The following is a 72,089-nucleotide window of genomic DNA, read 5'->3' as shown; positions in this document are numbered from 1 at the left end:
ATACCTGACTGCCTTAAAGTAGGCCAAGTAACGCCAATAATTAAGAAACCAGACCTCGCCTGCTCAGACCTAAACAACTTCAGGCCTATTTCTAATCTCCCCCTCCTATCCAAAATCCTAGAAAAATGCGGACTCTCTCAACTGACTCAGCAAATGGACAATATCGGCCTTCTTGACCCTCAGCAATCAGGGTTCAGAAAAGGTTACAGCACTGAAACAGCGATCCTCAACATCACAGATGACATCCGTAAGTAACTGGACACTGATTACAACTGCCTACTGATTCTCCTAGACCAGTCGGCAGCCTTTGACACGGTTGATCACCAGCTCCTCATCAAGGCCCTACAAGAAAGGGTTGGCGCAGATGATATGGTCCTCCGTTGGTTCACTGCCTTCCTTCAAAACAGATCGCAAAGGATAAAAATCAAAGACTTTGCATCCAACCTTCACCCTATCCCCAGGGGTGTACCCCAAGGTTCAGTGCTCTCTCCGACACTGTTCAACATATACATACAACTCATCACCACTATACTGAAAAACGCGAAGATCCCCTTCCACCTATACGCTGATGACACTCAGATCTATCTAGAAACCACCTCCCGAGACGACATCTCCAGACTAAATAACACCATTAGAGAAATTCAACAATGGCTGTCCCAAAACCACCTCAAACTCAATCAAGTCAAAACAGAGTTCCTCCTAATCTCCAACATGGAAGAAAACCAACAAATTACAGACTGGCTGTAGTGACCGGATATTTTGTCCTATTTTTGAGTGATGGTGACTGTGGTCTACTACCATCCTAGTATAGTGGTTAGATCCCTATTTTTAGCCTATTTGTAGGGCTTGCCTATTGGCTTTGGCATGATTCTATGTCTCTTTTGCCTCTGTTCGGGCCTAGAGACCTAAACTAGAGGGTAGCCATCTTTCCTTTGCAGTATTTATCTATTTGCAGTGTTTGCCTATTGGCTTTGGCATGATTCTATGTCTCTTTTGCCTCTTTTCAGGCCTAAAGGCCTAAACTAGAGAGCAGCCATCTTGTCTTCCTGCCTCAGTTGTCCTAGGCGCTTGTAGGTCAGAATTGATGTTTAGAGTTGAACTTGTTATTCACTAGTTAGAAACCGGTGAGGACCAGCCCTTATCGAAGGAATGTGCTTACTTCCCCGGGCTCTAGATGCAACTACAGCTGGCCACTGTGGGAGCGCAGGGAGCTCGGGGCTTGGTGCAGGAATTCGGTGGGAGGCAGGGTGCTTGCTGGAAAAGTCCATGAGTAGAGAGTTTCCCATATTATCAGAGAACAGAAGAGCAGAGAGGTCAGATGGTTTTCGGAATTGAAGGAGTCAGATGGTTTTTGGAATTGAAGGAGTCAGATGGTTTTTTGGAGTTGATGCAGTCGGTTGGATCAGTTTGGTCAGATGGAGTCAGTTGGTTTGCAGAGCTAGAGCTGAGAGCTGGAGCTGTGAGTTGGACAGCTGATCTGCGGAGCAGTTACCAGGCAGATGGAAGAGTTGGAATTGTTAGCAGACGATGAAGTTACATTTGGAGTGCAGTTGGAGTGAAGCTAATATGTTGGTGATGGTGAAGGAGAGAGAGTCCTGATTCCACCAGAGAGAGACAGCTGGACCCTTCTTAACAGGGTGAGGTATTCGTAGCTAGTTTGCACTATATATATAATCATTCATCCCTTTTGTTTTCCTGTTTGCATCAATAATTCCCTACTGTATTATTGCAATGTTTTCTTTGTCTTGTCATTCTAATAAAGAGACCCCAATGTGCATTAGTATCATTTGTATGTTTTCCTTTTGGAGGGAGTAAGTGAGCTTTTCATAGCCAGGTGCTGACGTACAGAAGGCTAGTGATCCCCTTCTTACAGGTAACTGAAGACAGTGAAGTGTACTGCTTCTGATCAGAGAATAACTGCAAATGCATTAGTCAGATCTGTGTATCCTTTAGGTGTGTATGTGTGCATTCTCATGATTAAATATTTTCCCTTTCATCTATATTGCTATTCCTCCTTGTCATCCTATTAGTGTGTAAAGAGGCCCCAATATGTAGTAATTGCACTTGAGAGTTGTTTGCTAAGACAGAATGAACCTTTCTTTTTAGCCAGGTGCTGTCGTATAGAAGGATGGGCAATTCCCTTCTTACAGGTAACTGAGAAATGGAAGACAGGGTAGTTTTGATAGGAAATAACTTCCAGTGAATATTAGGTACTTAGGAACTCTCCAATAGAGAGAGAGAAGAAGGTATTAATAGGACAGTGAGATCGCTCAAGACAGGGCGCTAATGAGAACACCAATTGGGATTGGTGTGTAATGAGATTGCTCAAGATAGGGCACTAGTGAGAGCACAAATTGGGGATGGTGTGTAGTGAGATCGCTCAAAATAGGGCGTTAATGAGAACACCAATTGTGGTTGGTGTGGTAGAGTGAGCTGCTCTCCACTAAGAGAAGGAGGGTAGAATAGTCCGGGCCAGATTGTCGCGGGGCTATTAGGTAAGATCATAGGATGGGACATTGAATTCCGTAGTTATTAGTGACTATTCTTAGTAATCCCTTAGCTCTAGCAGTGTTTTTGATGATATAAGCTTGTATATTGCGAGTTCCCCATTCCCGGGTAAGTACTCAGGAACCATTGTAAATAGGGTCCGGGAAGGGATGGTGTTACGTTTTGGCTGGGTTGGTTGTATCTAGGTGAGTGTGTAATTCTCGGTCTGAGAATCCGGTCATTACACTGGCTCAAGAATATGGATGCTCTAAGCAGCACTCCCACCATGGCTAACTCAGTAAAATCTCTAGTAATCTTTCTTGACCCAAAACTGGAAATGACCCACCACATCAAAAACTCTGCAAAGACTGCCTTCCTCAACCTGAAACTTCTCCATAAAATTAAACCATTCATCCCTACCGAAGACATCAATCAAGCTACACAAGCACTGGGGTTATCAAAAATAGACTATGGCAACGCAACCCTAACCGGCACTGGTAAAGCCCACCTAACTCCCCTTAAAACAACCCTCAATGCGGCAGCCAGAATGGTAACCGGAATCAGGAAATATGATCACATCTCACCAACCCTAAGAGAACTAAAATGGCTCCCTGTGGCACAGCGGGCCAACTTAAAAACTGCCTGCCTCACGTACAAAGCCCTACACACAGGAAAACCAGACTACCTGGCCGCCAAACTAAAGAGGGCTGGCCAAATAAGGAATCTCAAGAGTTCCAACTCCCTCCTTCTCATCCCCATGAAAGTACGCAAACAAAAAACCGCGGCCAGATCATTCACTGGAAACACACCCAAAATCTGAAACTCCATCCCAGTAGATATCTGGACCACCCCATCCTTCACAAATAAAAACAAAACTCCTGAAAGCCCTCCTCCTCAACCGATCCCTCCCAAACGGATAGTTGCCACCTCCAAGCCAACCGTGATCCAATGGATTCCTGACCCTGCATCGTACAGTCCCACGAAAGTCCACCATCAAACAAATAAGCCCGGAAGGCGAGATTGCTGCTAGACTTCTGCACTACCTCAAAAATGCATGCTATAAAGCTACCTCAGGACCCATCTACTACCTTATGTATGCACAGCACTAGTTGAATCCAGATTCCCTATGATTAAGACTCCTCTACTATTGCAATTTCTGAAATCACACTGTTGTAAAGCACTCCGATACCCTCGGGTCAGGTCAGCGCTTTGTAAAACTCCTGAAATAAATAAATACAAATAAATAATAATTCTTCTCACAATATGTTATTCCCCTGTCAAAAGTTCTTCACTAACAACAAAAGCTTTATCACATATACTTTCTCCAATAAATGTAGCCTTATCCCTTACCCTGGCACTACACCTCACCATACATATATCACCCTACTTCTCTTGCTCCATTCTCAATCTTGAATATAAACCCAACAGTCTAAATGATTCCTCTTCCTTAATCACCTCTAAAGCAAGCAGTGTCATGTTCTTCCATAGTCTTTACAACTTTTGAAACTTTCTCATTATATTACATAATTAAGTCACACTCCTCCTCAATCAATTATCATAAATAAGTCAGGAAAAAGCACTGACAACACAGTCATTACCACACAATACCTTTACCATGCATCCATTACCAGATATTTGCCTTTACCACACATGTCTTTACTGCACACATTTTTACCACACATATATCTTTACCACACATGCCTTTCCAACAAAAATGTAACTATTACACATAAATATATTTGAGTATGGCAATTGTTAAGATTTAGGGGTGAGTGAAGGTATTAGGTGGCTAAGGTAATTTCAGGGATTAAAATGGGTAAGTGTTTTTGGGTGGCAAGGGTGTTTTTACAGTTTAGTGTGGGTAAGGGTGTTTTTAGGGTTTAGGGTGGTAAGTGTGATTTTGTAAAGCGCATGTTCACCAGTAGGCATCTCGCTGCTGAATAAAAGATGTTTATTGTTACTAAAATAAATGATACTTATTTGATCAGCCTCAGAAGGAAGAAAGGCTGAGTAAACATGCCAGGATTTGAACCTGTGACCATGAGGGCAAACACTGGCCCCTACCGTGGACGCATTTGTCCACTAAGGTACCAGATCCATGACATGAGTGTTGTACTATGTGACGTCATCAGCAGTGCATTGCGGAGGCGTGAGTTATAGTTAGCTCTACTAACTATAACAGCCGAATTTCTCTAGTTTTATATGAGTGAAATGTCCAACTAATTATAACGTCGCTGAAACCTATGTTTTTTTCAGTGAAGGTTTTTTAAATGCTAATTTCTAACTATAACCTAGCAGTCACGTTTGCAAAGTGGTGGAGAAGGGTGAGTTTGGCCTCGGAACAATCCCACTGAGTGGGATTTACTGGAGCTAACAGGAGGGGTAGTTAGCCCCAAAATTAACCATGGAAGCCAACTACCCCTCCTACTAACTCCAGTAAGCTCCACACAGCAGGATTGCTAACTTCTCATACCAGGCCACGCCCCGTTTCTCCACCACTCTGCAAATGCGCCCCCTGGCAAGTTAAAAGTTGGAGAATTAGCTCCCCTTGAATACTGAGTGTCCCTGGGTGCCAACTAGCCCACCAGGTACATCCAGTAAGCCCCACAGAACTGGATTGTGGGCAGGTGGTCCGAGGCCAAGCCACTTTTTAAAACACTCTACAAATGCGGCTCCTGGCACATTGCTGCTAGGAGTATGAAGTCCACTTGTGTCCTATTGTCCTTCAGCCTAGACAGAGCGTATACTTTGACAACCAGAAACCTCTGTTTCTAAAAATATCGTAAAGGTGCCCTCCATAGCCAATTGTTTTCTCATTTTGCACTGTATATTATTTTTTCAGAAATCCATACACATGTGTAATACCAAATCCATTCTACCATTTCAAATGCAAGCGTGCCTTCTTTTAGAATTTTCCGACCACCCTCATACTCATCCTCTTTCTTGGGTTTAAGTTTTGTCACTATTCCAACCATATTTGCACTTTCTTACAAATAGAATTAATAAAGCAATTCAGAAAAAAATAATGTAGCTAACAATAACCTATAACAGTGTGGCTCTGTCAAAGGTCACCTTATCCCTGCGCTGCTGCACTAACAAACAGCCAATCAGAGCCCAGCTGATGACGATGTTGCACCAATCCCAGTACAGCTCCCCTAGCAGATCTACCAATCCTAGTGTTGTTTCTCCACAATAAACCTTAACAATTAACAAAACCCCTTGTTTGTTTATCCCAGAAAGGAAATATTAAGACAGTGTTTATAAATGAAATACACTATAAACAATATAAGCTAGATTTCCAAAGAAAAACAGAATCAGAAAACAAGATTGGAAACTCCATACAACTTTCAAAGTTCTCGTTAGGTAAATCCCTGTCCAGCAGAAATCTTCCTCTATGTTAATGTACTATACTCCATGAACTTAGAGTAAGCACAGTATCATAAGTTAATCTCTCAAACTTAGAGAACTGAAAATCTGTTAATGCAGATACTTACCGATATGTAAGTATCGCCTCACTCTACACACCACAATACAAACAAGATAATAATAATGTCTCAAGATCTTGGATTTACGACAAATCAGATAGTCAACTCAATTCTTTTCTATAAACAAAATAACTATAATCAACTGGGTTCAAAAATGCAAATAATACCACATGAAATTGTAATCAACACACCAATTGAAACCACAAGCATTATCACGTAACCAGATACCTCACCATAATAACAGAAATCCATCATTACAAACACCAAAACTCACACTTTCCAAAATTTCCCTGCTCACACTTACACTCTAATTCATTCAGGACCGCAACAGTAGCCCAGCTTATCACCTTAAAGAAGGATCCAGCACCAGAAAGGTTGGCAAGATTTCAAACTCCTTTCTTCTTCGTTTTAGGTGCCTAAGTCACAAATTTCTCTAACTCTCTTATGGGCACCCCTTTATGGCGAAGAAAATCTAACACTAACCATCCTCTGCTACCAAAATTGTGGGAGTCAACCCCCAATAATCACCTGAACTTCCAATATTTAGATACCTTCAAATTTTACCTAAATGATTCAGCTACAGCGCCGATCAGTAATCTAGCGATTAGAGACTATACTCCTCATCAGAATAACACAATAAGGAAAAAAGTGGATTTCAAACACAGAAAAAGTTAAATTAGGTACAACGAAAATATACTTAAAATACCCTAAACGCTCAAAATATAGAAATACAAAATGAACGGGAAATCATAAAGCATATTAGCCCCTAGTAAAAAGAATTCAAGACATTATTTTAAGCATAAGACTCTTAAAGATTATAGACACATCCCATGGAGAGTCTAAGTCAAATGGACATGTAAAATATAGTCTCCAGCAACAGTAGTTTTAATGACAGGGGCAAACTCCAACAGAACCCCAAAAGGATAAGCCTAATGAAGCTTACACGAAACTCCAACTAAACTTGAACAGCTAAAGTCCAAGAAATGTTATCTATAAATCACACACTCTAAAAATAGATTCTGCAAATTCAGCATGACAAGATCATGGTTAGAGTTGCATTGGTAAATCAGAAACATTTACGTAATTATAAAGACATTACCTTTAACACATTTATTAAGGTCATTAACCACCCTCCGGAAATGATCAACACAAAATGAAACATCCTGCTAATAAAGACTCATAAATTGTTCACGTCTACATCCACACTTCTGGTGGAAGTGTTTGAAAGTGATATTTTGGGTACAAGGGTCAAGCTTCATTCACAATACAGTCTTTCTAATGATGTTGTACATTAGCATTACATTTTCATCATTCATTTGGTGTTTCGTGGTGACACAGGAAAGATGGCTTCACAGTGGGACACTAATGGGAGGGGGAATAAGCAGGAGCAGGTTGGACAGAACATCAGAAACTGCATCTATATTAGAATTATGGTGTCTAACATGAGGCACAGGGTCAAGACTGGTTTGCATATGGCCAGGTCTAAACTGGAAAATTGAAACCTGTTCTAGGATGCTTGTTTCCGATCCAGAGAGGACCTGGCTTGGCATTTAAGGCTGGATTGTCCTCATGAGGCACAGGGTCAAGACTGATTTGCATGTGGCCAGGTCTAAACTGGGGAGACATGGTGAGCAAATTAATTATGGTTTTAACCAAGATCTCTTGACTGGGGTTGAATATTTTGATTTGTTCTGTATTCCATCCATTACTTGTGTATCTTTTGCTAACATAAAAATGTGGCATAACTATTTTCTCCATTATTTACCCTTGTAATGACTTTAGTGATTCATTTTAGTTGCAACATCATTAATTCATTGGTTATGACTCTTATTTTCAAAAATGCTATCATGCTTGGCTGTAGATGATGCTGAGTTTAGTGTGGTGTTGGTGTCACAAAGTCCACTTTAGATATAGATGGAGCATTTGTACGCTTGTTGTAGAGATCAGTTACAATTTCCTGTTCACAAACTGTGAGTAGAACATCCGGAAAAGGGTGATTATGCTTGTATTTAGTACTGCTTCTGGTATATTGATAGATGAATATATATATATATATATATATATATATATATATATATATATATATATATATATATTGCGGTTCAATGCTTTCTGCTTCGGAAAGCGTGATGTGATATGTGATCGGCTTGGCTCCGCTGAAGAACGACGCACCACCAGAAGAGCGCCATAATTTCCGGACCTTGAGCCAACCTTGTGGATCGTGAAAACTTGTAGGGGAATGCGGTGCCACCGGGGACCGTCCTCGGTATTGGATCTGTACCAGTCTTGAAAGTGGACTGATGCGTGGAAACTTATTGCCTGAATTTACTGAAAATGAGAAATAAGGAGAAAGTATACTCTTAACAGCATACAATAGCACCACCCACTGAAGGGCAAGAAGGCGACACTCCCGAATGAACCACATTTGTAATGGTGGATATTGAGCTGTGGAGACAAGCGGCGTGTTCAGGTGCTGGTCTTACCTCTGAAGATGTTCTGAGATAGAACAAAACGCGTCAGGACTATGCCTCATGCTGTTTTAAACTAATAAAAGGAAGTTGGCAAAGAAAAAGTCTTCGAGTGCGGTTCAATGCTTTCCCCTTCGGGAAGTGCGATGTGATATATTTATATATATATATATTACCTACTGGCGGTCGCCAGTAGGTAGTTAAAGTTAGGGCCTATTTTCCATAGGAAGTCCGCAACATTCTATTTGGAATAACTTTGGCTGCAGTTGACGAATCTACGTGAAATTTTCAAACTTGGTGGGGCGCACCGGTCCCCTCCTATCCTGAAAGTCTTGGGGTGATTCATCAAGCGGGAGCTGAGAAAAAAGGGGGTCCCAAAACGTGTTTTCCCCATTCAATTTTCATAGGTATCGTTCATCGCAGCTACGGCCCGAACGGCTGAACGGAATTACAACAAAATTATCAAAGATGTAGTCCTCGGTTCAGACTCGTGCCTTTTGCTTATATGGTGTAAATTTGTTTAGTAGTTCCTGAGAAAATGACAATTAAAAGTACATATATATCTATGCCTCAGTGGATGCGCGCATCTTGCGCTGACTATAAGTACCCCGTCCCGATCACGCGCTGAATGCTGATTGGCTGTCAAGTGGTTGTCAACATTCCAAACCGGGATGTGTTGGCAGCCATTTTGTGCCTTGGTAGAAGCAATGATCTAGAAATTAGTGGAACAAGTGTTCAAAATGTATAACGTGGGCAGGTAAGAAATATTTTGTCCCTCTAGACATGCTGAGGGGGTCCCACAAGGACCCCTAGGGCCCCAATTTGTTTTTTAAACGGATAAACGTGCGCTGGGTGCATGGATCCCCCGCAAAAAAAAAAAGAAAGACGAAACGCTGGCTCCTGTGCTTGTTTAAAAGTTAGCTATCTGGGAAGGACACATCCTGTGGTCTAAAATATTGCATTTGAAGCGGGGGCTGAGAAAAAAGGGGGTCCCAAAACGTGTTTTCCTCATGCAATTTTCCATTGGAACCGTTCATTGCGGCTACAGCCCGAACAGCTGAATGGAATTACACCAAATTTGGCAAAGAGGTAGTCCTCGGTTCAGACTCGTGCCTTTTTCTGAAATTGTGTAAATTCGTTCACTAGTTTCTGAGGAAATTACAAGTAAAAGTACAAATATATTTATGGCCTCAGTGGATGCGTGCATCTTGCGCCGACTATAAGCGCACCACCCTGATCATGCGCTGAATGCTAATTGGCTGTCAAGTGGTTGTCAACATTCGAAACCAGGAAGTATTGGCAGCCATTTTGTGCGTCGGTAGAAGCGAGGTTAAAGAATTCAGTGGAAAATATAATAAAAATGATAGCGGGCTGTGGAAATAGGTCCCGGAGGTATTTGTTAAAAAAATATTATTGGGTGTTCGCTGGGTCCCACACAGTCCCGGGGCTTCACTCATGCTGGGAGGGGGGTGCAGTAGACTGTGGAAATTATATTGGGAAAACAACAACGCTGCATATTGCTGCTTTTCTTTAATATCATGTGGAATAATGTTTATTTATGGGGCAGTGTTTACTTTTGTTATGGATAGAGTCACTTTGTTACAGAAGATTTATTAATATGTTAGAGGGCGTGTTCTGTATGTGTGTGTGGAAAGAAATTAACATTTAATTGGCTGAGGTGTTCCAACAACAAGCTTAATGTTCATTGGGTGCGAACCATCGAAAGTAGAAGTGTTTTCTGTAATTCACTTTTGCTCCGGAGAGTAGCAAGGACATCTAATTGACTTACATGTTGTAAGGAGGACCTTCCTGAGCTTTATGTTGGTTGGTTGCGAACTATGGAAGTAGAAGTGTTGCCAGCCATTCACTTCCACTCTGCGGAATAGGAGGGACGTCTGATTTGCTGACATGTTCCAAGGAGGACTTTCCCAAGCTTAATGTTGATTGGCTGTAAATCGTTGAAAGTAGAAGTGTTGTCAGCGATTCCCTCCCTCTTCACTGAGTATTAGGGACATTTCATCAGCGGGACCTTACAAAGCTTAATGTTCATTGGCTGTGAAGCATTAAAAGTAGAAGTGTTGGCAGTCATTTCTTCCTCCTCTGCGGAACAACATAGACATTGTATTGGCTAAAGTGTTTCAAGCACAAGCTTGCTCCTTATTGGGTGGGAACAGTTCACTGTTGTCAGTGATTTTGTGAAGCACTTCCAAAGGAGTATGGGAAAAGAAAGTAGTAGAGGGGAGGGTAGGAACACTATTAACTCTGTACAGTGGTCACAAGGTGGTGGACAGGGATTATGAAGGTAAAAATTGTTTTTATATGTTTTAAGGTCCATTTACATAATTGCTGTGGGGTGTACAAATCACGGTGGAAAAATGACAGTGTCTTACAGTGTTTTTTTATCAAGTTTGCGGGTGGGATACTTCCCAGAAGCACTATTTACTTATAATGTGGTGTTTACTTTCTGATGGGGAGGTGTGGTTGTGCAGCAAAAATTTCAGTCTAGGTTTGAAACAGTTTTTATTTAGCAAATACAAATAAACTTTGTTCAGATACTGACGCTGTATATATGAAAGGGGTGACAAATAAAAATGGAATTTTATAAAATTTCAGTTGAGCATGGCCATACCCTCCTTTTTTCTGCTATAGTTTGTAAAAGTGTTGCCCCATATTCTTGATAATGCAAGAGGGCATCAGTTACTTTTAGATAAAGTAGAATCGAAGTGCTACAACAAACACTCCCGCACCACATTATCTGAGGTCAGGAGAACAAGTTAAAAACAGTAAATACAAGTGACTTCATATTACATAGAAATGTATGCATTAATATTTTTCAAATTTGTATTTTGAAGAATTCAGGAATGTTCTGTCATAGTGCTTAGAGGTTTCACACTGTTCCGCTAACAAATCATATACTCACTTAAGAATATATAGGATAGTACTATTATAATATACAGTACTGTTCCTATATATTCAATAGGGAGAAGGTGAATAGGAACGACAACAGAGAAGAATAGAAATTAGAAAACAACAGTCAGAAATGAAGGGTTTATCAAATATTTAAAGTAACAAAGTATGCATGAAAGCTCTATTTTTTTATTCTGCAAAATATGCTCACTGGAAAAAAAATCTGATCAAGTACGTTCTAATGTTTCATAAGCTGTATTACAGATGGTGCCGACAAATCTCCTATTCCTCTTCTGTAACAATAGGACAATCTATTACAATATAACGAATGATACCATTGTAACAGTAAAGAGAAAAGGAAAATAAAGTTATCTATAGAACAGAAGATCCATAATGAAATACTTTCGAGCGATACTAAAAACCAGAAGCTAGTGACGTTGCTTATATTTCTTTACTCTTTGTGCCGACGGGTCATGAACTCCACTGAGATCAGCATAACTCTTCATATTATAATATACATATTACCAGTATATGATCCCTAGGGGAAAAGACACTAACAACTGGAAGGTGGTGACATTGATTGTAAATGTTTAGGGTTTTCGCCAAGGGTCACCAACACCTCTGAAGCGAAGTACAGTGTCAATATTATAATATAGAAAGCCACACTATATAAGCTGAAAGGAGCCAGAAAAGGAGCAATGTTTGTTGTAATCTATCTGTTTCTGAAAACAATCTGCTGACGTTACAGAGAAAAAGGGAAAACATGCAATAACACTTTTTTCTAGATATAAATGTTTAAATATTGCCAAATAGCCACAAATTATAACTATCTACTATGCCATAATGAAACAACTTACAACTCCGGAATAAGTTTTGTTGACGCAAAACAAGAATCCAATGCTAGAAAAGGGAACCTGCATCACGATGCAGAAATAACTAAGTATGGGCCAAAAATGTGTTCCGCTCGTGGAGTTTGCGGATTTTCCGCAATTTCGAGATCCACAAATCTCGCAAAATTGCGGAAAAATCTGCGAGCGGAACACATTATTTTCAGGAAGCGCTTACAGGGTTACAGCAGGTGCCCAAGTTGAAGCTAATTTCTTTTTAACCATTTACAAAATGGTTATAAAGAAATTAACTTCAACTTGGGCACCTGCTGTAACGCTGTAAGTGCTTCCTGAGCGGCGCCTTGTTTCCTACTTGCAACTATACTCTGACCCTGCTCTGACCCTAGAAGCAGGGTCAGACAGGCAAGATGGCGGCCGTGGTGAAGGCTGTGTAAACAGCCATATCCTTTGCTCCGAGCACCCTCAGGAGGAGGGGAAAAAGAACTTTTTCGCGCTTCCTGGCGGACCAGCACAAAGAAGAACATCGGCATTTAATAATGTTTCTCAATTTCTAAAAAGCATCTTTATGACATTTGGTCAAACTTTTCCTACCGCAGTCAGCTGGCTCGGGTGTTCCGGCGTCCTCCTACAGACCAACCCAGCTTTCCGGCTGGGCTACTCGGAGCTAATTGGTGTTTCCAGCCGGTGTGTCGTAGCCCCACGGATTGCTGCTTGCTACGCGGTCTCCAGCGGCAGAGGAAGAGTCTTGCCGTAGCCGTTCCTGTATTACGACTGACTTTACTGAAAACTTGAATAGGCATACTCGTCACAGCTATTTTGAATGCTGACGGATCTGTTCTACATTCATCGGCGTGCTCCGCTGTGGCGTGCTACATTGTATCTGCTCTGGGCTCAGAGCAGTGTTTATCCAGGACGCGGGGGAGCCCGTAAGAAAAAGATGCAACCCAGAACTCAGGCGGCTACACGCGGCAAGCCAGAAGAAAATGCTGGAGGCACTTTGGGAAAGGACGAGGTGGTGGAGACTCTCCCCGGTAAGCCTGCTGCCGGTAAGGGTAAGACCATTCAGAAGGGGGTTGCAAAATCCCCGAAGGCTGCTGCTGAAAAAACGGCGGGCTGAAAGGGAAAATCTCTACTCTTAGAACACTCCCCGAACTATTTGAGAAACAATCCTCCAAACAGAAAAATGAAGCTGCACAAATGAGTGGTTTAAACCCGACTTTTTTGGATAATAATTGCAGCGTTGTGGGAGCTGGTGTTTCGGTAGCGTTGGCAGACCTGCAAGTTACAGGGGAAGAAACGTGCTCCCCAGTGATGACTGATGGTACTACTGATTTAGTAGGCTCAGTCCCACAGGAACTTGTTGAGAACTTCTATTCTCTATCTGACTTTTCTTCAGATGATAGTACTAATGCCAGCAGCAATGGGGCTGAGTGCAGTAATGAGAGCAGCTCTATGGAAGGCGAAGGTGAATTAAGCGGCAGCCTAGATTTACCAAATGTTTCTGCCTCCACAGTAAGGAGACGTAAGAAGAGAGGTTCTCAACGGGCTGCGAGCAAAGAAACCGAAGTTAACTCGCCTGAGCTGGTAGAAGACGCTCTATCCACGTCTAAAATCCAGGAGATAAGCAGTTCTGCTAAACACTTAGAGGTTACTACTCAGGGTGTCCGTCCTATAGCTGAGGATGCCGATCCTGATGATGGGCCCCCCAATGATCATCCCAAGGAAATCACTTTAATCACTATTTATAATATTTTGATGAGCCATCGTGCAGAAAGCAAAGCAGAGAACCAGCATACACAGGCTTCTTGTTCTAAAGTTAAGAACGCAGTTCGCCGAGCCATTAAGTTATGTACGGAAACTGCCGATAGAGTCACTGAGGCAGAGGTAAGAATCTCTGCTTTGGAAGACGAGACATCTGCGCAAAAACAGGAACTCGATAACATTAAGGCTCATAAAGACGATATATCTTATAAGCTATCCGGCTTGGAGAACGAGGCTCGTTGAAACAACTTGCGTTTCTTAGGTGTACCCGAGAAAAAAGAGGGGGTTGATGCTAGGGGGTTCATTATCGGGTTATTGAATGATGCTTTTCCAGAACTGACGACTTGGGATTGGTCCAAAGAAGTGCAACGAGCACACAGATTTCCTTTTGTAATAAGAAAGCAGCGTCAAGGGCAAGAAGAATATCTTAGGGCTATTCTGGTCTCATTTAACAATTTTTTGGCCAGGGAAGCAATCTTTTCATTAGCCAGGCCCGACAAAAAAGCTGAAGGTATGAATTGTGAATTTTTTTTGAGACCGGAGTATTGTCAGGCCACTGTGGCTCAGCGGTGGCAGTTACGCCAACTTATCCCAGATTTTCAGAAGAAAGGTGCCACCGTTTTTCTGCAAAACCCAGCGAAATTGAAAATCGTATTTAAGGGGGAGAGTAGATTCTTCTTTCCAGACGTCAAAGCTAAAGAATATTTGGACTCTTTATGATAATATATGATATATTAAAGCAATATACTACTTTTTTTCTGATTGAATAAGCTGCATTCGAATGTATTTTTCTCTATGTATGCTCGCTTAGGCGCATTACGTGCTCGTAAAATTAGGTCTCCTTCCTCCTGGGGGGTGTCTCAAGGGTGGAGACATGGCACGCCATTTTTTCAGGAACTGGACGTTCCTGTGCCTCATATATTGGGGAGGGCGGGGGGTAGGGTTCAAGGTGGGAGGAGGTTGGGGGGGGGGCAGGGATGGTGGTGGGGGTGTAAGGCAGTGGTAGTTGCTAGTGGTCAGGTTCTTTGGCACAAATTTGTTTCATCTCTGAGATTTTTTTTGTCTGTATCTTTTTGTGAATTCAGGAAAGAAGAAATAATGTTCATATTTTTTAGTCCCACAATTATGTTATAAATGGATAGGAAGATAAAAGTATGTACTCTAAATATTAATGGCATTAATGACCCCAAAAAAGTAGGGGTTCTACGTAGATTGATTCAGTTGCTATATCTTGATATTTTGTGTATACAAGAGACACATATTCCATGGGATAAGCGAACGACTTTGAGAAATTTGGGGCTTGAATTACTAGTTATCTAAACAAACGGGGGTTAAAAGAGGTATTGCGATTTGTATGAAAAAAGGAGTTGGTAAATGTGTTAGAACTTTAGCGGACAAATGGGGGAGATGGGATCTGGCAGAATTAGTTGTGGAAGGTCATAAGTTCACCATCTGTTGTTTAGACGGTCCTAATTTGGATGATGGTGAAATATTTAATACTGTTAGCTCAGAATTGTCAACCTGGCCTCATCCCATAATTTTGTGCGGGGTTTTGAATGTCCATGTTGAATCAAACTGTAATATTAGATCTAATCTGAAATATACTGGCCATAAGATTAGAACTTATAGAGCTTTAAGAGAACTAGCTCTAGAGAACGGATTATTTGATGTGTGGAACAGGTTGCAACCTAATGACTCTGGATATACCTTTTTTTCAATCCCACATCAGAAGTTTGTTCGTCTAGACTATTTTTTTATTTCATCATCATTTATGGAGAATGTGGGGATAGAGCTATTACCACAACTGGTTTCTGACCACAATCCTGTTATACTGGAATTAAGGCTCCCTTTCAAAAGTCCTAAATTGAATTCACAATGGTCCTTTCAAAGAACTCTGTTGCTTGATGAAGAGTACCTTCAATATATGGCCAAAATTATTAAGGACTTTTTTCTCTACAATAATGAGACATCCTCAATCCAAGTTGTGTGGGATACTTTTAAATCTGTTGTTAGATGCGAAACTATTAGTTACTCCAACTTCAAACGAAAGAAAACACATGCTGAATTCAAGAATAAATTAGCTCTAATTCGGGATGCTGAATTAATTTAGTCTTAGCACTCAAAAATGGTCAGGGTGCGGACGAGGCTCAGCGCCTTTTAACTGTTAAAAGGTCTGTCCTATATTCTCACATAACAGATCAGGTGGCGGTTAAATATAAACAGCACAGGGCTGAGTGCTATGAATATAGTGAGCAAACGGGGAGGATCTTAGCTCGGCGGCTTAGACAGAAAGCTATTCAAAATGAAATAGTCGGAGTTGTAGATTTAGAGGGATCACTACAAGAGACCAGGGTAGGGATACTGCAAGCGTTCAATTCCTTTTATAAGGTTTTATATAACAAAGATAATAATGAAACTAATACAGCCAGCGCCCCAATGTACTATTTGAATAATATTGATAACACACCACTTCTTGAAGATTATAGAGATTCTTTTACAGCTCCTATTACATGGCAGGAGATTGAAACGGCAATCCTTAGCCTTGCTCCGGGGAAAGCAATGGGGTCAGATCAAATCCCTCTTGAATTTTATCGTACTTTTAGAAATATGCTCAAACCTGAGCTAATTAAAGTCTATCATCAAGCTTTTCAAGGGAATCCACCTGCTTCATGGTCTATGGCTACTATTGTAGTATTTAATAAGAAAGGAAAAGATCCAAAAGAGTTAAGCTCATATCGTCCAATATCTCTCATTACATCAGACAGCAAAATCTTTTCTAAAATTCTGGCTAATAGATTGAACTATATAATGCCCGATTTAGTGTGTAAGACTCAGCATGGTTTTATTAAGAAGAGAGATACCACAGATCATGTTAGACGCATTATTGCTTTGTTAGACTGGACACAGGCCACGGAATCCCCGGTCGGGGTCATCCTGTTGGACGCTGAAAAAGCCTTCAACAGGGTTGACTGGGGGTTCCTGTGGTCTGTCCTGGTTTGGAAGGGCTTCCCATTTGAATTCATTACGGCCATTCAGGCACTGTATTGTAACCCTACGGCAATGATTTGTATAGGAATGGAGATGTCTGACCCTTTTTCGATCAGCAGAGGACCAAGACAAGGCTGTCCTTGCTCTCCACTACTCTTTGCGCTATACATAGAACCATACCTGATTAAACGTATGCGAGATACAAGGATTCCTTCGGGTAAACTGTATCAATCTGAGCGCAACGTCCTCGCCTATGCAGACGACGTCGCCATTGTGACTACTGATGCTGTCTTAGCGCTACCGAAAATTGTAGAACTGGCCCATGAGTTTGGTAGGCTCTCAGGATACAAGCTCAATATCTCAAAAACCCAAATACTACATTCCTCTACTGGTCGACCAGGTGGTGTCGTTCTGGCTTCGACAGTTAAATATCTTGGTGTTACAATTTCTGAAAAGGTAGAGGACATAGTCCGGCTCAATATGGATCCTTTGTTAGTTTCTACTAATAGGACATTAGAGAGACTGAATAACTTGCATCTATCCCTTGTTGGTCCCACAAACGCTGTGAAAATGTTGATTCTTCCAAAGTTTCTTTATTTTTTTTGCACCATACCACTTCTTTTTTCCTCATCAGTTTTTAGTAAAATAGATTGAATTATATCTAGGTTTTTATGGGGTTACCGCCGTACCAGGAGATCCATTAAGTGGTGTATTCTTCAGAGAGTATGTGGTGGTTTAAGCATCCCTAGTTTCCGACTTTATTATTGGGTTATTATTCTCAAATTGATGGGCATCTTATTATTCCAAGAGTATAGTTTAGACGAATCTTTAATACCATCTATATATGAAATGCTGTTGGGAACTGAAGTGCGTCAATGTCTGGTAAAATTCACAGAATCCAGCTATTACAAAAAAAACAATTTCAAGATTATGATATCTGTATTCCAGCTATGGAAACAAATTAATAAGAAATTCTATTTCCTATCTAAGTTGAATTGCTATACGCCTCTATTTGGGAACCCCTTACTGCCTGGGATTTTTTCTGATCCTGTCATGCACCGTTGGCACGGTCTTCAGATTTGTTTACTTGGGCAGCTATATCAAGATGGATCTTTTGTTTCGTTTGCTGAGTTACAGATGCAATTTGACCTCACTAGAGGTGATTTTTTTAAATTTCTGCAGATTCGCAGTTTTTTGGAATCTAATAATCTACTACACAGTGATTTAATGCATACGTCTGACGTTTTGGAGAGCTGTAGGAAGAAAAATAAAATTGGTGTAATTTATCAATTAATGTTAAACAGAGTGCCAGGTAACTTAGATTTCTATGTGCAGAAATGGCAAAGAAATCTGGGAATTGAGGGAATTGATATTTCTAGGGCTCTAGAGGTGGGCAACAGGGTTCTAGTTAATGGCTCCCTTAAAAGTCAGCATTTTATGTCAGTGTTTGACCTGTATTATACAACATCAAAATTAGCCAAATGGAAAGTTCTAAAGGGGACTGGATGTAGCCGTTGTGGGCTTTTTGCCGCTGATTTAAATCATATGCTCTTTAGTTGCCCGCAAATTGTGCAATTTGTGTTTAAAGTTCAAGAATTTTTGAATAGTGTGTTGAATGCTAATATCATCTTATCACCTGTATTAATAATATGTGGAATTCAAATGGAACTTACCGAGTTATCGGCAGCTGAAGAAGGTTTTCTATTTATTGCAATGGCAGTATTACAATCTTGCATAACTTCCCGCTGGCTCGACACGGATTCGCCAATGTTTTATCATTGGCAATCTAAATTATTAAATATTTATAGGCTGGAGAATGCTGTTTACAAATTTAAGGGTCGGAAAAGGAAGATCTTTGGCCAAAAATTATGGTCACCAATCGCAACTTGGATATGAGAATTCTGTCTAGTTTTTCTTTTTCTTTTAGGGTGTTTCTTCTTTCTGTAGTTTTATTGTCATGAATAATTGTGCCTTCTTCTTTTATATGTATTGTATGCTATATGTGCTGTATATGCAATTTACCATTGCCCAAAAAACTCAATAAAAAATATCTAAAAAAAAAGAAGCAGGGTCAGAGAATAGTTACAAGTATTGCACGAGGCTCCTGTCCTGTCACAAAAAACAAACCTTAAGAGGAAGCACTTACAGATAATTAAATCTGGTGCCCGAGTTGAAGCTCAAATTCAGTAACGTTTTAATCAGCCCAAAACATTAGAGAGCACGGTCGAGGCTGGGCACGTGTGATTTAACCCCATCCCTGCTGTCGGAAATTTGCTGTAATACTCGAGGGAGGTCTTTGCATCCATGAATTTCTTGAGCGCAATCCCCTTGTAGTTCCTGTGACCAGGAGGCTGATTTCTCCTCACCTGCTGCCCTGCTCGCTCTCTGACCCTTTACACAAGAGGCATGTGCACACGCATAGAAGCCCCGCACCACACACTAGCAGTATCAAACATTTTTCCCACCCTTTCCCAACTATGATGGACAGCTCACTCAAGGGACCTTGGCGCCTTTTGGTGCGGTGGCAAAGTTACAGGCACACATGGTCAGTGGAGACAAATCTTCTGGCCCTTTTCAAAGCTGCAGTGCGGGAAAAGCACTATACATTTACACAACGAGGTAGCACTTACTGATCAGCCAGTACTCCAGTTGAGTAGAGGTATTGCACAAAACTGTGGCATCTTCGTGGATAACCATGCAGGGCAGGATTCATTCTTGCACGAGGCTCCTGTCACAAAAATTAAACCTCAACAGGAAGCACTTACAGATATAGCTGGTGCCTGAGTTGAAGTTCAAATTCAGTAACGTTCTTAATTAGCCCAAAACATTAGTGAGCACGGTCGAGGCTGGGCAAGTGTGCTTTAACCCCATATCAGCCGTCAAAAACTAGCTGTAATACTCCAGGGAGGTCTTTGCATCCATGAGTTTCTCGAGCACGATCCCCTTGTAGTTCATGTGGCCAGGAGGCTGCTTTCTCTACACTTGCTGCCCTGCTCGCTCTTTGACCCTTTCAACAAGAGGCATGTGCACACACATAGAAGCCCTGCACCACACACTAGCAGTATCAAACGTTTTTCCTGAACTTTCCCAACTATGATGGACAGCTCACTCAAGGGACCTCGGCGCCTTTTGGCGAGGTGGCAAACTTACAGGCACATATGGTCACTGGGGACAAATCATCTGGCCCTTTACGCAGCTGCAGTGTAGGAAAAGCACTATACATTTACCCAATGAGGTAGCACTTACTGATTAGCCAGTACTCCAGTTGAGTAGAGGTATTGCACAAAATGGTGGCATCTTCGTGGATAACTATGCAGGGCAGGATTCATTCTGGCACGAGGCTCCTGTCACAAAAATTAAATCTCAACAGGAAGCACTTACAGATATAGCTGGTGCCCGAGTTGAAGTTCAAATTCAGTAATGTTTTTAATCAGCCTAAAACATTAGTGAGCATGGTCGAGGCTGGGCAAGTGTGCTTTAACCCCATATCTGCAGTCGAAAATTAGCTGTAATACTCAAGGGAGGTCTTTGCATCCATGAGTTTCTCGAGCACGATCCCCTTGTAGTTCATGTGGCCAGGAGGCTGCTTTCTCCTCACTTGCTGCCCTGCTCGCTCTTTGATAAATTAAATGCCAGCATTTGTAAAGCGTTAAGCTACCCCTGGAAAGGTGTGCCGGCGCTTGGGGAGTTGGGAAGATTAAGGAAGGTGTTGCCTACAGTGAGATAGTGGTGGGTTAAGATGCTGATGGACGTTTACCACACCTATATGTTAATTACTGCTAATTAAGTTGAAAACATTCTTAAATTATAAGTAGGGTTCCTTGTTTTATGTTTTTACAGATTTTTACAGATAAATACAGACAGAAAAATATTTATTTTCCTCTCTGTATCTATTTAAAGTGTGGATACTCATATGTATTTTTCAGAGAGTTAAGAAAGGTTATACTAGTGTATGAGGAGGTGTACCTGATTATTACTTGGATGATGTCATAAGTGATGTCATCAGTGATGTCATTTGAGATGTCATCAGTGACGTCACTGACCATGTCCTGAATTATGTAATATGTGACATCCTAACCAGTGGATAGCGGGCGAGAGAGTTACAGTTAGTACATCTAGTACATCTAACTATAACAGAGAAATTTCAATGATTTTGTATGAGTGAAATGTCCAGCTAACTATAACAGCCCTGAAACCTATGGTTTTTTCAGTGTATATATATATATATATATTTTTTTTTTTGCACAAAGGAAGCCGCACACAGCAACTTCGATTTTGAGATTTATTCAGTGCTCAGTCTGACACACCAACGCATTTCAGCCTTATGCCTGAAGCGCGTTGGTGTGTCAGACTGGGCACTGAATAAATCTTAAAATCGAAGTTGCTGTATGCGGCGTCCTTTGTGCAAAAATTGATCCTGGCTACTGGTCTGGCCCAATGCCTGCACCCGCTGTAGAGCGATCCTGATATTTTTTTGCATGTGTAAATATGTGTGTGAGAAACTATATGGATGAGTATTAGTGTGTAACAGGATGTATAGGTGTTTGAGTACATATAATGAGTAAGTATATGTATGAGTGAGTATATAGAACTGTTGGTGAATGAGATATTGATATTGGAATTACCTAATAGGCTGTTGTAATTCGTATTAGTATCTCCATTTTTAAGAAAATGTTAGTTTCTATTTTTGAATGTGTGTGTCAAAGGTTATCTTACGCTGAGAGGAAGTCTGCCACTTTGTCACAAGGATGATTTCATCAGTGATGTCATCAGTGATGTCATTTGACATGTCATTAGTTATGTCATGAGTGATGTCACTGACCATGTCATGAGTGATGTAATATGTGACATCATCAGCAGTGCATTGCGGTCGCGCGAGTTATAGTTAGCTGAACTAACTATAACCGGGGAATTTCAAAGGTTTTGTATGAGTGAAATGTCCAGCTAACTATAACATGTGTGAAACCTATGGTTTTTTTAGGGAATTTGCAATGTTTTTTAAATGCTAATTCCTAACTATAACGTGTGTGAAACCTATGTTTTTTTCAGTGAATTTGCAAGGATTTTTAAATGCTAATTCCTAACTATAACATGTATGAAACCTTTTTTTATATACATATACATATATATATATATATATATATATATATATATATATATGTATATATATATATATATATATATATATATATATATATATATATATATATATATATATATATATATATATATATATATATATATATATATATATATATATATATATATATATATATATATATATATATATATATATATATATATTCGAACACAATCTGACTATCCACGTCAGAAAAATGGCAAGCACACTGGAATCCGGTATAAAGATTTTAATTCTGCAAACCCCCCTCACCCCAGACAGCAAACCCCCCTCACCCCAGACAGACGTGTTTCGCTATGAAAAGCTTCATCAGTGTCAGTTAGTGCTCTAATTACAAAGCCATTTAAAAGCCCGCCAGCCGCTCATGTTTACATCAACATAGAAAATGGACAATATGTACAAAGAATTGGGGCGGCCATCTTATAGTGTACCTATCGACACACATTTCTATTACTTTTAAATGGCTGAGACTATAAAGTGCATAAAGTGCATATTAAAATTACCAAACAATAACACAATGATAATCTCATATATGTACAAACTTTCATTTTGCCATATTTAGCATGCAGATTTCATAGGTTTATAGTGACTTATTCCAACTTTTTTGTTAGCATCATTTTGTTTTTTTAAAGGGGATGAATCCCCTTAGATTTAGCCACTACTACTTTTTCTTTGTCTTTTTGCCCTGTATGGGCTAGCTTAACCATTTTAACTATTTCATAATAGGCTGCAACATACTATCGGGCAACATTATGTAGGGACTCGTTTCTTTTTTTCTAATGTTTCTGAAGAATATACCCAATGACTATTTGTGGCCAGAACACTGTTCTATAGTTTCAACTACCCCTGTTTTATAGGATTTCAAAGATGCACCCATATCTCCTCATCATTATTCAGGCCCCAAGGTGTTGTTGTTTTGAGGTCAATAATGTATTTTGACTCCAAGATTCGAAGTGCCTTTTCTCTGTTACCGCCTCTTTCTGCTTTTGCAACTTGGTCCATGCAATAAAAGCTGAGCAGATCCCTATTACTTTGGTGGTATATGGCAAAATGTCGAGCGACCGGATAGTTCCTATCCTTATTTGTAATTGCTCGCATGTGCTCTAAAATCCTCAGCTTAGTGGCGTTTATTGTGCTGCCTATATATCTTTTTTTGCATGGGCACTCGAGGCAATAGATCGTATGGTCAGAGTTGCAATTGAGAAGATGTTTGATTTTTCTGTGGGGTCTGTCTTCATCTGTTCTGCCTGGGAATTCTAGAACTTTTCTGCTATTTGTGCAGGCTTTGCACCCTAGACAAGGAAAAAATCCCTTTGTTTTAGTTAGAGGTGCAGGTGGGGGGTTTGAAATGAAATGACTATGTACTAGGTGATCTGATAGTGATTGACAGCGGCGATATGTGATTAAGGGCCTATCTGTCAGCTCTTTTTTCAAGATATTGTCCGTGGTCAAAATGTGCCAGTTTTTTTGAAAACTCCGTACTAGATCACACGATTTGTTATTATACGTGGTTATCATTCTCACATTGTTATCTTGTTGGGGTTTATTTTTGACTACTAGGAGATCCCTCCTATTTATAGATGATGATTTCTCAACTGCTTCTTTGAAAAGGTTGCTAGAATAGCCCCTATTTTTGAAATGTGTTCCTGCCTCAGTTTTAGCTTTTAAGAAATCATCTTCAGACAAACAGTTTCTTTTTAATCGTAGGAGTTCCCAATATGGAACGTTTTTTACAAGGCTCCTAGGATGGTAACTCGCCGCATGTAGTACGGCATTACCTGCTGTAGGTTTCCTATGAAGTCTTGTGTGTAGTCTTTCATTGTGTACAAAAACCTCCAAATCAAGATAAAACACATTTGTTGTACTTATCGTGCTCGTAAATTTCAAATTCCACTGGTTTTCATTAAGGGCCATAATGTACGCCTCAGCCGAGGGTTGATCACCCCGCCACACTATAAAAAGGTCATCTATGTACCTGGTCCATAACAACAAATTTTCATTCCACGTTTCATTGGTTCCTCCCCATGCCTCGTGCTTTTCCCACCAGCCAACAAAAACATTTGCGTAGCTGGGGGAAAAGCACGAGCCCATGGAAGTCCCCCTTATTTGTTTGTAAAAAAAAAAAAAATATATATATATATATATATATATATATATATATATATATATATATATATATATATATATATATATATATATATATATATATATATATATATATAAATATATCGAACAAAGTACTGGCTCCCCCTACTTCTAACCGGTCAAGGACTCCAAATTGTGTGGCAGAAACATATCTTTATTCAACAAAGTTGTATGACGCGTTTCAGGCAACAAAGGGCCCTTGATCACATGTGGAAACGCAGTCCACCCACAGCTTTTATTCTACAGTAGTTATAGTTAGGACCGAGTTTCCATAGGAAAACCACAACATTCTATTTGGAATAACTTTGGCGCTAGTGGACGAATCATCGCAAATGTTTTAAAGAAAATTGCCTGCTCTGCTCCGCTCTTTCCCTGAAAGTTTGGGGGTGATTCCTCAAGTGGGGGCAAAGAAAAAAGGGGGCCCAAAACGTGTTTTCCCCATGCAATTTTTCATAGGGACCTTTAGCCAGTGCTACAGCCTTAACGGCTGAACGGAATTACACCAAATTTGGCAGAGAGGTAGAGTTCGGTTCGCAGATTATGCTTTTTGTTAAATGGTATAAATCCGTTCGGTAGTTCCTGAGAAAATCAAAAGTAAAATCATAGTGATATCTAGAGATGAAGTACTGCACGCGTACGGAAATTCGTACAATTACGAGCACGAGCTGCATGCTGGTTGGTTGTCAACTCTCTGTCAACACTCGAAACCAGGAAGTGTTGGCAGCCATTTTGTGCCTCGGTAGAATCGAGTCACAAGAAAACAGTAAAACAAAGTTGCAAAATAAGGAAAGGGGCCAGGGTGGAAACATCCTGACCCTCTAGGCCTGCTCCGCGGGTCCCACATGGATTATTAGGCTCCCCAAAAAATCGCTGGGTACGCATATGGTACTCGTTTTGAAGACAAAAAAAACAAAAAACAACCGAAGTCCATTGTTAAATATAAACAAATAAGATATTTGGGGAGGCCAAATATCGGGGGCAATTTCTTTTCATAATGGGGGGCCCAGAGGGGTCCCCCAGCACCGGGAATTGCCATCCTGCGGTGCTTTAACTATAGCTATGCGGGGGGTTCATGGCCTCCCCACATGCCCCCGCCAGCGGGGCGCTAATATAGAAAATAGGGGCCACAGACCACCCATCCACAGGGACTACTACCCCTCGGGGATTTTCAGTGTTGGGAGGGGCGCCGCGCAGTCCCCTTCCTGGAGCCTTTGATGGCCCTGGGGACCACCACCTTTCAGGGCCGACTTCTGTAGTGTCCCTGGGTGCCTACAGTGCCGCCTTCTGCAGTGCCCGGGGTGAGGAAAAGCAATGCCGTCTATCGAAGGACGCGGGGAGCCAGCTGGGATGTAGGGGCTTTTGGGCTCATAAAAAACAGTTCTTTTCAGAACTAACTTTACTGGTCAAAAAAATAGCTTTATTTCTATGATAGTATGTAAAACTTTCCGGGTTTTTTTCTGCACCAGTTGTACTCTCTGCGCATGTGCAGCCTCGTTTTCAAGCCCACGCTTCTTTTTTTTTCTTCAAGTTCACCGGGTCATGTGCCACATCCGCTGATATACTTTTGTAATATATTAATAATCATGTTCTATCTATATTTATTCGAAACGTATAGCTGAAGCGCAAAAACGTTGATTACATACTCCGTCCTTCGCCATTTTAGTAGTTTTCTTCCGTTATTTTTATTATACCTGCTACTTTCAATTTATCCTATGCCTATCTTCTCTGTGATCCATGAGATTGTCTGCCACAGACACCACGGTGTTTGTCCTTGGCCTCCGATCTTATCAGATTTGGTCACACGCATACCTAAAAACTATTTTGGAGCACATAAGGCACAGCCATTACAGTGCGTGACCGTCACCACAAAGATATTACCGTGCTTATGCCTTTATCATGTGTGGTAAATGTATAGTAGTTGTAAAAGCATGCGTGGTAAAGGCATGCGTGGTAAAGCCATATGCGTGCTAATGAATTTGTGGTGATGGTGACGCGTGGTTATGACCGCATTGAAATGGCTGTTTCCACCCAGGACACTGCAGGAACAGGGTCTGGGCGTGGCGGACTCTACAGCATCAGGCGGTTGGCCACGCAGCCTCCCTCACAAAATATAGAAATCTCCGTGGGGTGGCCGTTTTTGTGGTTTGAGGGGCGTCATTGAGGCCCACACAAATAACTTTGTAGGGGGGTAGGTTTGCAAGCGAAAATGTCGCAAGAGGTTTGTAAATGTGGTAATCATTGTTTTGTTTTACTTTGATTTCCTTTCTATGTTGTAGTCCATCCAGAGAAAATATAACTTATTGTACAGCCAGTACTTTTCAACCCTACTGTCAAACATCTTACTATAGTACTTTGAATTATAAATATTTTATTTTGTTGTTGACCCCCACCCCCCCAAAAAAAAACAGTATATAGTTTTTTTATTAACTTTTATTAAAACAACAATAGCTGTAAACGTGACTTAAAGATAATATAATAAACAACTAGAAAACTAACTTTAATAAAACAGTAATATAAACAAATTGTGATGTGGAATCCAAAAGACGTTGGGTAGGTAATCTGCAAAAGAAAAAAGAAAAAAAGATTTTAAAGTTATGTAGATGTGGCTAAATAAGGTGAAGCATTACAAGTGAAGATAACAGTACGATTTTGCGTGTGCAGTGTGCCTAGTACATTTCACTTCTGTTATAGTCCCGCGTTCAAGTGGTGTCTTTATGGAAGTGCCTACTGCGTTACTGACACAAAAGTGGCACAACGGGATTGTAAATACGCCGATTTATTTCTAATGCATTGTAATGGATGCATTGTATATCTAGGCCACTGTGCTTACATTGTATAAACACTGCAGCCACCAGAGTTCACAACTTCAATTCAACTCTGTTTCTACACGTCAAAGTAGACAGCAGTGTATATAACTTTAAAAGAGAAAGAGTAATGATGTCACAGAGAGTAAGAGAGAGAAAGAGAGAGAAAACAACATTAAAACTGTCTCGCAGAGTCTGGAGTTGAGAGTTTTTCTTGAAAAGTCAGACGCAGATTTACTAGTTTCTTGCGCCACTTTTCACATGTTAAAAGTGTCACAAAGTGGCACAATAAGCTCATAGATATGTTCCTCAGACTGTTGTAACCTATGTGTTGTCTCTGTTCAGAGGTACTTACTCTCTCCTTTCACAGATAACTTGTTGTTCTATCGGAAAAAAGCTTCTTTGCTCACCTTCTGCTGTTGCCGTAATTCAAAGAGGGTGCACCACGTGAGGAAGCAGCCTTCTCAGTCGTTGTTGCAATAACCATGCAACATCGCAGAATATACAAATGTTGAGCTTTGTAGGTTTCTTTTTGCAAGGGTTTCGTCAATTTGTAAAAGACAACCTATAAGATAAAAAGGTAGTTAACATTGTGTGTAATTTCTTTGTGAAACGAGAGAAGAAATAAGAGAGTGACTGAAAACAATACTCGCAGCTCACCTTTCTGTTACCAGTGTTTTTTACCAAGTGCCAGACATAATCCATCCTGAAGCTCTACATCTAAAAGATAATAAAAGAAAGATGTTATGATTGGTAATTGTTGCCATTTTAATTTGGAGTTAGATTACATCGCGCTTTTATACACGTTCCCTCTCACATTTCTACGAACTATTTGTATTGGTAATATTCCGGATATTTCAGCGATTATAAAAATGTTCCTGCTATTGGGAAAAAAAATTATACATGTAAATGAATACACTATATAGGAGTGCGTTCATCTAAAACGCTAAGTCGCATATTTGTATCTAGTCTGCTACAACCCTGACTCCTTCCAATGCGTACTCAAGCCTCACTGCTCACCTTTTCGTGGAAAAGACACCTTCTGCATGATATAGTCCCGATCTCCAACAAAGAAGTCTCATATATGGTGCCGAGTCTTGATATTTCTATGTCTAACGACATACTCATGCTCTCTTCATCATCATCACAGGTTCTTCACCCGCTCAGTGCTTCGGGCACCACTAACTCAGTGACCAAAGAGGGCACGCATGTATTAGTGGGCCCCCTTGTTCGGTAGTTTGGAAACAACTCTAAAATGGCGTACAACTCGTGCGCTCCGTCTTTTTTATACATAGGGTCACATGTGTAGTGACAAATGCGCTGGATGGGTTGGTGTGGGTTCATACCAGCCATGAGATAGTGTGTGTGCCGATCTGACAACTAGACCTGCAACTAAGAAATCACTACAATGGAAATGTGGGTCTTTTACTGTTGTTGTGTTTTCCTGGTAGCGTAATAGTGGCATGTACTAACTTATTCAGTATTAATTTACCATTCCACCCCCCGGGCTTTTAAATGTTGGGAGAGGGGCCGCGCAGCTATGGGACACTGCAGGAGGTGGCCGTGGGGTGTGGCAGTCTCCAGAACCTTGGAGGGCCCTGGGCATAGGTTTACGCACTCCACCTCATACAATACACCAAAAAAGAAGAGAAAGTGATGAGAGACGATTTGTGACGTGTTTAAGTTGAGTGCGTGAATAATCATTAAATAGGGTCTGGCAGTGAAGTGCGTACTTATTCTGGAACAAGACTTTCGGGGTCTTGCGAAAGCAAGTCATCTTTAATAATTCCCTCTTGCTTTGTGCACATGCCAAAATATCTGATTTACTCGTATGTTAAAAACAAAATCTTTTTACATCTGTTTTTGATTGGTTGTGAAGGATTATAAGAAAATGTATTAGCGACCAATCCCTTTCCTTCCGCAGATGTTGAAAAAAATTTGATTGGCTGTTGTCTACTTACGTCTATGTTCTTCATGCTAATTTTGATTGGCTTTCTTTTTTCTATGTGACGTTACGATACAGTCACCATGTATGTAGCCTATTTTGTGACGCATTTTATTGTACAATGCGTTTCAAGAACTAGTTGTGGTAGGGTGCTTTTAACTTAAACTGTGTTCTCTGCTTACGAGTTTGTTGAGTGTAAAAGTATTTAATATATTTTTTTATTCTATCATAATTGTGCTGACTTTTCTTCTTTAGCGTGCAGTAGTATATTATTTTATAAAACTTATAACTCTTTAAATCATCTTTGAAAGAAAAATGTAAGCATGTATGCTGCTCTCTGTGACGAAAAGCAATGCCGGCTCTCGAAGGAAGCGGGGAGCCGTCTGGGACTTTAGGGGCCTTGGGTCTCCTCCCACGATCCCCGATATTATATTTGAGCCCCAGGGGATGGGGTCCTCGGGGATTATAAAAAATTTGTGATAGAGGCTATTTTTTTCATGGAAGATTTATCGTACGCGTACCATGCACATATGGACGACGTACAGTGCGAAGATTGGAAGTCGTCCCATAAGCGTATTTAAGGGCAAAAAAGAAAAATATTTTTCAGATATTTATGAAGTGTATGTGTTTAGATGTTAGGTGGCTCTAAAAAGAGCCCTTGTGTTTATTGGGAGATTTTAGTACCTACAAGAAAGTACCAATGCAGAGTCTAAAGTTCAAGCGGAAGACTCTGTTTCCCTCATCTGTAAAATGTACACCGTCTCTCCTATAGATGTTATGGATATTGAAACACAGATTGTTGTGGTAGATGGACCCCATTCTATAGTCTCGGAGAAAGGCAGAAAAAGATTTATTCACATGTTTCCTAGCTTTTTCAATCTGTGGACAATAGTGGTTGAACCAGTTCCATTTCTGTCTTTGGCATATATTAGAATAGACAAAGGTAGTTTTCGGGAAAAATTTCATCAATTGTCCAAAGGTGTCCTTCATAAGTATTTCCAGACCTACTCCTGTCAAAGTGCCTAGGTCATTGCCACCACAGTGCACAATTATGAGGTCAGGGTGTTGGAGATGTAAAAAGGATTTCACTAATGACATCAATTGGTGCCACTTTAATCCTCTCTGTCCAATCCATTAATGTCTACATTTGGTAAACCTAGGTCTTTGTGAATTCCTTTCTGTTCTATGTACCTTTGGCTCCAGAAAATATAGCTGTGTCTCACAATCCACACTCTAAGCATCTTGAAGAGAGGTCTGGATGCACTCAGATGGTTTCTGTAAATGAAATGGCAGTTTGAAAAGCAAGCTTTTTCTAAAATGGTGGACAACATGCAGAAAATAAATGTTTGGTTGTTTGACAACATTCTACACAAAACTAGGATGCATGTTTCTGTTTCTTAAAAGCCTGGTTTTTATTGGTTAAAAAAATCTGATAGAAAAGAATGTTATATAAGATAAGCTGTTATATTCTCAAGTCAAGCACACTTGCTGTTTTCATTAGCAACAATGTATGATGAAATTTTTACCTGTGGGCTCAGTTAAGTGTTCCCTGAAGTGTTTCCATGGTAACTGGCAGAATGTGGAATGGGGGAAGGGTTGAAAGTGTTGTCAGTTGGAAAGGGTACAAAAGTTCAAGCAATATAAAAGTGTGTTTCGTTTTGATTTAATGTGGGAATAAATGTGATTTTGTTTTTATTTATTTGTATATGTGTGTAGATTGACAGGAAAAGTTTGCTATTTGCTGTAGGACTTCCTGACCCCCTAGGGCTGCTTAGGGGGTTTTACAATGATCCCCAAGGTCAAAATCTTTGATGGCCTTTGTTGAGCCTTTGATGGCCCTGGGGACCACCACCTCTCAGGACCGTCCTCTGTAGTGTTACGGGATGGCTATCCCCAGGACAATGCTGTTTTCTATGGTAGGGTGAGAGCTCTTTTTCAAGTAGGAAAGCAGATTGCTTTTCGTCAGAGAGAGCAGCATGTAAGCTGGTCTCTCTGACGAAAAGCAATGCCGGCTCCCGAAGGACGCGGAGAGCTGGCTGAGATCGTGTGGGCATTGGGGTTCCCCCCACGGTCCTGAACATTATATTTGAGCCCTGGGAGATAGGGTCCCCAGGGATTGTAAAAAATTAATGATAGAGGCTTTTTTTAATGATAGATTTACCGTACGTGTATCATGCACGTACGGTCGACGAACAGTGCGAGTTCTGTAAGTAGTTCACTAAGCGTACTTAAGGAAGAAAAAATCAATTACAAATATATATTTTAAAGATATCTATGAAGTTTATGTGTTTATATGTTGGTTGGTTCTATTGAGACCTTTTCTCTTTATTGGTACTTATAAGCAAGTGCTTATGCATAGACTCAATTTGTTGAGGAGCAGTGTTTTATAGAGTGCTGAACTTTTGACCTTTGTTGATAGTTGACTTTTGCATGATCTAATGGGGTAGGGTAGAAACTTATGTCAGTTGGAAAGGTTTGAAATGTTGAACAAATATAAATGTGTTTTTCGTTTTGAATTAATGTGTGTTGAATTTTAATTTGTTTTTTACATGTATATATGTCTAAATTGAGAGGGGAAAATGTGCTGCAAAGACTGAACTAGAGAGATTCTGTATAAGAATATCTACTGTGTGCGTGGCATTCTCCTTAATCTAGAAATCAATTTCAAAGGTGAGTTGATAAGTTGTATGGGAATGAATGTGGTTCATTTTGTTTTTAGTTAGAGTAATGTATTATCTGCATTAGGATAACTATTGTGATAAAATCCTTTGATAAGTTAATTTATTTACTGAGTCACCTGTGTGCAATAAAGTGCAGTACTAAAAAATGTAGAATGTGTGCAGTCATTTTTCAGTTCTTGAGTAGTTAATAGTGTTCGTTGTTTGTAAACGTTTTACAGTAGTAATTGTGTTTCGGTATAATGCATGGTGTTATTTTTTTTGTCTAATATCATACTGTGCGTCTGTGTACATTAAGGAATTATGGGGTATATTAGCAAGAAGCTCGTTAAAATTATCGCCGTTTTACCAACAGGAAACTGCCGCTAAAATGGCGATAATAGGCTTGGTAATACGCGTTATAGAATTCCAATAGAAGGCCAGGTTAGATGTGCAGGACATTTAACCTGGGCTTCTATTGGAATTCTATAACACATATTAGCAAGCCCATTATCGCCGTTTTAGCAGCAGTTTCCTGCCGCTGAAACAGCGATAATTTTAACGAGCTTCTTGCTAACATGGCCCTATATTTGTCCCTTTTTGCATATTTTCTACCCTCTCTTGTCATACTTCCCCCTCTTTCCTCTTACTCCTTTCTCTCTCCTGGTACTACCCTCTTTTTCATATATTCTCCTCTATCCTCATACTGCCCTTCTTTGTGTTTATATTTCCCTGTCTCTCCTCATATTCCAGCTGTCTCCTCATTTTCTTCTCTCTCTGTTCATACTTCATATTTCTGTTCATACTCTCTGTTCTTTCCTCTTTCTCCTTTCTCTCTCTCTGTTTACACTCTGGGGAGATTTACAAGCCCCTTGTGAGTTTTTGTTGTTTTATTGTGTCACTTTTTTTATGTAATGTTGGCAAAAATAATGTTGTAAATTACATATGTATTTTCAAAATGAGTCAGGGTTGTTCACTGAAATATAGTAATTATATACATGTAATATGTACAGTCACTTAACCGTTTTACAGTAGTAAAGGTGGTTTGGTAAAATGCATAGTCTCATATTTTTTTGTCTAATATCACACTGTGCATCTGTGTACATTAAGGAATTATATAATAATATCAACAAGAGAGATAGGACGCGAGTGAACACTCCTGTACCCCAAAAAGTATATCATAAACAACTAAGGAGTGACTCAGTGAAATGTAAAATACGTGTGATGAGAAGAAAGAAAATAAAAGTGTCAGGTTATTCAGAGGCCCCTACCTGATTAGAGTAACTGTAGGATTGGGCAATTCCAATCTTAATAACCAGGAGGTAGGAACCCAGTGGACCGGAGTGACTGCATCCAACAGGGAAGAACAAGTAAACCTCTTGTTAAAAAGGACCCTCACTCACCACTAGTTGGTGACATGCTTCATCATCGGGTCCCCGCTGGGGTGGCCGAATGCCCCCCCAGCGTGCTACAACGCCTGAGTTACAGCGGAGCGGTTTGGTGGTGAGTGTAATGGTGATTTAACTCAAAATATGTGCAGAATAAGTGAGTGCAAGATTAAAAAATACTCGGTTGAAATCCAGACAAAATGTTTAATATGGGCCAACCTGTATTAAGGTTAAAAAACGTGAAAGGCGGACAATCATAGGTTCTGTATTAGGAGACCTGTGTCCTTACTTAAGATATCTGGTCAACATGTTTCTGCTGTGAAAAAGCATATGGCCGGGATGCCTATCACCCCCTCCCAACACAATCCCCAATGATGGGAAGACGGACACAGTTCTGAACTTTTGGAAGGCGGGAGGGAGTTACCCTCCCGGCCTTATTTATTAAAAATATGAAACAAAATTAAAACAGTAAAATAACAGTTTCATATCATGTACAATTTTTCATTTATACATTTCACTGCAGTCACGTTTATTGGCTAACCTTAACAAATCTCTAATACAAAGGTTCTCCTAGCCGAGTCTAAACATCCTGCAAATGCATACTTTCTAAATAAAAATTGTACATCCTAACATTACGGGCCAACGGCAAGGTCGTAACCGGTGTCAGATCCCTACTACCAGAACTTCCCCCTCACGGTTTGAGGGGCGGTCGCACAGAGGACTGTACCTCTGTGCCAACTTCCAATTTCCCTTGTCTTAGCGGGGGCCCCTTATTTAACTCGACACCATCTTAGTGGTCGTCCGAGGACTCGTGTGAGGTGTCTAGAAGGTAGCGTGGACCCCCCTCCCACCCCACACTGTTCACCACATCCGCCGTCGCGGATATCCTGGCACCGGGAAATTCTTAGGAGGGGCATCGAGCCGCCTCCTCTCCTGGGAGGGGCCTATGACCGCCTTCCCTTCGGCGACCCCATACTTAGTGGGTGCCGCCTCCCCGTGTGAGGGGCCAATGGCCGCCTCCCCCCGGGCGCTCCCATCCATAATGGGTGGCGCCCCCTCTAGGGATCTTGAAATTACTGCTCACTGATCATGACCTTACCGCCCGACCAAAATAAATACGACGTTTTTGAACCTAATGAAGAGAGCGATAAAACGGTTAACTGGACATTGTCCTATTCATCCACTTATCTACACATGCCACACATTTAATTAAACAGTGAAACCTCGCTCAACTGGATGAGAAAATTGTTATGAAGCAAATCACTTTATTGCAGTTCAAACATTGACACCTTTATTACATACTAAAATAAACCTTGGAAAAAAGATACTATCAACGCAAATCAACTTTATTGCATTTACTAACGTTGCCATAAGGGGTTGGTGGGTGGGCCAAAATTGCTCCTTGTTCCGTCTAGGGCTCACGTGCAACGAGAGGGTGCAGCTTCCAAGCACCGGAACAAGAAGATGCTTCTCTGGATTGTTGCTCCTTTTATTCCTCTTCGGGAGAGCGTGTACCCTCCTCTGGTACGCCTACGGGGCGTGACCAACGGTGTAGGTGTCTAGGACAACCCCTTCTTGGGCCGGAAATGGTGCGCCCCGGCTACGCCACTTCGGGCATACCAGCCGAGACACGCCCCCCGCCCAAAATGGTTTCCCGGGGGGATCCGGGCACCCTGCCATACGTTCGGGGGGACCGAGTGGTCGCCCCTTTCCATATGGCCGGGATGCCTATCACCCCCTCCCAACACAATCCCCAATGATGGGAAGACGGACACAGTTCTGAACTTTTGGAAGGCGGGAGGGAGTTACCCTCCCGGCCGTATTTATTAAAAATATGAAACAAAATTAAAACAGTAAAATAACAGTTTCATATCATGTACAATTTTTCATTTATACATTTCACTGCAGTCACGTTTATTGGCTAACCTTAACAAATCTCTAACACAAAGGTTCTCCTAGCCGAGTCTAAACATCCTGCAAATGCATACTTTCTAAATAAAAATTGTACATCCTAACATTACGGGCCAACGGCAAGGTCGTAACCGGTGTCAGATCCCTACTACCAGAACTCCCCCCTCACGGTGTGAGGGGCGGTCGCACAGAGGACTGTACCTCTGTGCCAACTTCCAATTTCCCTTGTCTTAGCGGGGGCCCCTTATTTAACTCGACGCCATCTTAGTGGTCGTCCGAGGACTCGTGTGAGGTGTCTAGAAGGTAGTGTGGACCCCCCTCCCACCCCACACTGTTCACCACATCCGCCGTCGCGGATATCCTGGCCCCGGGAAATTCTTAGGAGGGGCATCGAGCCGCCTCCTCCCCTGGGAGGGGCCTATGACCGCCTTCCCTTCGGCGACCCCATACTTAGTGGGTGCCGCCTCCCCGTGTGAGGGGCCAATGGCCGCCTCCCCCCGGGCGCTCCCATCCATAATGGGTGGCGCCCCCTCTAGGGATCTTGAAATTACTGCTCACCGATCATGACCTTACCGCCACAGGCCGGATAGTTGACCGGCTATCCGGACCCCCCACACTCCTACTAAAGGTCATGACTATACAAACCCCGTAACCATGCTATGAAGTCTCCTATGAGTAAGACATTCCCCTCCCGGGACAAATGAACCCCGTCTTCGAGATACATGTTATCCCCCCGGATACATCCATGCGGAATACAGTGCAACTGTCCTGAACGAAACAATCTACCCAGCTTGTTATTAACTTTCTTTACTGAATGATTCAAAGCTGACACAGAGAGGGCCCCCCGCCACACCTTCCTTGGAATCATGTGCGACCATGCTATCGTGCACCCCGGAATCCTCTTTGCCAACCAGCTAACAGTGGATAGAACCCGCTCGAGGAGTACTCGCCGACCGAGCGCCACCAAGTCATTGCCCCCAGATGCACTATGATTATAGACGGCGGTGACCTTGTCCGCCCTAACAGTTCCTCGATAAAACACTGAAACCGGTCAATACAGAGCCCGCCCCTTCCATGGAAGGTCACCCTGTACCCGTATTCCCCAGCTGAGTGAATCATGTCACCTGCTTTGAATACGTCCGCGGCACGCCTCACGTATGAGTGGCCCACGACCCACACCACTCGTTCCTCAGCCGGTGATCTTTGACCGCTGGTTCCCAGGTGTTGGGTCGACTGCACAGTCCGCCCCGCCTCGCAAGCTCGCGAAACTGTAAACCAAACAAAAGACAAGAAGCGTGAGTGCATGACATTAGCTTCACAACATGTGCAACCGCACATACCTTTTATAACAGTTCGAGGACCATCGTCCCAATTGTTTCACCATTTCCACACTTTGACCCCTGGCTGTAGCTTCTGTAGCAGCCCCTATCCTGAAGGAATGGGTCCCAAAATCGCTCGGGTCCAAGCCCGCTGCCGCGATTGCCAAAGTTAACACCCGCTGAAACTGAAACCTTGTCAGTGGGGTGGCGTCGGTGTGTCTCAGCAAGCTTCCCCTCCATGCTACTGCCCTTTGCGCTAGGTATTCCTCAACGCACTGCACCGGGCACATGGGGGACCCTCGCATGCGCTGGACCACAATACTGTCCCCCATCGCACCCTGGTCGGTTTTAGACCTGGCTATTGTGATTACCATTGAATCACCCTTGATCTGAATGTGTTCCCGACATAGACCTCCCCCCACATCCTTCTTATTTCTTGCCACCAGCTCGCTCACCCGCATAGCCCCATGGAATGCTAATGCGAAAGTGGCCCGGAACAGCACTACTTCGGACTGGGAGGAACATGTCGCGGGGAGCACTGACATCAACAGGGACAATCTTTCTAACCCAATCGGGCGCCTCTCGTCTACTCTATGACCCTCGAGGCGTTGCCACCCTCGTAGTGCCTTCTTAACCAAAAAGGACGATGTAGGGTCCTTGATGCCGTAAGCCTGCGCCATGAATGCAATGGCGGCCCGGTGCCTATTGGCCGTCGCTGCTGATCGGCCTGCCTTGTGGAGTGCTAATAAAAACTTCAGTACATACTCCTCCTGTCCCCACTTATCCCCTCCTGCTGGACCCAAAAATGCACAATAGGAACGAAACGCTCCTTCGTACGCCTTCCATGTCCTGGGGGCTAAGCTGGCTCCCACGAGGTCCTGTAATCCGGGGCACCGAGTGACCAGAGAGCTTCGGGAAATGGTGCCGCCACTAGATCCGCAGAAGGTAGATAACCCCTGAAGGCCTGCATGTGGGAACGAGAGAGTGCATCAGCCGCCTGGTTCAGTACACCCGGCACATGCCTTGCCCTAAACTGAACGTTCAGTCTCATGCACAGTAGTACAATTTCCTTCAACAATCTCAGAATCAACTGGCAGCGTGCTGCCTGGTTATTTATGCATTCAACCACGGTCATGTTATCGGACCAAAATACCACAGACCGATCACGGAAATCGTCCGGCCATGACTTCAGGGCCACCAAAATGGGGAACAATTCAAGAAACCCAATGTTACCTGTTAGCCCACTGGTGTGCCACCACGTCGGCCATGTCTGCGCCGACCATCGATTACCAAAGATGGCGCCAAATCCCACGCTCCCTGCCGAGTCGGTCGACAAACCCAGCTCGTCCGAGGACGCTGGCGGTTTGCTCCATACCACTCGACCGTTGAAATCCACCAGAAATGCCAACCATATGCGCATATCCTGGCGAACCTCTGCAGACAGTCTTGTTCGGTGGTGTCCTTCTTTGAGACCGACCATGGCTTGTGCAATAGAGCGGGAAAAGGGGCAGGCCATTGGTATCACTCTGAGGGCGAAGTTAAGCTGGCCCACCGCTTTCTGCAACTGATGGAGAGTTACCTTCTCTTTGCTAATGCATAATTCTAGCGAGGCCCTAAATTTCATAACTTTGTCCCTGGGCAAACGGAAGCATCCCTCCACTGAATCGAGCTCGATTCCAAGAAACTCGAGTGAAGTAGATGGCCCCACAGTTTTCCCTGGTGCCAATGGCACGCCGAATCGTTTCATGAGATTGCAAAATTCAAGTAAAGCCTGTGCACATTCCGTGTCCCCGGCTGGCCCCAAGAACAAGAAATCATCTAGGTAGTGCATAACCTGCGTATAGCCCGTAGCTCTGGTGAACGCCCATTGCAAAAAACAGCTGAATTTCTCAAAATAAGCACAAGAGATGGAGCAACCCATTGGCATACATCTATCCATGTAATAGCGTCCTTGAAACACAAAACCCAACAGAAGCTGATCCTGAGGATGTACCGGGAGCAACCGGAATGCTGACTCAATATCCAATTTAGCCATCAGCGCTCCGGGCCCCAGGCGATTCAACATGGCGACGGCCTCATCAAAGGATGCGTACCGCACCGAACAGACTCCTGGATCAATCGCATCGTTTACCGAAAGACCCCTAGGAGCCGACAAGTTATGAATTAACCTAAACTCACCTGGGTCCTTCTTGGGGACCACTCCCAACGGTGAACAAATGAAATTAGGAACAGGCGGGTGCCTATATGGGCCGGCGACCCGGCCCCGGGCAACTTCCTTCGCAATCTTGCTTTCTACCACCATCGGGTGCTGCTGAATGGACAGTTGATTTCTGCACAGTGAGTCCCCCCGAAAATCCCCCGCCGGGATGTGGAAACCATACGAGAAGCCGTCCCGTAACACCCCAGCGGAGACATGATCAGGGTATTCGTTTAGCCAGGGGGTCATTGCCATGATATCTACGGGGGTAGGTAGTGGTACCCCTTGGCCGATTTTAGACCTGTTTGGTACCTCCTCTACCCCCGGTATCCCCATTCTTGGCTCTGCACGAACTCTCCGGGTGTGAAGAATGTCCGCAACCTGCACACTCATGCCTGAACTTACATGTCCCATGTGGCCTCGTGCACTTGCCTTTGTTAAAATTCCAGCAAACTCCTTTTCTACCCCCATTCCCACTACTCCTGGGTTGGTGATCACCTGTGGGGTTTGTTCGAAAGGGCGCCGCCGATTGATGACGGGAAGGTGCCGACCCATACTCGCCAAGCGAGGACGACTTCGTCGTGCCCGGCAAGAGCTGCTTCTGCCAAGAGACGGAGTCGAGACAGTCCCACGTCAGAGACGAATCGTGCTCCTTGGCCTTACGAAACTTACTATCATAACCCCTCCATAGATCGCCTTCATATGTTTCATAGAAATCCATTATACGTGTCTGATAACAGGCTAATTCAGTCATAATCCCTGGCTTACGTTCACCCATAATAGCAGTAAACATCCCAAAGGCCTTGTCCCAATTAGAGATTGTCTCATCCACCCTGAAGCCCGTCATTTTTGCGCGCCACACACTCTGATGCAACAAATCCTTCTGAGCCTTAACATACTCAATCTCGTGATGATCAGTCAGGAGCGAAAACATATTTACATATTTATCAGCCCAAATCATCTCTTTCGTGGCCAGAGGAATATGCTGAACTACTTTCTCCCTCCTTGAGGGCAAAGACCCCCCATTCGCCATTGGCAATGGCTGCTTACCAGACTCCATAGCTGGTTCTGCTGATTTTCCACCGCCAGCCGCTGGTTCTTCCGAGGGAATCTGTGAGGGGACAAGAGGGACATTCGCCTTCGCAGCATCTCGTGATTGCCGCAACTGCTTCATTAGTAACCTAGCCTCTTTGGCCGTGTCTCCGTGCGCCGCTGCACCCTCGGTATTCTTTCCAAGCCATGCGGCCAACTGGGCGGCCAACTCAGGAGGCATTTCCTCCTCGCTGGTGGGCGTAACTACTACCGGAATCGGCTGGCCTGCATCGGGGATTGGTACAGGTACCGGGGCCTCGACTGTACTAACCGGGCTTACCGGGGTGACTCGGGAACTGGGGACTCCCCCCCTGCCGCCCTATTCCTGGCCCTTTTACCTCTCCCTGCGGGGACTACTCCCGGCAATGCTGGTCCGATGACCTTCTTCGGTCTGCCCGTATTATTCATTGCCGCCATTTGCTTTTTCATGTTCGCCATGTCTTTCACCAGCATGCGGAGCATCTGCTCCGTCCCTGCCTTCTTTCCGACCTTCTTGCCAGGCATCGTTGTCAGAGACTCGGCCCTTGCTGCTTAGTTGCTCGACGAGGTCCTGGATCCAGAGGTCCGCAGACGCTGGGAGAGAAGGCTCCTGGAAGAGAAACACAAAAATTACAAGTTCTCAAAATTGCTCCTTGTTCCGTCTAGGGCTCACGTGTAACGAGAGGGTGCAGCTTCCAAGCACAGGAACAAGAGGATGCTTCTCTGGATTGTTGCTCCTTTTATTCCTCTTCGGGAGGGCGTGTACCCTCCTCTGGTACGCCTACGGGGCGTGACTAACGGTGTAGGTGTCTAGGACAACCCCTTCTTGGGCAGGAAAAGGCGCGCCCCGGCTACGCCGCTTCGGGCATACCAGCCGAGACACGCCCCCCGCCCAAAATGGTTTCCCGGGGGGATCCGGGCACCCTGCCATACGTTCCGGGGGACCGAGTGGTCGCCCCTTTCCAGGATCGCACAGCATTCGTCAGGACCGCAGACAAATTGCACTCCGGTGGTATGTACGCGCTAAGGTACACCCTCCCGTGAGGCACTTAATGTATAAAATAGAAAAAATAGTTAAAGTGAAGTTACTCACGGATATTACCCGTGCCGGCACCCTTTAGATCACAACAGCCAAAGTTACCTGTAGAGGAAGGAAAAAGGAACACACTGACACTTAAAACACACAAATAAACATGTAATCCATCTGTGTTACATGTAGTGAGGCAACAAGAAAGGCATCACATCGCCTCTGTGTCCTTAACCCCATGATACAGTGGTGGGATAGTGGTACCTTTAGAATTAGGGATTAGAATTGAAGGGGTGCTTTATTTCAATTAGCAAGACAAGACTATTCGTATTAGAAAGTGGGTTCCCAAGTACGCAATAGATTTCATCAAACCAGCGTATGCGAGCCTAAACTAATTGAGAGGCTGGGAACTCCCTAATGCTCCCAAACTTATATTCGAGCTGGGTAGGGAGGGAAAAAATTGTTTTACGAAAAAATGCAGAGACTAATGAATAATAATGCGGGCCTCAATAAGGGGATCCCCAAGTGGCAACATGCATTGATTAAATCTATTGCGTTCTTGGGAACCTACTTTATAATACGAATAGTCTTGTCTTGCTAATTGAAATAAAGCACCCCTTCAATTCTAATCCCTAATTCTAAAGGTACCACTATCCCACCACTGTATCATGGGGTTAAGGACACACAGGCGATGTGATGCCTTTCTTGTTGCCTCACTACATGTGACACAGATGGATTACATGTTTATTTGTGTGTTTTAAGTGTCAGTGTGTTCCTTTTTCCTTCCTCTACAGGTAACTTTGTCTGCTGTGATCTACAGTGTGCCGGCACGGGTAATACCCGTGAGTAACTTCACTTTAACTATTTTTTCTATTTTTCACATTAAGTGCCTCACGGGAGGGTGTACCTTAGCGCGTACATACCACTGGAGTGCAATTTGTCTGCGGTCCTGACGAATGCTGTGCGATCCTGCTTTTTCACAGCAGAAACCTGTTGACCAGATATCTTAAGTAAGGACACAGGTCTCCTAATACAGAACCTTTGATTGTCCGCCTTTCACGTTTTTTAACCTTAATACAGGTTGGCCCACATTAAACATTTTGTCTGGGTTTCAACCAAGTATTTTTTAATCTTGCACTCACTTATTCTGCACATATTTTGAGTTAAATCACCATTACACTCACCACCAACCCGCTCCGCTGTAACTCAGGCGTTGTAGCACGCTGGGGGGGCATTCGGCCACCCCAGCGGGGACCCGATGATGAAGCATGTCACCAACTAATCGTGAGTGAGGGTCCTTTTTAACAAGAGATTTACTTGTTCTTCCCTGTTGGATGCAGTCACTCCGGTCCACTGGGTTGCTACCTCCTGGTTATTAAGATTGGAATTTCCCAATCCTACAGTTACGCTAATCAGGTAGGGGCCTCTGAATAACCTGACACTTTTATTTTCTTTCTTCTCATCACACGTATTTTACATTTCACTGAGTCACTCCTTAGTTGTTTATGACATTAAGGAATTATATTCGCCCCTTTTTAAACGTTTTACAGTAGTAAATGTGTTTTGGTATAATGCATGGTGTTATATTTTTTTGTCTAATATCACACTGCCCGTCTGTGTACATTAAAGAATTATATTTGTCTCTTTTTCCATATTTTCTACCTTCTATTGTCATACTTCCCCCTCTTTCCTGTTACTCCTTTCTCTCTCCTGGTACTACCCTCTTTTTGATATATTCTCCTTTGTCCTCATACTGCCCTTCTTTGTGTTTATATTTCCCTGTCTCTCATCATATTCCAGCTGTGTTCTCATTTTCTATCCTCTCTGTTTATACTTAGTTTTTCTGTTCCTACTCTCTGTTCTTTCCTCTATCTCCTTTCTCTCTCTCTGTATACACTCTAGGGAGATTTACTAGCCCCCTGTGCGTTCTTGTTGTTTTATTGTGTTACTTTTTTTGATGTAATGTTGACATAAATAATGTTGTAAATTGCATATATATTTTCAAAATGAGTCAGGGTTGTTCACTGAAATGTAGTAATTATTTATATGTAATGTGTACAGTCACTTAACAGTTTTACAGTAGTAAATGTGTTTTGGTATAATGCATGGTCTCATATTTTTTGTCTAATATCATACTGTGCATCTGTGTACATTAAGGATTTATATTCGCCTCTTTTTAAACGTTTTATAGTAGTACATGTGTTTTGGTATAATGCATGGTGGTATATTTTTTTGTTTAATATCACATTGTGCGTTTGTGTACATTATGTTATATTTGTCTCTTTTTCCATAATTTCTACCCTCTCTTGTCATACTTCCCTCTGTCTCCTCTTACTACCCTGTTTTTCTTATATTCTCCTCTGTTCTTATACTGCCCATCTTTGTCTATATCTGTATACACTCTGGGCAGATTTACAAGCCCCTTATGCGTCTTTGTTGTTTTATTGTGTCAGTTTTTTTGATGTAATGTTGGCAAAAATAATGTAGTAAATTGCATATGTATTTTGAAAATGAGTCAGGGTTGTTCACTGAAATGTAGTAATCATATGCATGGAATATGTACAGTCACTTAAATGTTTTTCAGTAGTAAATAGTAAAATGCATGGTGTGTACATTAAGGAATTAAATTCGCCCATTTTTAAACATTACACAGCAGTAAATGTGTTGTGGTAAAATGCATGGTCTTATTTTTTTTGTCTAATATCACACTGTGCATCTGTGTACATTAAGGAATTTTCTTCGCACCTTTTTCCATATTTTCTACACTCTCTTGTCATACTCCCTCCTCTCTCGTCTTACTCTTCCTCTCTCATTCTACTATCTTCTTTTTCTTATATTCTCCTCTCTTTTTATACTTTTTTTTCTTCATACTTGCTCCTCTTTTTGCATATTTCTCCTACTCTTTTATATTTTCTCTTGTCTTTATATTCACTAGTGTCCTTATAGTACTGTCTCCTCATAGTACTCTCTCTCTCCTTATACACTCAGTCTTCCCCTATATTTGTCTTTTCTTCACATTTTTGTCTGTGTCTCTTTTTATATTCTTTCTTGTTTCTTCATATATACTCTTTTCTTCTTATATTTTCTCTTCTTATTCTCGCTATTCTTTGCACATATTCCCTATTGTTTTCTCATACTTTTCTTTTTCTTCTCATACTCCCTTGTCTCTGCTCACACTTCTCCTCTCTTTTCTTATATTCCACTCTCTCTACTGATATTTCCCTCTTTTCTTATTGTAACATTCCTTTTCTCATTCTCCCCCCTGTCTTTATACTCCCCCTGTTTTCATATTCTACTTTGTCTTCTCTTACATTTCCATGTCTTCTCATACTACTGCCTTTTTCTTATATTCCCTTTTGTCCTATACTCCTTCTCTCTGTGTTCATATTTTCCTGTATCTCGTCATATTCCTTTTCTATTTTCATTTTCTGTCCTCTCTGTTTATAATTTTTCTTTCTGTTCATAGTGCTTACTCTCTTCTCTTACTCCACTTTGACTCCCTGCATATACTGCACAGCACTTTCTTCATATTTTCGGTCTTTCCATACTGACCTCTGGTTTTATATTTGTTTCTCTTGTTATACGTCTGCCTCTTTCCTCCGATACTTTTCACTCTTCATAATCCCCCATCTGTTTATACTCCTTCTTTTCTCCTCATACTGTATCCTCTGTTCTTGTACACCCCTTTTTTCCTTATGCTCCACTTTTCCTCACATTCTCTGTGCTATCTTCTGGTACTGTCCTCTCTCTCCTTATACTCACCGTCCTTTCCTAGTATTCCTTTTTTGTTCCTATTCGTGTGCCTCTTTCCACATACTCCTTCTTTTTTATTTATAGTCTTTCTCTCTCTTCTTATAGTGCCCCCCTCTGTTCTCTCACTCTCTTTTTTTCTTCTTATACTCTTTCTTCTCTCCTCATATTTTCACCTTTATTTTCATACGCTCCCTTACCTATTCATATTTTCCAGTTTGTTCATACTCCCTTTATCCCCTTATATTGAAGTGTCTGTTTATACTCCCCTTTTTCCTCATATTTTCCCTTGTTTTATACTGCTTCTTCTCTTGTTGTAAGTCCTTCTATTTTCATAGTCTCACTTTTGTCCTCATAATACTCCTTCTCTTCTTATAAGTATTATAATAGAATATTTCATATATTTATTTGTGTAATGTTATATATATTTATAATAGATTCTGTTTATCTACACTGAAAAATTCCTCATGCCTACAATGGCTCAAAAGAGGAAACAACGAAAGAAAGGTGTTTATTTAAAGAGAAGTCATTTACAAGATTTACATGAAAAACAATGTGTTAACAAAAAGAAAAAAAAAAGTCCTGGTAAGAGAACGAAGACTTTTCTGAGGAAAATATTAAACACTAAGGGAGCTATTAGAATGACGGGTGGACTTTGTCCGCCCGTCATCCTAGCAGGGAATGGGACCGCCCGCCATAAGTGTGGGGGTCCCGTGGGGGGTATTAGGATGTGCCGCCACAGCGGCAGGCACATCCTGCTTTTTTTGCATTGTGGCGGGCGGTGCTCTCAGCACCGCCCGCCACAATGCTTAAAATGCATCACAGCATTTGCATAAACAAAGCTGCAGGCACCGCGTGGTGCCTGCCACTTTGTTTATGCAAATGAAGGGGGGTACCACAGGTACCCCCCATGTGCACCCCCCATTTCTCCTTCATTCTGGGGGCACGCAGGGGGCCCCCAGAGTGAAGACCGCATGCCTTTCTGTGGCGGCATTGCCGCCACGGAAAGGCATCCGATTTGGGCCATCCTAATATGGCTGGCGGTGTCTATTAGACACCGCCACCATATTAATCATTTTCCGCCCCGGCCGCAAGACGACCGGGGTGGAAAAGCGGCGGACAGTCTTTCCGTCCGCCGCGGTCCCGTCCGCCATGCTAATATGGCGGTGGGGAATTCAGGACAGGATGTCAGGCGGATTGCCCCCGCCAGGCCAGCGGTGGCTACCGCCAGCCTGGCGGGGGCAATCCGCCCGACATCCTAATGGGCCCCTAAGAGTAGTGTGCACAAAGAGAAAAATAGTATTAGTGTATCTGCAACGAAAAAGAAGAATAAAGAGAACAATCATGGAAACTCAACTTTTGAAAAAACAGTGTATAGTAAAAGGAGGAAAAACCTATTCATGGAAATTAGGAAAAAAATGTTTTATGATAGAGTTGTGTCAAATTTGATTAAGGAATTTAAGAATTGTAAAAAAAATAACCAGCATTTTATAACAAGTGGCCGTGCTTATGAGTTTAGAAATGGTTGTCCTATTGAGAAAGAGAAAATTCTTCCTAGAAATGCAGAAGAGGTGTTAGCTGATGATGTTTTAGGGAGACGTCCTAAAGCTCCAGTATACACTTGGAATTGTAGTAGTATTTGTAGTGTACGGCAAAAATCTATTGATTTTTTACGCAATTTCTTACGTAACTATACTAAGAAAAGTGTTAAACAAAAGATTAAGATGTTGCAAGGACCAGACCCTTGCAGGGTGAAAGAAAATACTGGTTTGCAAGGTCATTCTCTGGCTTGTCTTTCTAAAAATGTATGTTGAAGTGTTTTTCACCATTTCAGGATGTTAGCAGAAATGAGGAAATTAGTCAGAACGTTGTATTATGCAAAAAGTCCAGCACTAGTATTAAAAAAGTTGAACAGTGCTCTTTTGCTGGGAACTGTATCAGATGTAATGAAAGTTTGTGATGAAAATAGGTTAGTTACTTTGATCGTCAGGAAGACAGTGCAGGAACTGAGACATTAAAAGAAGGAAATGTGGAAGAGAATGTATAATGTTTTACTGTAGAATATTTTGAGCAAGAAATTACAAAGTTTAAGGTGATTTCAGGTGAAAGGCCAAATTGTTCTTGTATCTGTTGTCGACGAACTCATTATAAAAATCAGACCAGGACTGTTAATTTGTATTTAAAAAGTGAAAAGGAAAATAATAATGAGTGGATGGATTTTGCAACTTATTTGTTGGTAGAGAATTGTTTTGATCAGGGTTCTGATCAGCGTATTTGTAAATAGTGTTATAACAAATTAGACGAGAATAAAATGCCTGCAAGAGCTGTGCATAATAATTTTGAGTTGGTAAATATTCCTTCTGAACTGATGGATTTAAATACCTATGAGTCTATTCCTATTCAATGTGTGCATCCATTTCAGGCTATTGTTCGTATGGAGTCTAAGACAGGAAAATTGCCTCCTTCAGATTTACAGAGAGGATTAAAGGGAAGAGTTGTGTATTTGCCTTTAGATTTAAAGAAAAATATTGAAACAATTGGTGTAGAAAATGTTGAAGATGAACCTCTAGTTGTTTTAGTTAATGGTGTTCCTACTAAGAGTAAGAAAAAAATCTGGCCATGAATTAGTTGATGTTAGGAAAGTGAAAAAGGCAACATTGTATCTGGTAAAAAAATAATCAATACTATAAAAATGTGTATTTGGGAGATGAAGAAATACCTGTAGAAGAAGATAGGTATTCCACATCTGGACAAATTGAAAAAATAGATGAGTCCAGAATCGAAGAGATCTATGAACATTATAGTATTCATCCACTACATTCCAAAGATGTGATGGGGAATACTATAGAGTTATTTCAAATGAAAGAAGCAAAAGGAAGTCCCATTAGTGTATGGGAAAAAAGCTTGGAAGCTCATTGTTTCCCTTAGTTGTTTCCAACAGGGAAAGGAGGACGATATGATGACCGACCGGTGCAGATTCCTGCATCTGAATACCGGACATCAAGGTTGTACGCAGAAGATCCAAGATTTCGACAATGTATTCCCTATTTGTTTCATCTTTTGTTTGAGAGTGATTTGTCTGGACTTTCTTATGCAGTGAACCATATATTGAAAACAGGTGTACATCTGCAAAATGTTTTGGCAAAGGAATTCATGGATAAAATACAGCAGAAAGATAATGTTTTGGAATCTCAGCTAATTAATCTCATTGCATGTCAGCAGGGCACTATTGAGTACTGGTACCGTCGTCATGGAGAACTTAAATGTATGCTAAGGAAGTTAGGAACTCCTACATGGTTCCTTACTCTAAGCTGTGCTGAATATGCTTGGGATGATTTACTTCAATTTCTTCAAGAAGCAAATCCAAATATACTAAATATTGAATACAAGACACCTGGATAATTGTGCTCTTTGGATCCAGTTAATGTATGCAGGTATTTCAATCATAGATTTGAAGCTATGATGTCTTTTATCACCAATAAAAAAATCCTCCTCTTGGAGAGGTTCTGGATTTCTTTTGGAGAAAAGAGTATCAAGCAAGAGGTGCTCCTCACATACATATGCTAATATGGATCAAAGATGCTCCCAAATTTGGAACAGACTCAGATGATACTGTGCTGTCTTTTATTGAAGAATATGCTACATGTGATATACCCAAAAGTAAAGATAAGGACTGAAGACAACAAGTCTTACAAATCCAAAGCCATCGTTGTGGGAAATAATGTCGTCGAAAGTACAAATCAAAGGACACGTTCTACACAAAATGTCGTTTTGGATTTCCACGTCCTGTAATATCGAAAGGAAGAGTGAACAGTTTTATGTCATCTTTGCAACATACTATCACAAGAAAGTCTCCAAAAAATGCCTAAAACTTAAAAAGAAATGAAGAGTCAAAATGCATAAATGACTACAACCCATTCATTTTGTCCATGTGGAATGCTAACATGGATATCCAATATGTTGCACACAATTCCATTGCTGTTGCCTGATATGTAACATCCTACATAACAAAATAAGAAAAGACAGAATTGAAGGAGATGTGGGAAGAGATTTCCCATGAGAAGAGTCTAAGTGAGAAATGATATAGTTACAGTTTGAAGATGTTCTCTCATCGAGAAATTGGAGCGCATGAATGTTCAGATCGCTCATCATCTGCAAGTCTTTACTCCAAATCTAGAAGAATCATTTGGGTGAGTCTAGGTCTTGCTGCAACACGAAATTGAGTACCTAAATCTGTACAAGAAATTGAATATTTAGCTGAAAAAGAGCCAAAAAGTACAGATATTGTGAAAACAAATATGTTGGACACATATTATCCAAATAGAAGTCATCATCTTGAGAACATGTGTCTCTATGAAGTGCTGCAAAACTATATTTTTAAACGGAATATTACCGAAAATATCAATAATGGTATATATGCAGTGATTGGTTCTGAAGGATGTTTGGTGAAACAAAGAAAAGGACATTTGATTCATCACCCTAAACTGAGTTGCGAAACTCCTGACAAAAGCGAATTTTACTATTTAGCTCTTTTGCAACTTTTCAAGCCATGGCGTTCAGAATTGGAATTACTCAGAGATTTTCAGAGCTACGAAGATTCATTCAACGCAAGTAAAGATACTATAGAATGTCCTGTTTTTGCTAATTATGTGAAAATGTTGAACAACAAAATTGAGCAAGAAGCTACAATTGCTGTTGAGATTGCTAGAGACATTTCTCAAGACAGTCAAATTTCTGCTCCGTTGAGTCAGGACCCAAGAGGAAAACCAATTGTTCAAAATGAAGCAGCAACTGCTATGGAAGAGGTGGAAATAGCAATGTATCAAGCTCAAGGAGATGTAACAAACTTAGGAAACTTGGAAGATCAACTAAATGTTGAGCAGAATCAAATATATGAGCAAGTAAGAGAACAAATTGACCATGGATTACTTCATGAGAAGAAAGAGTGCTCTTGCTCATCATTTGAACCTATCCGAATGTACGTGAGTGGACAAGCTGGAACTGGCAAAAGTTTTTTAATTAAATTAATCACAACTTTTCTACAGAAAACAACAGAGTCGCATTTGTCTTGTGTTGTCACTGCTCCAACTGGATTAGCAGTCCACAACAATAAAGGAATTACTTTACATCGTTTAGTACCCCCTCGCTGCAGCAGCAATTCTGCTGCAGCGCTAGGGGCGTGGGGGGGCTGTGCGGCGCTCCCATGCTCATGATGGAACCGCTCCGTCACGAGCCTAGGGTGCGCTGTGCTGATGACGGAGCGGTTCCGTCATGGCCCCGCCCGCTCAACAGAACGTCCAGTGCAGGCGCGGAATCCGCACCGCACAGGCGCACCGAGCGGGCCGTGACGGAACCGCTCCATCATCAGCACAGCGCTTCCGTCGCTGGTGACGGAACGGTTCCGTAAACAGCATGGGAGGGGTTAATGCTACCAGTAGAGTATGAAAACAAATTAGAATACCACAAGCTATCTGGAGAAGCTTGTTGTGAAGTTTCAAGAGTCTTGAAGAAAATGAAACTTCTCATTATTGATGAGGTAAGCATGGTATCAAAGTTAATGCTTGCCTTTGTGCATTTAAGAATTCAGCAAATTCTTAAAACAGAGTGTGACATATTATTTGGAGGAAAACACGTCATCGATTTTGGAGATCTACTACAACTTACACCTGTAAAAAGACAACCAGTGTTTAAAACACTGGTGCATGAAGATACCCGAAAGTCTTTGGGGAGCATTGGAAATGTAAACATTTGGTCATATTTTGAGTATAAGGAACTTATTACAAATATGCGACAGGCAAATGATGCTGATTATGGAACTATTCTTCAAGATATAAGAATTGGAAAAGTGACTATACATGGCAAAAGTAGCTTTACAAGGACGATTACTTTCTAATTTGTTTCCAAATGAAAATATTGTCCCAGAGAATATATATATGAGAATTGCAGAAAACAAATCTGTAATCTGCTTAATGCCAACACTGCGTGAATGTTCTATATTCAATGAAGAGATGTTAAAGTTGGAAAATTAAGAAATTATAAAATTGGAAGCTATTGATAAAATAGAACATGAAGGAATCACTAATATTTTGACTGAAAAGTTGAAGAGGAAATTAGATTCTTTAGAGAAATCGATAAGTAAAACTGCTGGTTTAGAAAAGAATGTATATGCATGTGTAAACTGTAGGGTAATTTTACGACGTAATTTGCATGTGGAAAAAGGTTTAGTAAATGGAGCAATAGGTAAGATTGTTGATTTTGGTAATTATGTAAATAGAGGTGGTAATCAATTTTTGAAAATCTAATTTGATGAAATTGAAGAAGTACAACAATTTAGTTGTTGTTCAGCTCGGTTTTTGCTTGTAAAAGATTTGTATGTTCGCAGAAAACAGTTTCCTGTTTCTTTGGCGTATGCGGTGACCATTCATAAATCTCTAGGTTTAAGTGTAGATAGTGCTTTAGTGAATATTGGAAGTACTGTGTTTAATGAGGGTATGGCATATGTTGCTTTGTCTTGAGTGTGAACTTTATCTGGATTGTACTTGATTGATTTTGATGAGACAAGGATAAGTGCAGATGTTGTGTGAAAGAGTATAATAGGTTAAGAAGAGAATATGCTCCCAATCTAGGTCAATATCCAGTATTTGAAAAGCTTATGGTAGGTAGAAAAAGAAGATTTGAGAATATCAATAGTGAAGCTGGGGAGAAAGAAAAAAAACAAGATGAAGTGATTGGAGGCAAAAAGAAAAAGGACAGTGTTGAAGAGAATGTTAGTTATCAGTTTGAAAATAGTTCTGGTGTCAACTGCTATGCTAATGTAGTTATTAATGTTGTTTTTTTCTTGAAAGTTTGCAACAACAAATTGTTAAAAATCGGGAAAAAACATTTTGTTCGTTGTTGTATTCTGTTTATGAGAAATGTAGTAATGTAAAAGTAAAATACAAAGTGTTTCTGATATTCGAAATCTTTTGGACATATGTTCTGGTTCTACTCAATTTACGCAGAATATGCAGCAAGATTGTCAGGAATTTCTAATGTATATGCATGTTGTATTGGAAGATGAAGGTATAGATATTGAATACCTTTTTGGCCTTTCTTATAAATGGCAACATGCCTGTGAAAATTGTTTGTTTACATGTAGCAGTAACATTGACAGTGAAAGAGTCATAGATTTGACTTTACCTGACTGTGAATCAGTGTCTTTTAACAATCTAATTAGAGGAGCAAGTCAAAACATGGAGTGTAGCCAATGTAAATCAGAAATGTCATCAACATTATTTATACAAAGATATGGACAGTATGTAATTTTAATGCTAGAATGTTGTAGAGCTGATGGAAGAAAATTGGAAATTTTAATTAAAATTTTTGTAGCTGGTCAAGTATCAATATCAGGAAGAACTTTTGTAGCTGTTGCAATTATTTTCCATGATGGACCTTCTACCACATCTGGACATTACACTGTTTATTTTTAAATGTCTGAAATGTTGGATACATTGTAATGATAGTCAATTGCTTTTTAAACAATTTTTGCCTAAAGAGTTACCAAATTCTTACCTAATATTTTTAAAGCCAAAATTTTAAAAACAGAATTTGGCCTTTCAGGATTACTGCTGTTAAGGTAGGTTGCACTGGTGTTGTAGAGTACTTTGTAAGTGAGGATGAGGAGCTTGAAGGTGAGCCTCTTGTCGACGTGGAGCCAGTGTAGGTGTCTCAGGTGGTGGGGGATGTGTCTGCGGCAGAGGACATTGATGATAAGGTGAGAAGAGGTGTTCTGGAATCGTTGGACTCGTTGTAGGTGTTGTCCGAGTTGAGATTTAGAAAGTTGATTCTTATGCAGTTGGTTACGTCTTTTGGTGGTGTGTGGCTCCTGGGTGAGGAAGAAGATGAGTTGGGTGTTGTTACCTTAGCAGATAATGTTGAGATTGTGATGGTGGACCACTTGTGTAATGGTGCCATGTAGATGTTGAATAGCGTCAAGTTGAGGGATGAGCACCTGGGGGATGTTGCAAATGATGTCGGTGATTTTGGATCAGAAAGGTGGGAGACAGATACTGAGGATTACTATTGAGGAACTTGTTTGATAAGAATTTGAGATATACTATTTGGCCATGTGGAAAAGTATATAAAACTATTAAGGACTATTTGTTGTATATTTTCTCAGCATATATTTAAAAGTCACGTTGTTCACAGTGTATGAAAATTAATGATAGTGTTTTGTTTTTTTTAGATTCTTTGAGATATCTCATAGTTACATAAGAAATTGTTGTTTGAAAAAAACATTTGACATATGTTTTATTTCAATTTTTTGATTGTTATTGAGAATGTTGAATGTTTTTTTAAGATAATCTTATTGATTGTCTTTTTTTTGCCCGCTGCTATGTGATGAGAACTATTGAACTCACTATTTCTAGTGAAATTCAATATATTCTGAGAACAGCAAAAGAGGCAAATGAAATGGTTTGCAAATTATTTGGTGTTGTAAAAGATATATTGTAACTGTATTTTTGTTTGTCTTCCACAGATGCTAATTGTATAATATATAATTTTATTGTTATTTATTATGTTTAACCCCTTCTATGCTCATGACAAGCTCAGTTCATCATGAGTTACGCCTCTCGTATGGTTTTGGATTTGTAAAATCTGAAAATTAAGTATAATGTCACAGTAACCTTTGGTTTTTTAGTGAATATCTAAGGGTTTTTAAATTCTATTTTCTAACATTAGCATCCCTGTTGAATGTCTGACATAATATCGACAGACAGAATATCGAAATACAAAAATATCGGAGCAAAAATATCGACATCAAAAATATCGGAATCCTATCTTCATAAAGGTAAGTACAAAAATATCGAAAAAAAAATATCGTAGTACAAAAATATCGGAATCAAAAATATCGTTTTTTTAAATGTATTAATAATAATGTAAAAATAATGTTAAAATACAAATAATCTTACAAATATTAAATAAAAATATTAAAACAAAATTAAAACTAATACATATACATTTAAAATAAATAAAACACTTAATAATTTAATGTAATTTTTTTTTTAAATGTTATTTATTTGATTTAATGTAATATTTTTTTGTTTTTACCCTGTACGCCTGTACCCCAAAAACCCAAAACTGACCCTGAACCCTAAAAATATCCCTGTACCCCAAAAACCCAAAACTGACCCTGAACCCTAAAAATACCCCTTTACCCAAAAACTGAAAACTGACCCTGAACCCTAAAAATACCCCTTTACCCAAAAACTGAAAACTGACCCTGAACCCTAAAAATACCCCTTTACCCATGAACTGAAAACTGACCCTTATCCCTAAAAATACCCCTTTACCCAAAAACTGAAAACTGACCCTGAACCCTAAAAATACCCCTTTACCCAAAAACTGAAAACTGACCCTGAACCCTAAAAATACCTCTTTACCAAAAAACTGAAAACTGACCCTGAACACTAAAAATACCCCTTTACCCATGAACTGAAAACTGACCCTGAACCCTAAAAATACCCCTTTACCCAAAAACTGAAAACTGACCCTGAACCCTAAAAATACTCCTTTACCCAAAATTAATTAATATTATTTAATTACCAATTAATTATTAATTAACAATAACAATAAAGTAAATATATTAGCACATTAGCTGTAATTAATTTAATTTAATAATTAATATTATTTTTCCCAATTAATCAATTAAGAATAACAAACAATTATATATATAAAAAATTACTATAATTAATGTAATTAAATAATTAATATTAATTAATTACCAACTAATTAATAATTAAAAATATGTACAAAATTATATTTATTGATTAACTAATTAATATAAATTAATTACCAATTAATTATTAATTAAAATATGTACAAACATATATTAATTAATTAATTATTATTAAATTACTTCCCACCCTATTCCCCTATAAACCCATAACCCGCTACAGAACATATTTATCAATTAATCAATTAATTAAAATTAATTAAAAATTATTTCTCAATTAATTAATTAATAATTCCTACTAATTAATAATTAATTTAACATAATTAAATTACTTCCCACCCTATTCCCCTATAAACCCACAACCCGCTACAGTAGTAAAAGACAATATTTAATTAAATTACATTAAAAATAAATAATTAAACATAATAAAGACAATATAATTTACACTAAATTTATTTAAAAATTTATATTAGTAACATCGAAGTTATTTATTTCGATATTATTGACATCGATATTTAAAACTTCGATATTACTGATATCATACTAATATCGATATTAAGACTGTCGATATTACTTACCTTCGATATTTTGTGTACCATCCATGTTACCTCCAACAGGTGCAGTGCACGGCCTGTGGCTGTGCATGGTGGGGGGTTTACCTGGCCCTCGGTCAGACCCTGTGGTCAACCTGTGTTTTGGGGAGTTGGGCGCAGAGCTTGGCCTGCAGTCAGGCCCTATGAGCAACCCCCTCAAAGGCAGCCAGCCCGTGGGCTGCTTTAGGCCAAGGGGACACCATCCCCTGGGGGTCAGGCACATTTTGTGGGGGAGAGGCTCAAGTGTCCCCCTCCCTGGGCCAAATTTATTCTTGGGGTTCCCACCCCCCCGGGTGTGGAGCATGTTTTTTACAGTTGAAGGATAGAGGCACACATGGCTAAAATGTGCATACTTCTACCATGCAGCCTAAATCACGAATGTGTCTTAACCACTCATCCTTTATCATGTATATTTGGTGTAAAGGCATGAGTGGTAAAGGGGCATGTGTGGCTATGGTTGTAACCCCCATCCCCCATCCTAGGCTACAAACTCCCCTGTCCGCACCCCATCCTGAGGTACAAATACCCAACCCCACCTCATTCTGTCCCTAACCCTTAAAAAACACTACTTTGATCCCCTCCCACCTCCTTGTGCTGTCCCTACCTTGAAGAACCCACAAAGACACAGTATATCAATGTTGAATGTCCCCTGATGAAGGGTCCTTATGAGCCCGAAATGAATTGGGAACAATAAACTGAAATCCAACATCTGCTATAAATTGGAAATGCATGCTTCTTTGGGAATCATATGAAATTATATTCACCAAAAAGAATTTATGAAGAAGAATAAATTCAATTTATGCAACTTACTTGAATGGTTTGAATTGGATGAGTCCTTTTATTGGATATACTGCCGTGCATTGAGGGAACGCCACCCCTGGGGTGGTGCTTACAACATTTTTCATTAACTCTCATGGATCAGTGAGCGATAGGCAATCTGCACGCAACACACTGTTGAATTTGAATAACCTTCAGAATCTTATCATCCTTAAAACAGGTGTGCATGTACCATCATTCTATGTCCCTAAAACTACCACAACCCCTTCCTTTGCACTTATGCCTAAAACCCAAAACCCTATTTTTAAAAATTGCCATGACCCCCCACCAGGAGCCCTTAAAACGACTCCATCCTCCCCTATGCCCTAAAAACTACCCTGACTACCCATATCCCTCCCCCTGCGGCCTAAAATCCTGTACCTTAACAAACACCATCCCAACCCCCTCCCACCGCCCATGCAGTCCCTAAAACTACCCCAACCTCTTCCAGTGTCCTTAGGTCAAAATACCATAACTCCTAATTAAAAAAACAACTCGACCCTCCCTCCGCCCTGAAAACAACACTGACCCTCCTCCATCCCTGAAACCTACTCCGACCCCATCCCTGAAAACTACCTCAGACACCCCAGCCCTGAAAACTTGTCCCAAATACCCTCAGCCCTGAAACGTAGTCCCAAATCCCCAGCCCAGAAAACTATCCCCAATCTCCCAGCCCAGAAAACTACCCCATAACCCCCATTCCAGAAAACTACCCCTACCCCAAGCCCCAAAAAATACCCCTGACCCCAAGCCCAGAAAACTACCCTGACCCCCAACCCCAGCAAACTACCCTGACCCCACAGCCCAGAACACTACTCCAACCCCCAGCCCAGAAAACTATTCCTGACCCCGCCCAGAAAACTGCCCCAGCCAAGAAAATTATTTCACCGCCGCTATCTTCATGATGAGGTTTCCTGCTTCCATCCCTGCTGCCTCCAGCAGCCAGTAGCTAGACTGTGCACTGCCTTAACCATGCATATGCGTAGTTATGGCAAGCATGGCTCAGCTTGCGTAGCGGAACGTGTGGTTAAGACCACAGTGTTCTGACTGTTTCCTGCTTTTTAAAGGAGGAGGGCATGTGGCCCATTTCCCAGGACCATTTTTGGCTCCAGGGACCCTAGCCCTTGGGGCCCACTATTATATTTATGGGGTAGGGAGCACACAGCCCCCCGGACCAATTTCAGCCCCTGGAACCCCATTCACTGGGGCCATGCCTTATTAAAATGTGGGAATGGGGACACACAGCCTCGCTCCTGGGTCGCTTTTGTCCCTGGGGACCCCATCACTTGGGTCCCTGCCAGAGTTAATAAGGAAGAGGCAGGCATGCATCCCCCATCCCAGAGTCTATATCAGCCGCTGCAAGCCTATCTCCCAGGGCCCACCCAATGTGTAAAGGGGGAGGAGGGCCTTTGGATCCCTCCCTGGGCCAATTTTTGCCCTGGGGACCCCATACCCTACCAATGATTAAACTGTTAAGGGAGGAATGTAGCCCCCACCCCCCAATTTAGTTGGCAACAGAGGATATGCAATTGGTATATACAGTAGTGTGATGCTGCACAGTTGTTTATGAATTTGTGAAATGTTGCACATTGCTGTATGAATATATGCACTTTAGGCATGTTTTGCACGTATGACTTAGCAGACCGTCCAAGCTTTTAACCTTGTGCAGTAGGTCATTTGCTGACACATGGGTTGTCAAGATAGAATTTGATGCAACAATGCAATGAGAGCAATACGTTTAAACTGGACAATATGCTGCTATATGAGAAAACAATCACCAACTATAATGTATTTTATTCATACAATTCATTCCATTTTTTATTTCATTTTTGTTTTATTTTATTTTATTGCAAGATAATTTTGCATGTGACAATAGGAAGAATTATTCTGCTAAATGATAGACTGAATAAAGTTACATTGTAGCACATGGGTGTTTTTGAATGAGATGCACTGTCACTTTAATTTCGGAAGAATAAAAAGACTAAATTTTGGTATGCATTGTTTTGAAAATGACTGCAGAGATGGTCGAAATGTGTCCCCTTAAGCCATAATAAAGTCCTCCTAACCTTCAGGAGACTCCTCAAGACCTGGCTCTTCGTACAGTGGCAGCGTCCCCCCCTAACACTTTGAGACCCTCACGGGTATGTAGTGCGCTTTATAAATGCTATGATTGATTCATTGATTGAATAAAAGCTATCTGGAAGCGAACCCAAGCCTGTATTGAATTCCGACCCTCCCTCTTCGTTTGGAGCACTGCGGCCACTGGCGTGCAAAGAAATCTGTACGGCATATACAGTGGCGAATCCCCCCAGCCTAAGCAGTTCAGCATCGACTCAGCAGCCGGGAACCAGAAGTCGGAGGACCTCAGTGAAAGAGGTAAGCTGAGCCACTTGTAGTAACAGACGCAGGAGAGAGAGGAGAGCAGTATTTATATACGGAACTGGATAGGGAAAACAATGGGTCTTTGTGGCAAGTTTGAATGCAACAATGAATTTGCATTGGCTCAGAAATAGAGAGAGTGAAGCTAAAAAAGTGTTCAGTGATGTTGACGCTGACGAAGCAGCAGGCATTAGTGGCAATAGACATGGACCGGACAAATCAACAGAGTGCAAAGATATCATGAGAGCACTCGAGAAACTCGGAAAATGGAAATATCCAAGTGGTGGGAAAGTAAGTCCCTCCAGCACTATTTAGATGTTGGCTGCATACCTTGAGGCTTATGGATTTTCATTGCGCCAGCGTATGAGAATCCGAAACCAGACATGTGACGCAAGTGGACAGAGAAAAGTGCAGAGTCATCTAAAGGTATGTTAGCCATCCTGATTAAATACGCCATCACAGACCCAGAAGCACTTCTGAAAGAAATAGAATCTCTGAAGGAACAATTGAGCAAATTGCCAGAGCTTGAGGCGTTAAAGAAATTTGAATTAGAAATGCAAGGGCAGTTAAGTAAATATAAACAAACAATCAAGGAACGTAAGGCAACAAAATTTAGAAGGGACAAGCTCGACTATCAGTGGGCGTAGCAATTTCCCTTCTCGAGAAGATTTGACAACATACGGCATCAGAAGTTACTGCAAGTGACACGAGCCAGTGGCACAAAACAATAGGATGCATCCAGCTCTGAATTGAGCTCAGAAGTGGAGACTCATAACGAGGACTTTCGGCCTATTTAGCTAATACCATCAGTTGAGGATGAATTGTGTTTTTTGCGATGGGACCACAATCTCAACCTCAGACCTTGGCAGATCAGGGAAGAAACCCACGAGGAGGGTGCAGAGGAAATGGAAAAGGAAACACAGGAGTTTCGGTTCAAAGAGGCAACAAACAGGCAGTTGCGCAGAAGAAGAAGAAATGAAGGATAACACCAGTGTGCTTATAATTAATTTGCCGAACTTGGAACTTAGTCTGGAAGAAACCAGAATTCTATCCTTAGGATTGGTATAGTGTGCCTCCTTAAATCTGGATTATGACCAAACCAGAATTGACTGTTTTAAATTTGTTTGAAATGTATAGTTGTGCATATTTTTCAACAATAGGAAAATGACATTCCCGGATGACTCCTGGGATCAGGAGGATTGAGAAAACCTCGCTATCTCTGATTTAAACCTTTTAAGGGATATTGACAGTCTAGCCAGAGGGGATCACAATGAGGCTACAGATGAGAGGCTTTTCCAGCCAAGGGCTAAAGGTGTATGAGAGACCATACACCCCTTTTAAATCTAAATTGATTTGTTTTTACCATTGATGCCACAAGACTCAATAGATATGTTTGCAGAAGTAGTGGTACATAATCTTAAGACATTACAAAAGAGAAAACTCACTACTCAAAAGGCATTTACAGACTTGATGCAGATCCAATACAAGTATCTACTAAAGAAAAGACACCAATGGGAAGATATAGTAGTGAGACGGGTAGACAAGGGTGGAAACATTGTTCTCTGGCCACTCGCAATGTATTTGGAGGAGGCCAGGGGACATTTGGGGGACTCACAATGTTATGAAGAAATTGACAAAAGTCAGGAGACTAAAATCAAACTGTAATTCCATAAAGAGTTATACAAGTGGAGATCATTAGGATTAATTACCCAAAGGGAGTTTCTTTTTTTGAAAACAGATACACCTATTCTGCCTATCCTCTATCTCATACCAAATATTCACAGAGATTTAAGTAAATCTCTGGGCCGCCAAATTATTTCTCCTACTGGCAGACTGCCTGAGAATACTTCCAAATGTATTGATTATTTTCTACAAGAATCAGTTAAATATTTATTATCCTATCTTCAAGACACCAGAGATTTTCTAAAAAAGGTATATCAGATTAGGAGAGGTCTATAGCCAAGAGATAAAGTTGAGCACGTTGTTTTATAAATATCTGAAGTGAAAACAAGAGATAATAATAGACAAAATATAGATGATATATAAAGTTCGACTGTATGCAAAACCAAAAAAGTTCAAATATTTCAGATAGGGCTTTATTTAAATATGATGTATATATTATTTCTGTTAAGATGCATTCATATATTTACTTTTTTTAAATAGTTTAAACTTTTCTTTTTTCTTCTGTTTTGATTTCTTTTCTTGTGATTATTTTTTTGTTGTATAACTTTTGATTAAAAATTACATGAGAAAAAGTGCATGATCAATAGACAAGAAACTGTATAGAATGTTGAAGGCAAAGCGGTAGACACCACTACGCGCATTTTGGCTCTTGAGCCGTCTTCAGGTGACCGTCTATTGCTAAATCTTCATAGAGTAAATGACCCAGAGGTGTGTGTGGTGTGGGTATAATCAGTCGATCGGAAAAAACAGCTTCTTTAAATCTTGCAAAAAATTGATTGATGCTAACGATATACAAGATTATGGTTATAACCGTAGTGAAGCGAGGTTGATTTCTCATAAATGAAGAAATGTTATCCTGTAAAATATCTTGTCACAGTGTGATCCCAAAGGCGAAGAGAGTAAATACAAAGTTGAGAAGAAGTATTTGATGATATCTATGCAATATCTTTTCACTTCAAATTGAGGGAAGTGGCAATGGAAATGTGAGAAAAAACGATAAATATCTCCACATTTAAGCTTTCATCCAGCGATTTATAGATGACTTATTCGTTATTTGGCGAGGATCAAAAGATTTGGCTAAGAGATTTGTGGAGTGAATTAATGACAACCATCTGAATTTACATTTTACTTCTCAGATTAGTGCGGAGTCAGTCAATTTTTTGGATCTCACTACATATATTGATTAGGGGTGGGCAGAATTTGCGTAATCGCATTACGCAAATCTCTGCAAAACGGTAAAAAATCTCTGCAAACACACAGAAATTCCGCGAACACGCGGAATTGCTTGTTTTCAATGCTTTTTTCTTGTTCGCAATTGCTGTTTGCGTGCTCGGGGGGGGGGGGGGAATATCTCGCGAACACGCATTTTGAGAACATGAACAAGCAAAAAATGTTGCGAAGTTGCAGAACGCAGAATTTTGGGCAATTTCGCGTTCTCCGTGGAACGCGAAATTACCCAAATTCCGCAAATTCCGCGAGCAGAACGGAATTTACCGCCCAGGACTAATATTAATCAGCCCAATTTGCACACAAAAACCTTCAGGAAGACCACTGTGGGCAACACAATACTACATGCTCGGAGTTTCCATCCCAATAAATTAAAATATAGTAACGCATATGTGAAAACCTCCACTTGTAGAGAAATTGTAGTAGTAAAATACAATTGGAACAAGCCCAGCAACAATTAAGTGACAGATTTGTCACAAGCGGATATAATAGGAAGGTGTTGCAAGGTACTAGGATTAAAGCAAATTTTAAAAATAGAGATCAATTGCTGTTTTAATATCAACTGAGGGAAGACAGTTAGCAGGAGATTCTAATCATTACAAGCGTTAGTACTCAACACATGCAAGTGAGACAAAGTCAGCAAAAACACTGGCACCTATTATAGAGTGATCCTACAATAAGTTTGAAGATCCACTGCTGGCCCCTGATAGCTTTCAAAGAGCACGGTCAATGAGAGTTAACCTTGTAGTTAGCAGTCTGGAAATACAGCAGGGAGGCACAATGACTTATGGGCAGTGGGGGCTTCAAGAAATGCCACAAATGCAAGGCTTGTAAACATGGAGTCAGTACTACACATTTGGCTCTAGCATTTATAGAGGGGTTTTGGAACATTAGATAAACATTGCATTGCAAAAGTGAATTTGTGCTCTATATTTTGGGATGTAACTGTTTAAAACTGGGATGGTTCAGAAGGGTTGAATTGGCTCCCCCATTACAATGGGCAAGGTCTTTGCCTCACTAAAGATATTGATCAAGCCTCCCAGGATAGGATGGCAGACATGACACAATTTAGAGGGGGCCCTTGCATTTCAAAGGTGGCCTTTCGAACTGATCTTATCTTCAAAGTTCTTTGAAGATATATTTACTGGCGCTGTGAACTCAGGATTTAGAGTTGGTTGTGGGATTGGAACTATACTATTCTGGTTTGACGCTATGACATCGAAAAGAAAAACTATTGGGGCAGGAGGGACTGCAACTGGATTTTCCACATACTTGTAGTTGGGTGAGGCTTGTTGTGTGCCAATAAGGGAACTATCACGTGGTGGATTTTGCCTGGAAGTTGCTGGCCTGCAGCAAATTGCCAACTGCAGTGGTCCTAAGAACACTCCAGGGGCCGGTTGGCTGGCCTCTTGTTCATAAGACCCCAGGGACAGAAAAAATCTCCCCATTTCCACAAGATCGTATGGACTGTTCAGGGTGTGGTGGAACTGGGTGAAAGTGATCTTCGTTTGCGACAAAGACCGTTCCAACGAGTGCAGTAATCACACTGTGCTGTGGAGTGTGCTCGTAACTATCAGGCGCCCACCTTGGGCAGCCGTAGCATAAGGAGTTTGAGGATAGAGGGGGAAGTTTGCTGAATCCGTGGGACCCGAGCTTATGACTTGAAACCTGTGCTAGTTCGCACGTCATAGCGTGTGGTATCCGAGGGGTATTGGGGGAAGTTTGCCTAGTCTGTGGCACCTGAGCTGGCAGCCCAGACTGTCTCCGACCTTCATATTGGGAGGACAACAGTGCCTGACATTGTGACCTCAGTTCGAGGTCGCTGGCTCCCTCTCCCCTAACCCATGCCACAAAGTTCTCTGGTGTTGAGAATACCGTGACTGAACCTGAGAGGTCTCGTTGTGCCTTGTGTGTACCCACAGCTGGGTGCTTGGAGCATTTGCAGCTCACACCTCTCCCAGAGGTGAAACCCTTCTCCAAATTGGAAGTCTACTAACTTCCAGTGTTGCAGTCTTTTGTCTATGGTGGTAATAGTGATCTAGCACTCGTGAAGGGGCCGTTGGGTGCCTGAGTATCTAATCTGAATGAGAACAAGTAAATATTTCCTTCCACTTTAGGTGGTCCCCACAATCTAATCAAAGTGTCGCAAGTTGGAGCAAAGTGTATATTTGGCTGGTGTAGTTTGCGTGGCTGAGGGACTGGATCACGAGGCGTAGTCAAAACCTGTGATTTCTTGACAATACAACTGTTTGGTGTATGTGATATTTTGGGAATGTCATGATTTATGCTAAGGTGTTAGCTGGAAAGTGGAATACCTCTGAACAGCCTGCATATTTGTTTCTGTCGCTTTTGAAGTTGGAGGGATTGCTTGGATCGTAAACACCTTGGTGAAGTACGCACATGAGTTTATGTTGTTTACAAGGCTGAGGGAATAATGTGGCAACTTAATACTTATGACTAGTCCATATATGTTCACAATGTTCTGCTGCTAACGGGAGAGTTTGACAAAATCATATAACTGTAAAGTATATATCCGATGTGTATTTTATTTTGATTTAATTGTGTGTGTAATACAAAGATCAGTGTTTTATGCATCCAGTTTGGAGTCTTTTTGTAGCATACACAGTGTGTTGCATGGGTGGGGGTTGTGCCAATACTCTACACTTTGACCCTGAGGATAACCCTGACTGCTCTGTGCCAAGCTACCTAGGGTAAGTACAGGTTATTGGACAAGTGGATCATACTCATCCTATATAGGGCAGAGGATTCTGCCTGGGTTTGATGCATCCCAGTCAGCCAAAAACTGCTGGGTCTGACTTCTAGGTTCTCAAAAATAGTCTGGGATGCTTAAGGTGATGCTTATACTTTGAGGCTTTTTAACAGTTATATTGATGGCGAATGGTACAGTGTAGTGTTCACTCCAGGAAAGTAGGAGTGCATTGGTGAGACTATAGCCTGTAGAAAATATGGTGTCTAAGGGATACCCATAGTGTGCTTCGGACTAATGAAACATTGGTGGAGGTCATTTGAGAAGGGAGTGAATCTTCTGCTATAGGCATTGAAGTCAAACCTGATGCTGAACCCAGTATTACTACTTAGGAAGACATCTGAGAAGATGAAAACTATTATACAACAACACTTTATGGAGCAATGCATGCATAGCATTGATTCTGCTTAGGGAGGTTCGGGTTCCAATTAAATTTAAATGGCATGTTCTTACTCAAATGCAGTTATGCTCTTTAAATAATCCACAGGGCTCACAAAGGACCAGTTTTTGTACTACCCGGTGTTTCCCAGGATCCAAAGAATTAAAAATGAAGCTATGACAAACAAATTCAGATGATACCATCCCTAGCATTCAGTAGGGTCAGTTATGGAGAATCTTATTTGCTACCCAGGGAGATAAGGTTCCTATACTGATGCAGATAGTTTTATCCTAAAAATGTATGGGGTTTAACCCAGAGTGGCATAGGCGCTACCCAGAGAGGAACAACTCCCAAAAAATGCAAATGATACAATTCCAAACACTTTTTGGACCTCCCAGAAATGGTGTAAGTGTGAGTAAAATGTTGTTCTGAGCTATCTAGCTGAGAATAGGAAAGAAAACGGCTTGAGGTCTAGAGGGATAGTAGAGTACTAATTGGGGACAGCATCTAGAAGAGATGGGAGAAAATGGACATGTATGAAATGCTTGAATTAATCTCAGCCACTGACAATCACTAGGGTTGCATCCCAATCCATTGTTTTTTGCCAACCATGCCACCTCGACCTGTTCCTCAAGGAAACAGCTGAGCCTGAGGTGCCAGGCCATGTCCCCCCTGAAACAGAACACAAGCAACCCAGGATTATTTTCTTCCTTGTTATGAGCACTTCAGTTGGGTATAGTTTGGTTCCAGTGGCACAGTGAGCCGGGTCCCCTGTTTGAGCGTACCAGGCGAACTTTGGGCATCAAATGCAAAAATTACAAGGCGATGGATGAAATATTTTGAATAATTTCAGCCACTGACAATTGCTCAGGCACAACCCAATTCATTGTTTTTCACTCACCGTGCCACCTCGGTTTGGGCCCAGCCAAATCAGTCTTGACGGTGTTTCACATGGGAATGCTTCTCATTTTCAACACCTAGGTAGAAAGGCCGACTCCCATATCTGGGCTTTAAAGAGATTTTATTCCTCGACCGGGAAGAGACATTTTAAATCCCTGCTAAAGTTGTACAGAGTGAAAATCCCACCTATTCTATTTTATGCTCTAGAATGTATACAGATCAAAACCTGGCAACCAATAAAAGTGAAAGAAGGGGTTATTTTATGGAAACTGCTGGAAGTCTGCCAATCTGTCCCGGCACAAGCCCTACGCCCCAAGCTCTCTTTAACAAGCACAAGCCATCTAATATTATAAGGTGGTCTTTTAATCATTTAAATGCGGATCCCGGCTCTCTAAGACAAATTTTAAAATTTGTGACTTTCAGAGAAGAATCGGTACTGCATACTTTCAATAAGAATCTCAGAGCAGCCCCAGAGGCATCACAGTATAATGCACTACAGCACTATTGCAGGCGTGGTCCCCAGAGCATTTGAAGCTCTTTTGAAAGCATATGACGCCGAGAATACATTTTGACTCAGGCAAGGAGCATCGTACTCAGTTAAAACTCTACAAAAAATACGCAGATATTATAGTATATAAAACTCCTGAGCAGTGTTTAAAATTTCAACTTGAACATAGAGTAAGGTGCTGTATCCTTCTACTGTGACTAGGAATTCTTCCATTAAAAGTTCACTTTTCCAGATGGAATTCCTCTGACTATTCATCAGGTATCTATGATTTGTGCAATGGTGCAGTACAAGACCTCTGTCATGTACTTTTAACTTGCCAAAATCCGACCCTGGTAGAAGCCCGGCAATGTTTCATAAAACCTATCCGCCTTAAATGTAATGCTATTTTATCTCAAGATTTAATATCATTGTGCAGGTCTCCTCTGAATGAATTTATTTGCTATAACTTATATAAGTTCTTAAAATGTTTTTCTATGTTGTTTTAAAAAATGCTATAATTTTAACACCGATTCAGAAAAGGGGGTGGTGATGAACAGAGTGTCTGAATTAAGCAGACCACTCTTACCCAGTCCAAAGATCAGGGCTTGATCCATCACCGTTATTTAGCTCACTGCACCATCCCAGCTCAGAACCTGGCTATATGCAAATCAGACTGTCCCTGGCCCAGTGCATCATGGGAACAAGGCAGACTAAACTACCAAGCCAATTCTTCACCAGAAAGGAGACAAACTTCCGGGGACCGGTTTCTGGCATTTCAGCCGTCGTCGGCCCGGCTTGCTTAAATCCTGATGGTGCAGTGAGCAAGGGACTAATGTCTGAGTATACCCTGCCACACCTATAGTGGCCAAAAACGATTCAGAAAAGGGGGTGGTGATGAACAGAGTGTCTGAATTAAGCAGACCACTCTTACCCAGTCCAAAGATCAGGGCTTGATCCATCACCGTTATTTAGCTCACTGCACCATCTCAGCTCAGAACCTGGCTATATGCAAATCAGTCTGTCCCTGGCCCAGTGCATCATGGGAACAGGGCAGACTAAACTACCAAGCCGATTCTTCACCAGAAAGGAGACAAGCTTCCGGGGACCGGTTTCTGGCATTTCAGCCGTCGTCGGCCCGGCTTGCTTAAATCCTGATGGTGCAGTGAGCAAGGGACTAATGTCTGAGTATACCCTGCCACACCTATAGTGGCCAAAAACGATTCAGAAAAGGGGGTGGTGATGAACAGAGTGTCTGAATTAAGCAGACCACTCTTACCCAGTCCAAAGATCAGGGCTTGATCCATCACCGTTATTTAGCTCACTGCACCATCCCAGCTCAGAACCTGGCTATATGCAAATCAGTCTGTCTCTGGCCCGGCTTGCTTGAATCCTGATGGTGCAATGAGCAAGGGACTCACATCTGAGTATACCCTTCCACGCTTATGGTGGACAAAATGATTCAGAAAAGGGGGTGGTGATGAACAGAGTGTCTGAATTAAGCAGACCACTCTTACCCAGTCCAAAGATCAGGGCTTGATCCATCACCGTTTTTTAGCTCACTGCACTATCCCAGCTCAGAACCTGGCTACATGCAAATTAGTCTGTTCCTGTCCCAGTGCATCATGGGAACAGGGCAGACTAAACTACCAAGCCAATTCTTCACCAGAAAGGAGACAAGCTTCCGGGGACCGGTTTCTGGCATTTCAGCCGTCGTCGGCCCGGCTTACTTGAATCCTGATGGTGCAGTGAGCAAGGGACTCATGTCTGAGTATACCCTGCCACACCTATAGTGGCCAAAAACGATTCAGAAAAGGGGGTGCTGTTCATCACCACCCCCTTTTCTGAATCATTTTGTCCACCATAAGCGTGGAAGGGTATACTCAGATGTGAGTCTCTTGCTCATTGCACCATCAGGATTCAAGCAAGCCGGGCCGACGACGGCTGAAATGCCAGAAACCAGTCCCCAGTAGCTTGTTTCCTTCCCAGTATAAGAATTGGCTTGGTAGTTTGGTTTGCTCTGTTCCCATCATGCACTGGGACAGGAACAGACTAATTTGCATGTAGCCAGGTTCTGAGCTGGGATGGTGCAGTGAGCTAAAAAACGGTGATGGATCAAGCCCTGATCTTTGGACTGGGTAAGAGTGGTCTGCTTAATTCAGACACTCTGTTCATCACCACCCCCTTTTCTGAATCATTTTGTCCACCATAAGCGTGGAAGGGTATACTCAAATGTGAGTCCCTTGCTCATTGCACCGTCAGGATTCAAGCAAGCCGGGCCGACGACGGCTGAAATGCCAGAAACCGGACCACGGTAGCTTGATTCCTTCCCAGTATAAGAATTGGCTTGGTAGTTTGGTTTGCCCTGTTCCCATCATGCACTGGGACAGGAACAGACTAATTTGCATGTAGCCAGGTTCTGAGCTGGGATGGTGCAGTGAGCTAAAAAACGGTGATGGATCAAGCCCTGATCTTTGGACTGGGTAAGAGTGGTCTGCTTAATTCAGACACTCTGTTCATCACCACCCCCTTTTCTGAATCATAATTTTAATACCCACAAACTATGTATTTGTACTTGTTAAATTTCAATTACCATGCCTATAACGTGTTTTAAAGAAAGTTTCAAAAGTATAAGTACAATTTTTGTAAATTATTTACTTGCATTTGTTGACCTCAGACGAGGTCTGAATCAAATAAAAAAAATTGACTTTGATTTCATGGGAACAGTCCAGCCCGAACTGACAGGCCAGGTCCTACCTAGTCCAGAACACAAGCAATTTAGGACCTGTTTTGTCCTTGTTATGGGTTCTTTAGCCGGGTATAGCTTGGTTCCAGTGGCACAGTGACCCTGGGTGCCACGTCTGCGCATACTCAGCACACTTAGAGCATCAAATACAAAAACAACAAGGTGATAGATGGAATGCTTTAACTAATCTCAGCCACTGGAAATCGCTCGGGCCACATCCGAATCCATCAGTTGGAAGACTGGGCCCAAAATGATTTGCAACAATAATCTCATTTGCATATGTGTGTCTGAGCAACTGAGCGCTTGCCTGGTAATGCTCCACCTCTGCCCTTGCTACTGTACTATTGGGTCGAGATGTGGAGTGAACCCTAAATTTTCAGCACCAGATATTGCGCATTCATTTTGCATGTTCGCTGATCTGGCGGGGGCTTGGATCATTTCATCTTTGGCTGCCCTTGGGTTGTGCGTAAGATAACCCATCACATTATCAACCTAACCAGCAGCAACATTTTCTCCAAATCCAGCGGTGTCCTCTCAGTCATTCCCTTTTGGAATTTATTTAATGTCTTAGGTGTGTGTACACCTGTTTGTTAAGAGTTCCGATTAACTTTACAGGCAAAACCTGCGATGTCCCTCATTGAGGATACACCTGCTATTCGGTTTGAGAATAAGCAGAATAGTGGCGCCTTCTTTGTTGACATTACTACTTGTGGTAAAAATGTAGAAGAATCTGGAATAGTAGGTGAGGTTTTTTTCACCTTAAACAGTTGACTGAATAGTTGATACCATTGTATCCTTCTGTTCCTAATAATACATATACAAGGGCAACTGCTCTTTCAGTGTGGAGACTGGTGCTTAGAGGTTTATCCAGCAATCATTCTTAACTAGTCCTAAACACATTTAAAATATGAGCTCCTATTCCATTTTCATTAACAAAATGGCAATTTCTCAAGGGAGTCTCTTTAACTAACAAATTTTTAGCAGCCAGGATGGCAGGTACAAATATTTGTGTTTAAGTATTAGACTGACAAATTGTGCTGACTGTCTGTTTTTCCTATTTTTTATATAAAACAGGGAGCTGGCCGAGAGACTGAAGTAAATAACGAAAGTGTTCTCAAGTGAACAGAGATGGATTTCGGGAATACGGTATGGAACGAAGCCAGTGACCTCTTACGCACGGGTTCACGTCTTCCGCTCCAGAAACAGATGGGTAATAGCGTAATGCTGAAATCATGCTCTACATAATACGGGCACAGTGATTGCAGACCTGATAGCTTGCCATATGGCTGCCGAAGGGTTGATGAAAAAAAGGGAGCGCCAGGCAAAGCCTTCGAAGCAGCGACGTTTTCACGCCACGGCCATTTCATTAGAAGCGAAACTGCAAATGACGAAGGGTAGCGGCGCTGGTGACTAATGCCGAAATAATGAAGCAATAAGAGACGAGGCGTTGTATATGCAAAGTAACAGCACGGCTCACTTTTTGTCAGCTTGCTGAGTGTTATCAGCATTAAGTGGTAAGTCGGTGGGACATCGTCTTGCCTTGAGGGGAGAAACATATTGGAGCATCGAAACATCTTCTGGGTCAGGCAGAAATAATCACTTGTCCCCGAGGAGCCGAGTTCCATTTAAATCCTTCCTAAAATATGAATTATGCGTAACTGATTTGCATCCCCCCCAAGAGGGACGCGGTTTGAGCCCATTTGAGGCTAAACAGAACAATGCAGAATTGCTAAAGCTTGTTGACGATTGCGCTTTTTACTCTGTCGGACTTGCTGAGTTGTGTTTACACATTTCGTCGACGTAAAGGCCGCCTCACCTTTGGCAGACGAGTGTTGCTTTGTGATTGTATTATAGGTCCTGTGATATATAAACTTGCCAGTGCATGCTGTTTATTTTGTCCAGAGCATGTAATGTCTCTACTACACGCAAAGTAAAGAGGACCGGACAGTCTCCTGGCAATGCTTTTGAGAACTCCCACCTTTTCCTTAAATGACCATACACTCAATTTGCATCCACTGAAATGAATTCCATTAAATTATATTAAGTCATTTGTATTTTTTTGTTCAATATTTTCATTATCGCTGTTTCTGGTTTATTGAGTTAGAGTTTCAAGCACCTCCGGTTCTTGCATTCCAATTGCTCTGTTCTTAAGTGCATCATTTTTCCCTTATATTTCCCCAGGGGGTTCCCGGCTCTTGTGCCGAAAGGCTTTCACGCAGCACCGGCTGACAAAGATAGCTGTTGTGCCTGAGTGCCATTAAAAACTTAAAATGGAGATGCCACTTTTTTCTGTAAAGGATTTCGGATCTATGCAGAGCAGCTGGAAGGAGGATAAAAATGCACATCACCTACACGTTCCCTTGAGTATTCATTCCTCTGTATGAAATACACCGTCTTTCTGCTCATTATCAACCCATTGAGAGCCATAGCAAGCAATTACTGCGTTGACCATAGAGTCGGTCTAACACCCAGGCAGCCTCAGACGCTCACAGACAATGATGCTCTTCACTCACTGCAACTTAAAAACAGCTCTGCACTATTTTATTTATTTTATTTTGAAAGTTTTATAGAGCCCGAACAAGACCCGTGGGGACATCAGAGCGCTTTACAATCAGTGAAGGATAGTTATGCAACAAAATAGCAACTGATACATTGCGTATACATAGCATAAAGTAGACAGCAAATCAAAAACAATAACAGGTAAATCAAGTATAAATAACATATGCAGAGTACACAAATAGGTGCAGCATATGGAGACAACTGTGGGGCATATTTTGTCTGTTTGTACACATGTGATAAAAGAAATATCGGTAGCGGTACAAATCAACTCGTAGTTTCCTTAGATAGTGTTCCTGTGAATTTTTCCATGAGAATCGCTTTTACTTCCTTTTTGAAAAATGCTGTAGATGTGATTAGTCTGGTTTCTAGGGGTAGTGCGTTCCAAATCCTAGGAGCCATCCCTGAGAAGGATCGTTTATAAGTTTTCGTCTTGAAGAATCTGTGTGGCTTCTATAATAGGTTTTCCGCACTTCTTGTGGTTCTATTACCACCAGAGATAGTCGGTTTCTGGGTGAGGTAGCCAGGTGCTTTATGGTGTATGGCTTTGTGGGTCATGCAGGCAATTTTCAGGTGAATTCTGGCTTCCAAAGGTAGCCAATTCAAGGCTATTAATTCAGGGGAGATGTGGGACCTTCTTTTCGAGCCTGTGATGAGTCTGGCTGCAGCATTGATGGAGGCTCTTAGTGGAGCTGTGGTCGCTTTGGGGAGGCCACAGAGAGAGACACTTCCATAGTCCACTCTGGGGATGACTAGAGCTTGAACTGCCGTCTTGAAATCGTTGAATGGTAAGAAGGGTTTCAGCTTTCTTAGTGTATTAATCTGGAAATTTGCCCCCTTTGTAGTGTTGCTAATATGTTTATGCATGTTAAGATTGCAATCAAGGGTGATACCCAGTGACTTTGCTGAGTCGATGACGGTTGGTTGAACGTTGAATGTCGTAAAGTGTTTGAACCAGTCACGCAAGAGGGGTATTTCGGCAGGTGGAGCTATGAGGAGGATTTAAGTTTTTAGTGCATTTAACTTGAGATGGTTCTCAGTTAACCATGACTGGGTGATCAAAAGCGTTTTGTTGAGCCGTATGATGTAATCTGGTGTGTGTATCTTAAGGTACAGTTGTGTATCATCTGCGTACATGAGAAATTGTATGTTGGATGCTTGCAACAGGACAGTGAGCGGTTCCATAAATAAATTAAACAGTGTTGGGAAAAGAGCGGACCCTTGTGGGACTCCCAAAGTTACTGGCACGGATTTGGACAGGGAATTGTTTGCCTTGAATTTTTGAGCCCGGTTTTGAAGGAGGAGATAAACCAATTAAGCACTGACTCTGATAGTCCCATTCTGGGATTCAGCAGATCTATCAGGTTCTCGTGTTTGACAGTATCAAAGGCTGAGGAGAGGTCGAATAGGATGAGTAGGCATGAGCCGTTCTGATCAAGTATGTGTAAAGCATCATCAATTATGTGTGGCATAGCTGATTCAGTGCAATCGAAGTGGTCAATGTGTTTTTTCAATTGATGTAGTACGCATTTCCCCAAGAGTTTGG

This window comes from Lissotriton vulgaris, chromosome 6, assembly GCF_964263255.1.
Source record: "Lissotriton vulgaris chromosome 6, aLisVul1.2, whole genome shotgun sequence".
NCBI classification, from domain to species: domain Eukaryota; kingdom Metazoa; phylum Chordata; class Amphibia; order Caudata; family Salamandridae; genus Lissotriton; species Lissotriton vulgaris.
Note: the sequence above shows the minus strand (reverse complement) of the source record.